At 33.2% G+C, this 72,089-nt stretch overlaps 1 protein-coding gene and 1 non-coding gene across 5 annotated transcripts; one reads left to right on the forward strand and one right to left on the reverse strand.

The window, feature by feature from the left end:
• Nucleotides 1-8,661: 8,661 nt before the first annotated feature.
• On the reverse strand, nucleotides 8,662-29,582 carry LOC8266802 (Fanconi anemia group D2 protein homolog). Of its 4 annotated transcripts, XM_015721443.3 has the most exons (31): nucleotides 28,942-29,576; nucleotides 28,442-28,865; nucleotides 28,091-28,348; nucleotides 27,791-28,003; nucleotides 27,536-27,667; nucleotides 27,328-27,457; nucleotides 27,143-27,189; nucleotides 26,947-27,048; nucleotides 26,760-26,861; nucleotides 20,670-20,812; nucleotides 20,476-20,570; nucleotides 20,309-20,387; nucleotides 20,170-20,221; nucleotides 20,004-20,084; nucleotides 19,427-19,522; nucleotides 19,222-19,325; nucleotides 18,167-18,629; nucleotides 16,414-16,455; nucleotides 16,117-16,318; nucleotides 15,369-15,505; nucleotides 15,092-15,272; nucleotides 14,778-15,007; nucleotides 14,584-14,679; nucleotides 14,231-14,320; nucleotides 10,222-10,254; nucleotides 10,012-10,143; nucleotides 9,823-9,883; nucleotides 9,689-9,744; nucleotides 9,529-9,585; nucleotides 9,331-9,451; nucleotides 8,662-8,955 (listed from the first exon to the last, which is right to left on the reverse strand). In XM_015721443.3, exons 1-31 carry the CDS (start codon nucleotides 29,304-29,306, stop codon nucleotides 8,762-8,764), a joined length of 4,518 nt encoding a protein of 1,505 aa, XP_015576929.2. In that variant the 5' UTR covers nucleotides 29,307-29,576; the 3' UTR covers nucleotides 8,662-8,761. The 4 variants fall into 4 exon arrangements, 3 of the variants coding, with proteins under 3 accessions (XP_015576929.2, XP_015576930.2, XP_048236289.1); XM_015721444.3 differs by lacking the exon at nucleotides 9,823-9,883 and having other exon boundaries at nucleotides 9,689-9,796; nucleotides 28,942-29,577; XR_007217714.1 differs by lacking the exons at nucleotides 8,662-8,955; nucleotides 9,823-9,883 and having other exon boundaries at nucleotides 9,368-9,451; nucleotides 28,942-29,580.
• Nucleotides 29,583-48,179: 18,597 nt separating this feature from the next.
• On the forward strand, nucleotides 48,180-48,286 carry LOC112535400. The gene has a single exon (XR_003079551.2). It is a non-coding gene; the product is annotated as a small nucleolar RNA R71 (small nucleolar RNA).
• The last annotated feature ends 23,803 nt before the right edge of the window (nucleotides 48,287-72,089 follow it).

Raw genomic sequence — 72,089 nt, forward strand, 5'->3', positions numbered from 1 at the left:
TTTGTTGTGATTGACAAGACAGGTGTGCAGAAGTTGAGACCATCACTTGAAGAACCACCAGTGCTCGATTTGAAAAAGCTTCCACAGCATCTCAACTAGATCTGTTCATGGGCCGGGCCTGACTTGATTTTGGACAAGCCCGAGCCCGCCTAGGCCTGAAGATTTTTTAATATCTTTGAGCCCAAGCCCGAGCCTGAAGTTTTTTGAAAAGCCCGGCCCGACCAATTGTTAAACCTGTATAAAGAGGTCGGGCCTAACCCGGTTCTGCAATGTACAACAAGGTTGTTTAGGGTTTGATATTATTAATAACATGAAAATTATAAACAGGAATAATATGTAGTTAAGTGGTTTATAACACTCAATTATAAACTAAAGGTCACAGGTTCGAGTTTTAGGTATGACATTTCTTTTTCTTAACTAAATTAGACCTCAGGCCGGGCTTGGGTTTTTTTATAAATCCCAAGCCCGACCCGAGGACTACGGGCTTTTTTTGGGTTCGGGCCGGGTCGGGCTTGTACACAAAAATTGTTGTCCAAGCCTGACCTGAGGAATGCATGAACAGGTCTAATCTCGACTATGCACATATGGATGAGGATAACAGGTTACCTGCCACTCTAGTAGCAGACTTAACAGCCGAGGTGAGGGAAATGACATTTCCCTCTCTAAGGAAGTACCAAAAAATGGTTGCTTGAAAGATTGATGATATTCCAAGGATCCATAAACTAGCAATTCGACCGCAGCATACGTCAAGCCCGCACATGCAAGGAGTGATCACCGAATCTAGCTAAATGACTCGAGACAAAAAGAAGCGCTTTTGGGAGATACTCCAACTTTTATTGTGTTTTTTATACTTGAATCTTTGGTTTTAGAACATTTTCCTAGTTTTAGTTTCCATATTTTTTTAATTTTTATTTTTAATTTCTGTTAGTTCTGTATCTTTCAATTTCAGCTCTTGCTGAGGACGCATAAAATTTTCAATCCACCAGCCTCGGTGGAAGATCAAGGCAGTCTCCCCTAGGTCTTCTTTTATTATCTGCGTTTATTTACTGTATTTCTTATACATGTATGTACTTGGATTTTATTGCTTCTGCTTCTCTTATTTGCACATCCCATGCGGGGTACCCACTTCGTTTTACACTGAGGACAGTGTGTTCTTCAAGTGTGGGGAAGGTGTGGGTAAACCATGTGTTCCTTTCTCTTTCCTATGATTTTTAGATGTGTCTGAAATTGCTATTGCTGATGATGTATATTGTTAGGATGTTAGGATACTATGTCTTTATGAACTTAAGTATCCTATTTTTGAGCTAATTGACAATTTGATTTATAGAATTTCAGTTACTTTTCTTTGTTGTTTATTGTCCTTGAAAAAATAATGGTGTTTAATACATCAACTCTGTCAAGTTAAATCGGTGTTACCTTATTGTTTCTCGAGTTGTAGAATTTTAAATTAGAATGTTGATTATGTCATATGCATGTGTTTCTTAAGTAATGACTCAATTTATGATGTTGAAACCAATAACAACTAATGACACACTTCAAATGTGAGATTTTGAGCCACTCGAGCATTCAATATACATATGCTCTTTATATTTCTTGTTTGAGTGTGCATTGTACTTGGCTTTGCTTCTAGAACTTGCTTTATAATGCTTGTTGAGGTTACATGAACCTGTGAATACCATGAGATGATTCGGGCAACTTAGGACTCACCACACTTGGCCAAAAGCTTTCCCTTTATGTTTCCATTAGTTAGCCATAGTTGAGCCCTTACCCTTTTCTTCATTTTACACTATTTCACACTTTACATCTTGGCCTTTTCATTTTATCTTTCTTTTACATTTATGCTGAAATTTTTTTGTGATTTGCTCACTTTTATTTAGGATTAAAATGCTATTTACTATGTTGGTAAATTCACTAAGTCCTTTTGATAGTTTAGATGCTCCCCTCAATCCAAACTATATTTTATTCTTTACTTTATTCAATTGTATGCAGCAATTTCCTTATAAGCTACTAATTCAAAAATTAAAAAAAAATAAAAAAACAAAACAACAAAATTCTTTATTTCTTTATCTCTTTATTGGATTTAGAGTGTTTTCAAACATTATTCTACAAATTGAGGATTTTAGTGAACCAAAATCTATTTGATTTCAGTAAAGGATCTTATCTTCTTTAATGGATAAAGGCGTTGACGCATGACTGCATTTCAATGCTTCAACAGTTTCAGTACGTGGAAGAACCTTCTTTCTCAGTCGATGGATTAGTTTTCCGGACCGATCCCAACAGTAGCTGATCCTAGCCTAGGGAAAAGAGCCTTAGTCTCATTCCCTATCAAAAGCCGTGAGCCAAGCGACCTTCAGACTAAAAGCAAGGAACTCAAAAAGTGTTCAGACTAAAAGTAAGGAAGGACTCGACGGTTGTTCCTTTATTCCTCCTTTTTAAAAAATGAATAAAGGAACAACACATCTTGGGAATTCCCTGGGTACTTATGGTTTTGATTTTTTGGGCATTTTAATCCTTTGAGCATACATTGTTGTTTATTGCAAGAATTTTCAGCATTTTCACACCTCTTTCCCAAATCCCCATACCTTTACCTTAACCCCATTACAACCCTGGTAAAGATCCTTGATTAGTATTCATTTATTCACAATAGCATAGATAGGATTTGTGAGTAAGCTTATGGTAAGCGGTTTGTGCATTTGTGTTAAGAGATTTGTTTTTCACCTTATACACACTTTGAGTGCTTGAGTGATCCCTGTGAGGAATTGGTTCTTGATGTATGTTATTGAGTTGTTGTTTAAATTATTCATGCATTAATATTATCTTCATCCTCTGCTAATAATTTGCAACTTGACTTATTATTAAGTCTCTTTTAAGATATGTTGAGTGCTATTTGTTATGGTCTAGGGGCATGAACTTTGAGGACTTGCTGACTGCAGTTTTGTGAGGTTGAGTTATTAATTGCTTGAGGACAAGCAAAAGCTTAAGTGTGGGGTGATTTGATATGCATAGTTTTAAACATATTTGATGGCATATTATTGCGCATTTTCTTAGCATTTATTGTATTTTTATTTCAAGATCACCCGTGTTTTGTGTCCTTTTGTGTTTCAGGAGATTTTATAGGTCCATCATCAGTGCTTAGCAATTTTAGATCAATTTTGGGCGAAAACGGACAGAATCAGAAGCTTTTGGCCTTAGGTTGACTTTTGGGAAGTGTAGCTTAAGCACTTTGAAGCAGCACGTTTTCCAAGGTACCACGCCCTAGAGCACGGCCCCTGTTGGTTAACACAGGAAGAACACGGAGCGTTTTGGCTAACATGGCCATGCTCAATTCAGTTCATTCTTTCAATTGGAGTCTAACACAGCACGGACACGGCCCGTGTTGAGGGACACAGGCTGGAACGCACCCGTATTTGCGCAATATATAAAAGGAACGAGCCAAAAAAGAGAAAGGGAGTTCCGGATCGGCGATTTTGACTTTTTATCTTCCGTTGTAATTTTCCTAGATGTATTGTCAGGCATTTCAGGGGGTTTCCAGGAAATTGATTCCACCTTGGGATGTCAGATTCGTGATCTGGTTTTTAGATTGAAGATTGAGGAGGAGTTTTGGAGCAAATCAAGGAGCAATTTTGGAGATCAACTGCAGCATAGATCCAGGCTTCAAGCTGTTCATCCAATTATAGGAAAAGGGTGTATATGTTTCAATTTCTTTGTTCTTTCATTGTAATTGAATTCCTATTTGCTTTAGACATAAACATGTGTAGCTAGATTGGTTGAACCCATTGGGGTTTCTTGCTATGTTGGCATTGTGTTGAATTGTTGAGATTGATTGAGTTTCCTTTCTTGTATTCTTTTTGCAATTAATAATTAAATCCAGTTTTCTTTACATTGAATGTGTTGATTACTATTCATATAATTCTTTTAGCAATTGAGAAATTCTCATTGAGTTTGGAAATTTAATTGCAAGATCAGGTTAATTTTCGCTTAGAGATAAAGTTAATTAATTTTTCAGATTAAGAATTAACTAAGCTTAATAGAGGCAGATTAAAGCTTAAGGCAAACGTAATAATCAATCATTAGAAAGAGATTCCAATTTTAGGTTCTTCAGCTTAGGAATTCGGTTGTCTCGAGAGGGAAACCGAATTCAGTTAGGATTTCGTCCACGGGTAGCATGAACGGACTCAACAATCTGTTATCTTTTGTTTGATTGTCAACTAGTCTAGATCTCTTTTGGGTTTGCTTTCTTGTCTTAATTGTTCTATTTACTCATTCATTTTTGCATTCCATTTAGAACTTATGCTTTTAGTCATTAGTAAATCTATAAACTATCCGTCATTAATTTTAGGCTAGATAACAAAGAACGAAGTAGTAACTCTACGATTTCACTTTTCCGAGGGATACGATATTTTAATACTTGTCGTTGTGCTAGGCTACATCGATAGGTTCACTGCCTTAGTTGTAGTTGCATACGTAGCGCATCAAGGCAGGACATCTGGAAGCAAGGAAGAATAGGGTTAAATGAAGGGTTGCAATGACTGAGATTTTGTATGCAATGAAGGGTGTCAATGAAGGTGCTCATACAAACTTTATTGAAAGGGATACTTCTAAATTTTGTAAGGCTTATATAAGTGTGCTTCCCAAAAGTAACATGATTGATAATAATGGAAGTGAAATATATGTGCCTCCAATTTGAGTCGTGACAATGCCAAACTAGATTGATGTCAATGTACTTGATTTCATAGCCCTATTCTTGCTTAAGTAGTATAAGTTTCTCCTTTATTTTAGGTTTCACATATTGCTTTTATTGCTTCTCTTGAAGTTGAGAGATAGCAACAAAAGTTCTCATAACTGAGGAGGCTAAGGAACTAGACGATTAAGAAATACTCTTTTATTTAATCAAAAGCTCATTGGCAATCATATTCCATTATTTGGGTGTCCTATTCCTTAACATCTTAAAGACAAGACTGCAAGTATTAACCATTAGTTGTTGAAAGAACTAATATATTAGAGTGTAAAAAGAAAGTCATATATTTCCTTCTTGATTTTAGGAGGTGTCATTTCTAGAATGACTTTTGACTTTGCTAGGCTAATTTCTATCCCATTTGCATGATCATGTATCCAAAAAATTTTCCACAAGGTGCCCCAAACAAACCCTTTGTTAGGTTGAGCTTGAGATTATATATTAATGAAGTCTAAAGAGGAAATGTTATAACAAAATAAGATGTCCTTATGGTGCGTTTGGTTTTTAAGCTATCTTAGGTTGGACTATCATATTATCCATATAGAATTCAGTTTCTTTGTGCATCATATGACAAATAATATGGTAGCCATTCTATGTTATTAGATTGCACGGAAACAGAAGCGAGAAACGCTACATGACATGATACGGCACAGAAATACGATATTTTTTAAACAACTAAGAAACGAAAAGTTATATGTATATATATGACTATTCTAGATTTTCTACTGCATTATTGTCTTTATCATCATAAAAGATACAAATTTATATAATTAACATAATTGGTCATGTTGGCAATTATACAATTACTATAGACTAAGAAAAAAATAATATATATAAAAATATACATGTATGTAGAGACTTTTAAATATAAAACAACTAAAAATTAAGAATATTCATATAATGAGAAAATTATATAACAGGAAAGAGTTAAAAATCATTTATAAAAAAAAAGCAAAATAAATAGAAAAAATATTAAAAATCTTTCTCAAAGTAGAAAATCCAATTAAATAAAATAAATTCTTAAAATTTAAATAATAAATAAAAATATAGAAAATAGAAGGAAATATTTTTTAAAGGTTTTGAAACATGTTTAAAAAGTTTTTAAAGAGCTTCGATGTCTGAAACGTGTTCGATACGGAAACGAAATCCATTTTAGAATTTTCGTGTAACCAATATAATAGTAATTCTTTGACATTCTTGAGCTCAAATAGCATTACATGGTAACATTAAATGCCTCATTTGAGAAAAATATCGCTTTAGCTTTATTAATATATCTATTAATATTATGGGATGTCATATTTATTTAGTGTGCGAATTTGAATGATGGAATGATGCATCTAAAGTTAATATAAAGCGTATTGAGCAGGACCGGAATGCAATCATACTAACACTAATACATTGGATCATTTTTAAATAATGATTAATTAAATTTTAAGCGAGGTAATTAATTGTCATTTACTGTCATGATATGAGAATCATATGGATCATATACGTCAATAGATACAAACATAAGAATGCAAAAGATATATGATAAAATGTATTTGATTGTAAAAAGTAAATGTTATTTTGAGAGTTTAATTATATGGATAATTAAACCTAATATATACACTTAAGAAAATCCTAATAGAATAGGTTTACTTGATTAAACCTATACATACATGCTTATGAAGCTAAAGATAGACATATCTAAATACACAATGGCTAAGATAAAAAGAGAAACCTAGTAAACTTCTTATTGTCTCATCTCTTTCCTGGCATTAAATATTTTACTCTTTTTGGTCTTTTTAGTGTGCAAACTGTTAGAGACCGGATGCATGGTGGTTTGCAACGAATCTGACCTTGAATAAGAAAAAAGAAATTTAGATGCCCCAATGTAATTTATATTATTTTTTTCATGTAAATTCTACTTCTTTTTATATAATAATCTAAAGTAATTCAGAACATCTAGAATAGGATACTTGCAGACAGTAAAACACTATTTCAAGAATTTTAATGCAGCTGCAAATTCAAAATTCGAATTCAAAATCTTAATTATACCAGAAGAAATCATTACCATCATCACGTTTATATTATCTTAATAACTCTAATTTAACATGCAAAGGTAGATCCTTGATCGGATTTTTCTAGATTCTTCCATTACGTTTATGTTATGAACACTATCTCAAGAAAATCTAACACGATAAGAGAGGTGCTGATAGCAAAGGAAAATGAGCTAGTTCTGCAAGAAAACTTGTGGAAAAGGTTTCCTAGTACTGTCGGAAGAGATGCCCTTATGGCCGTAGATTTGCTTATGTAAGGGAAGAAACTCGGTGGTCTTTCAAGTTGGTTGTTGAGGATAGAAGAATGTTTTTTTTTTCTAATAAAGGATAGAAAAATGTTGGTGAATATAATAGAGTCTGCAATTTTGTACAAATACAGCTATTCTTTCATTGTTTCTTGACAAAACTTAAGATGATGAGTCTTTTTTCTTTTTCTTCCAGTTGTAAGTTTGCTTCTATTAGTGTGAAATCATGGCTAGAGATGGCAAACAGCTGCGTTGATTTGGGTTGGAAGGATAAAATCGTTTTCAATTTTGGATTATTTTAAATTTGGTCATTTTAGGTTCAATTAATTTCAGTTTTGGGTTGGGTTGGGTTCAGGCTAGGCCAGATTTAAGTCTTTTTTAGTTCTGTATTATTTTTTTTTCGATCTCGATCATTACGAGTTTGAATAAAATCTAATTTAGATTGTCTCGAATTTCGAGTCGAATTTCATATTAATTTATGGGGTTTTAAGTATATTTTTGAATTAATTTATCTGATTGTATTTTTTAATCTCATGAATTTTATCTAATAAAATTCTATATATTTAATTTTTTTAAAATTTTTTTCAAACCAAAATTCAAATTTCTATATTATGGTGAATCATTTTCTGCCTGATATCAGCATGGTCGCCTTTTTATTAGACTATCATTTTTGTTTATTTTAGATTTTTTTTCAAAAAATACAAGTTTTATTAATTTTAAAAATTATTAACTTAATTATTTAGTTTACTTAATTAAAAATCTAAATTCAAATGGTTAAAATCTTAAATCAAAATAGTGTTAGCATCAAAAATTTATTTAATTAGTATTTTCATTATCAATTAAATTACTTAATTTTTATAAGAAAACTGTTTAAAATTATTAATTTAATTTTTTTATTCAAATTATAATTTTACGTTCTGTCTCAAATATTCTTTTTATATTTATTTTTACCTTTCTTATTTTCTTTCATGAAATATTTGGATAGAAATTAAACCAAAGGACAAGATTCTTAACCTCAATTATTTTATGTGATCACGTTTTAATATTTTTATTTTTTTGATATATATATATTTAAGCTAATTATGTTATCTAATGATTAATAATTTTAACAAAATTCAGATATGATTTTACAAAAAATCTCTTAAAATTCTTACTAAAAATAAAATATATTAAATGTCACCAAAATGTTATTTTTGTTATATTTTGATTATATTTTAAATTTTAAATCGGAATGTATATTAATTATAAATTCAAATATTATCGAATCTTGAATCATGTCGTTTTCAATTTTCAAATTATTTTTTAATTTTTAACTGTTTCAAACTTAAATTGTTTCGTTCTCAAGTCACTTAGATTTCATATCAATGTTCGAATTGCTTCAAGTTTCAATCATTTTAAGTTCAAGTAATTTTAATTTCAAGTCATTTTAAGATTGAATTTTTAATTTTATATTAAATTTTGTATTAAAATCGAGTTTCTAGTGAGTATTTTCGAATTCAAATAAGACTGTCATCTCTAGTTATAGCAATTCTTATAAACATTTATTTTCTTAATATTGTAAATAAAATTCAACATTTTTAGAATATTTAAATTTAAATAGTTTGAATTTTACTGAAAATCGCATCCATTTGTACATTTGATCTTCAAGAATGTCATTAAATTTTATTTCATTGTATCCAAATTAATTTTGGAATAATTACAAAGTGTCCCAAACATCGCCATGATGGGCTAGTGAAGCTTTTTCATAATTCAGCATAATGCAAGGAAGCATTTAATTTATTCAGAAGGTGATGGTCTTTGTCCTCACTAGCAACACTAATAGGTTGATTATTATCCTCAGCCTCTGCCAGATCTCCATCAACGTCAGCATCTTGATCATCCCCATACACTTGGGACCCTACCACCTGACCCATTAAATCTTTGTGTTTCAAGTTTCCTGAAAAAACAATAGCAGAAAGCAATTAGTTGGGCAGCAATCTAGGTTTGCCATCTTGATGACAGAGCATAGTCGTGGCTCTGAGTTTCTCTAAAGCTATCTCAAGCAAAAATGTACATGAACCATTTCACAAATTTTTAACCATTTTGATACTCTTTTAAGTAAATTACCAAACTGAATCCCTGAATTCCAAATAAAATAGCCATGCTCCAGTTTTTGAAATATCCCTTGCTCCCTATCTATCATAACATAGTACCAGAAAACGCATGAAAGATTGAAATCATCTTTCGAACTAGTGTCAATAAAGTACCACAACCAAGATAAACTTGGTTAAAAATTGAAGAAACACTGAAAGTAATAAAAATATTTCCATACCCATCCAAAAAGTACGCGCATTAGACGTCGCATGAAGAAGAGCCTTGACATGAAATAGAAAGCGTTCTATAGCTCGCTTCGTAGAAGGAATTTTGCTAGTGACCGCAATTTTTTTCAGTACCTGTCGTAAAGAACATGATTAGATTGAAAGCTAAAGTTCTGAAAATACAAGTCGCAAAGTTTACAAATGAGACTGACCTTTGCTTCAGAGCATAAGGTCTGTATGGTTCTTGTGGCCTTCTGAAGCTCCTTCACCTATATCGAAATGAAAAGGAAGATAAAAAAATCGCAAATTAGGAGTCAAAACCTTCAGGATGTAGAAGAAAATAAAATACAAATTCAATGCATCTGAACTAACCAATTCGATTACAAGTTCATTGTGTGTTTGAAAGTGGGCCCGTAAGAAGTCGAACACTGCACAAGGTTTACATATTTCAGTACCCAAGCAACCACATCTAAGATTCCACTGCACATAGAAAGTCACACAAATACCATTGAGGAACGAATTGACAAATTTCCCACCATATTTGACAGCCATGGCATGCACAGTTACCTGTTCATTAATTTCACATGTCAACAATTCCACAGTTAAATATATTTTGAACTCCGAATGCAAAGAAATTACAATTGAATGAACGAAAGAATATCAGAAATGACTGCTTCAAATTTCTGTTTGGTTACCTTATCATAAGTCCTGCACATGTTAACTAATGATACTACAACATTGACAATCCTTCGAATTTCGACTAAATATTTTTCAACAGTTTCAAACTCAACACCAGCTCTGGGTTTCTTGATAATGGTATCTTTAACCTAAGCATAGACAGGAAAGAAGAATCAATCTCATGAATATCAATATTTGAGAATAATATCATTTAGTGTCCAACTCACCTTACTGTTAAGAATAGCAAGGTTCACTTCATGCTGCAGAAAAGAAAGAGAAAAAAGAAGGAAAGAGAAGAACCTCATATCAATATGAAGAAATTGAGACTGCTGCGAATATCAAAAGAATAAAAGAGATAAATATATAATTTGTTGATAAGTTAGAATAACTAATTAGTTTTTGTTTGTTAGAGATATGGATAAACATTCTAAGGTTTAGGGATAAGATAAATTAGTTCCTATCTAAGATTTTTTCTATCCTTTAGCTAGTCTATATAAGTTGTGTTTCTCCTATGTTTGATATATGAAAAACATAAGAGAACACTTCTCTTTTTTCCTTTCTCTATAAAATTCTACATGGTATCAGAGCTTAGGGCTTGATCATGAATTTTAAGGCTGCCATGGTTGGCTCTAGTTCGGCCACTTCAAAACCTAGCAGTGGCGTGACACCATCAGGGGGAGTTTCTCAGTTCCTTCCACCTGTTCCTCCTGAAAATTCTCTTCAAATCACCATTCACAAACTGAATGGCAAGAATTATCTTGAATGGTCTCAGTCCATAAGGTTGGTGATTGATGGAAAAGGGAAACTTGGATACTTGAATGGTGAGATAAAACCACCAGCAACCGATGATTCGAAATATAGGCAGTGGCGCTCAGAAAATTCAATGGTTACTGTCTGGTTGATTAACCCAATGGATCCAGTTATTGGAAAACCATTCATGTTTTTGCAGATTGTTCAGGATGTTTGGGAAGCAGTTCGAGAAACCTATTCAGATTTGGACAACCATTCGCAGTTATTCGAATTAAACACCCATATGTGGAAAATGCAACAAAGTAATCGAGAGGTAACAACTTACTATAATGATATGATGGCTGTTTGGCAGGAATTGAACATGTTTGAAGATAAACAATGGGAGAATCCTAATGACAGTGCTCGATACAAAAAGAAAATTGAAAAAGGACGAGTATTTGTTTTCTTGGCTGGTTTAAACAAAGATCTTGATGAGGTTCGTAGACGTATATTAGGAAAAAATCCTTTACCAACTATTAGAGAAGTTTTTTCAGAAGTGCGTAGAGAAGAAGCACGACGAAAAGTGATGCTAAAAAATGATGAACCAAAAATAGATGCTGACGGATCTGCTCTTGTAACTCGAGGTACAGACTCAGGGGGAAAGCAGAAACCCTGGTGTGATCATTGTCGAAAACCATGGCATACTCGAGATACTTGCTGGAAATTACATGAAAAACCAAAGAAGAAAACAGGTAGCGATAACACCAAGTTAGGAGGAGATGTACGAGCTTTTCAAGCTAGCAATACTAATCCGGGGCAGCAGTCTTCTTCTGAATCTCTTCCTTTTACCAAGGAACAGATAGAGCACCTGTATAAAATGTTTAAGTCCCAAACTTTAGAAAAATCTAACCTGTCTTGTTCTTTTGCACAATCAGGTAATTCTTTCATTGCAGCCATAGCTTGTTCCAAATCCCATAGCACTTGGATATTAGATTCAGGTGCTACTAATTACATGTCTGGCAATTCGTAAATCTTTTCCTCTTATATACCTTGTGCAAGAAATCAAAAAGTTAAAATTGCAGATGGTTCCTTAGCCACTGTTGCTGGGAAAGGAACAATTCCTATTTCGTCTTCTCTAGTTCTTAAGAATGTCTTACATGTTCCACATTTGTCATATAATCTTTTGTCTGTCAGTAAGTTAACCTCTGATCATAATTGTCAAGTGATATTTAAGTCTTCCTATTGTAAATTTCAGGATTTAACCTCGGGGAAGATGATTGGGGGTGCTAAATTGGATGGTGGACTCTACTTCTTCAATGATGAGTCAACCTTTGGAAGGCAAGACCTGCAAACTTGTTTCAATTCTATTTCTGTTTCAAGTGACACTAAGATTATGTTATGGCATTATCGGCTAGGACATCCAAATTTTCAATATTTAAAGTATTTGTTCCCAAAGTTATTCATGAGTAAAAATCTTTTGTTTTTCCGATGTGAATTTTGTGAATTAGCTAAACATCACCGAACTGTTTACCAATCGCAACCTTATAAACAGTCCAAGCCATTTACCATGATTCACAATGATGTTGGGGTCCTTCTAGAGCGCCAATATTTTCTGGAAAACGCTGGTTTATCCTTTTTATTGATGATCATACTAGAGTTACTTGTGTCTTTCTTTTAAAAGAGAAATCTGATGTTGAAAGTGTGTTCAAAAATTTTTATAATATGGTTCAAACACAATTTCAGACTCAAATTAAAATTTTTCGAAGTGATAGTGGAAAGGAGTTCTTTAACAATGTGTTGGGACAATTTTTTGCTCAAAAAGGGATTATTCACCAAAGTTCTTGTGGTAACACGCCTCAGCAAAACGGGGTGGCTGAGAGAAAAAATAAACATATCCTAGAGGTTGTTAGAGCTCTTAGTTTTACAACTAAAATTCCAAAGTATCTTTGGGGAGAAGCAGTTTTAACAGCCATATATTTAATTAATAAAATGCCTACAAGAATTTTGAACTTTAAAACACCAATTAAAGTTTTTAGTGAATGTTTTCCCATAACTCGGCTAACTAGCTACATTCCTTTAAAAAATTTTGGAAGTGTGGCTTTTGTCCATAATCATGATCCCAAACATTCAAAACTTGATCCAAAAGCACATAAATGTATTTTTATAAGCTATCCTGCAAATCAAAAAGGTTATAAATGTTTTGATCCAGTTTTGAAAAAAAAGTTTATTTCTATGAATGTCACTTTTTTTGAAGAACAATCATACTTTGACAAGTTTCATCTTCAGGGGGAGAACACTAGTGAAGATGTCTCAACTGATTCTGGTTCTGATTTAAATTCTGATTATGATTTAACTTTTGAGTTTTTTTTCAAATAATGGTATTTCTTGGGGGTCTGATCATGTTTCAAAAGAAAATGGGTCAAAAAATAAAGAAAGTGTGGAAACAAATGATTTAATTATTGAAAATACTGAACAGCCTTTGATAAGGTCATCTCAAAATCAAAATATTGAAACAACTGATATCTATGCGAAAAAGTTTAAAGGTCTTGTATATTAAAAAGAACATCAAGCACAAAAAAGAGCCACCATCCCATAGCACCATCAAGAATCTAATCAGAGGTTGGATCATGAAATTTATGCTAAGTCTCCAAAACTTCCTACAAATAATCCATCTAGTCAACTTGATCTTCCCATTGCTCTTAGGAAAGGTGTCAGGTCATGTACTAAACATCCTTTGTCAAATTTTGTATCTTACAAAAATATTTCATCACCATATTATGCTTTTATCTCACAAATGTCTAGTATGGTTATTCCAAATAGTGTTCAGGAGGCTCTAAATATTCCTGAGTGGAAAGAAGCTATTTTGGAGGAGATGAGAGCCTTGGAGAAGAATGCTACTTGGGAAGAAGTGGATCTACCAGATGGGAAGACAGTTGTCGGATGTAAATGGGTGTTTACTATGAAGTACAATTCAGATGGATCCTTGGAAAGATATAAAGCTCGTCTAGTAGCCAAAGGATTTACTCAAATATATGGAGTGGACTACTATGAAACTTTTTCTCCTGTGGCGAAACTCAATACTATTCGAGTGCTCTTGTATGTTGCAGCTAATCTAGATTGGTCCTTGAATCATCTAGATGTGAAGAATGCCTTTTTGAATGGTGACTTAGAGGAGGAAGTATACATGGAACCTCCACCTGGTTTTGCTCAGAAATTTGGAACCAAAGTATGTAAGCTAAAGCGATCTTTATATGGCCTTAAACAATCTCCTAGAGCATGGTTCGAGAGGTTCACAAAGTTTGTTAAAGGTCAAGGTTATAATCAAAGTCAATCTGATCATACTCTTTTCATAAAGAGTTCTATTGAAGACAAAATTTCTGTTTTAATTGTCTATGTAGATGATATAATTGAAATAAGCAGATTGAAACAAAACCTAGCCAATGAGTTTGAAATGAAAGATTTAGGCCAGCTAAGAAAAAAAGAAAGAAGTGTCGTCAAAAGACATACCAGTACACGATACCACACAACAAATGTCTCATTACACAGCATCCCAAAACCAAGATTATTGTCCTCTGTTATTGTTCCAGATGAATCGACCTGATAAGGAAGGGAAACCTCATTCAATATTTAGCTTATAGGCAATAAAATCATGTTGTTTTCATCGTAGGGCTATTATCCAACCATGGTTCAAGCAAATCAGTATCTTCAAAATTGAAAAACCAGGTTTCTGAAAAGGTTAATCTCAAACTTACCTCCCATTTCTATTTACCATCTAGCAGCAATCATAATAGGATGACCCATTCCTTCACATTGAGAGATGCAAAAGAGCGAACAAATATTAGAAGAGAAAATTTACTCACCTGAGGAAAAATAGAGGCAGCCAGCTCATCAAGCAAATCAGATTGAGACTCATTATTCTCCAAGTAAATATGCAACATTTTTTGCACAATTTCTCCCTGACCAGAAATTTAACAACAGTTATGTACGCTTTCTACTTCACTAGGTGACAAAAATTTCAGGTAATGATAGCTAGGTCCAACAGAAATTATCTCACTTTGTTTTTCCAACCATTCTCAAGATTTCCGTTACCCCAGTTATGCCTTAAGAGCTTCTGGGCAGAAGTACCAAGACTTCTGCGCAAAGTTGGAAGAATCCTGTGAATGGATATTGAGCCTGTGCTTTTACCAGTCTTTTCCGACTTATCAAAGAATATATGGAGTGAGGCAACAAGTGATTCTAGGGTGAGAAGAGATTCTGAAGCTAATGTAAACGAGACTGAAGATGCTGCAAGGAGCCAAGACAATTACAATTACGAAAAAGAATCTGTGATCATCATAAAACAACTTTACAAAGAACAAGATGCCATACCCGTGTTCAACACATCTTCTAAAAATGATGAAGCACCTAGATATAAAAATTCAATTGTCCCAGGTAAAGGACTAGGTTGAATAGAAGATAGAACAACCTCAGATATTTTGCTGGACTGGAAGGCTTCAAGCAGATCCGAGAGAACTGCTTTTTCCATTTGAACATCAGGAAGGTTTAGGAACTGCAATCAGCAACAGGTGTATAGAATTTCATGTGGATAATCAACTAAGTGGACTGGTGGCAATGTAGATGCAAAGAAATTTAAAAGATCTTTTACCTTACGAAAACAACAAAGTATTTCTTTAGATACCGAGATGGAAACCGAAGATTTTGAAAAGACAAGGTTGCCTATATCTGGATTGCCAGCAGATGCAGAATGCACTTTCCAATGTTCTTCACAAGTATCTTTAACCACTACAATGCATTTTTGAAGATATGTCAAACCTTAAGCGTTCAATTTTTCTCCAATCAATATTTGTGCATGTCTGTGTGTGTATGAGTAATCAGATTTTATGATTAGAGCACAAGAGAAATTACAGAGTGGTCAGATTTTATAAATAGAAAAAGGAAAATTATGGAGAAAAATAAAAATATAGAGAGAAGGACAAAGCATCATCCTCTTGAAAAGCAAATAACAAATCAAACCAACAACAAAATTTATATTTTGAAAAAATTTACTAATCTTCATACTGTAAATTAATTATAGAGAACTATTATAGAAAACTGTTTTAACAAAACACATAAAAAACAAAATAAGAAGACAGACAAAAATCTTTTTTTTTTTTTGTCTCAAAATATCAGACAAGCAAATTAAAGTTCGAAGCAGCTTTAGCACTTAACAGAGCATTCTTTTAATCTTATGACATCTCCTTCCAAATCTCTAGGAATGCCACTACTTTCATCAAAATGAAAAGGTGATGATGACGTAGCCAGCTATCATTATATAGCATATAATGATGCACCAGGATCTTCTCATCAGCAACAAGTCATCAAAATTTGAGCCATGTTGGATGTCATGATTTTACCTTCTTTAAGAACAGAAAGTGCACATTCAAAGTGCCTTCTGAGATTTGGGAAAAGTGGCCCGACTTTGCTCAAGAATTCTTCTGATATCAATCTGCTGAAACCAGGAGCAGGGCCCATGCATCTAGATGGCATTTCCTTTCCAGGAGTAAAGTAATCCAGCTTGTTGTGTAGGTCGCCCAAAAGGTACAAGTAAAGGGGTAACTACCACAGAAATATACCAGAAGCCAAATTTAATTATATTCTTCCTCTTTTTCTAATTAATTTGAGTTTGTGTTTGATATAATAAAGCTCTGTACCTCAGCTGCAGGATCTGAACAACAGGAGTCTTTCTTCTGCAACTGAAAATGCATATTAAATAACCTACATCATTCTTCTGTTTATAATTATATGGACTATATACATCATAGATAATTACAAAGCTGCTAATGTTTTCCCTAAGCAACCAGGTCAGAGACCAACATGCAACTTATGTAACAAAATACCATGTGGATTATACAATCATTATCAACAAGGTTAACTCTCCCCCAATTCTCAGTTATCAACTTATCATTAGAATTTATATTAACTATACATAACCTTTAATATTTATATTGTTAGAACTTGTATTTATCCCACATCGCTTAGTTAATAGGCTGTTTTGGTATATAGATATGGATTGGGCACCCTTTCCATTTGAGCTAGCTTTTGGGAATGAATTCTACCCAAGCCTGTTTGTCATGGTATCAGATTCGGCATTTTGTCTGTGATGATTGGTAGAAGTTGTATTCATCCCACATCGCCAGTTACTAGGCTGTTATGGTGTTTATATAAGAACTAGGCACCCTCTTCTTTTGAGTTCTGCCCAAGCCCATTTGTCATATATCAACAATCACCAGTCTTATGGAACGCTAACTAGTACATGGAAAATGTATATCTACATATTGTTCAGCCAATAGAGGTGCAGGAAGAGCTGTAGGTTAAATTGATAGTAGAGGTGTAATTGGACTAAAAAGCAGTGCCACTAGTGTAAGAATAAAGATCTCTAGAGTTTTCATAATGGATGTAACTGTTAAAATTGGTAGACATAAATGATAGAACTTTTCGCACCTGAAATGATGGCAGAAAAAATGGATTCCTCTAGTAATGGCCTTTATTTTTAATGCAACGTTTTCAAACATCAAGCTCGTTATCGAAGTAATAAAGATACAAGACAAAGGGTGAGAGCTACAGCTGATGTTTAAATGAAGACAAACTGTATAGAATATTTTGTATAATTAATAGAACAACCAATGGTAGCTCATAATTTGGAAAAAGCTCAAGGAATATATAATTGATAAAAGTTATGATAATAGAGCTAACAGATTATAAGACTATCAAAAACAAAGTTTAACAAGTTAGTATCCAAATTTTGGAAAATTAAACTTTCAAAATTCAAAAGTTAAACTTAAATTTTAGATGCACTTGAATTATTTCTCAGATGTCAAATATGACTAGCCTGAGATTTTCAATGTAACTGTAATATTAACAGGCTAAATTTTCAAATGAAACAGGATACTCTTTCACTAATTCTGAATTTTCAAAACCTATACGCAAATGAAAGCCATGTTTTCTATAAATATGACAGGAACTATCAAAGTGAATAACTATTGAATAACTGTTGCACTTTTACCACTTGTTTTCATAAGCTTTCTCAGTAAGCAAGAACTCAACAAGGTAACTAACAAACTGGAGGAGCAATTGGAAAACATAAAAAGCATGCACCCAGATTCAGCAATAAACAAACTAAACAACAAAATGAATGATTTGGTTTAACAGAGAACTCTGAATTCTAGCTTGCTATTAAAGATGAAAGAACGTGTATTTTTTTAAGGTACAATTGCGTCTTGGTGTGAAAACGCTAACTAAATTGCATGAGACCAAAATGGTTGGAAAACAAGCAGTAAGATCCTTACAAAAATCCTAGAGTTAATACTTTGCAGATGAAATAGGAACCATATTCAATGCCATGCAAATCCTAGAAGGGAAAGAAAAATCACAGTTTGCTGCAGATATTAAGATGCTTAGACGAACCTTAGAAAATTCCAAAAGGGAGAAGCATTGGATCAGAAGAGGCCGGAATTTAGATCTGTGTCCATCAAGAGTCTTGGTATCTGCAGGGACTTCTAGAATTAATGGTTCAGTACAGGAACCTTGATTTGCTGAAACCGGAGTCTTCAAAGACTGGTGAGAAGAATCCTCATGTAAGGACTGTTGGCTGGTTATGGCTCCCCCTTTCTTCAACACATCAAATACTGTTGTTTGCCGGAGCTTTCCATTTATACCTGAACTTGATGACTTCAAGATCTTTCTATGTTTTCTCTTGTCTGGAGATGCAGTATCATGTGTTTTCTTGTGCTCATTCTTATTTTCAACATGTAGCATACTGTTGGCATGATCTAGGGATAAAGTTCCAGAATGCTGCACATGAAGGAACAACTCTGGTAGACACATAGGATAACCTTGGATGAAATTATTTAACAAGCTCTCCAGAAATCTGTAATTAGAAGTTCCTTTCAATTAGTATCATGAGATTGCTTTGAAGGATAAGCTTCAATATGATTTGTAATGAATACATGAAAAAGAGAAGAAAAAAAATACAAGTGATCACTTCATTACAACCATCATTCGCTGCCACTTCTAAAGCCACTGGCAACAAAAGATTAGGAAAGTAATTGTCATATTTCTGACAAATGATACACAAAATAAGTATCATTTTGTTCAAAATTAATCTAGTCAACCTCAAATTTCATGAAAAGCTTTCATTCAAATTACAGGAACAAAACACAACCAAATTGATATCCCCCAATCATATTCCAATATGCCATGGACACCTACAAAACCCAAATCACAGGACTTCTAGGAAAAGCAAGCCTCTTTGGTTAAAGCCTTTTAGAATGTTGGTTGTATCGTTTCAAGTGGCTCGATTAGTACTCCATAGTACAACCTAAAGGCCCAGCCCACCTAAACACTAAAGTTGAAATCAATTCTTATACGAGGGTAATTTCCTTGCTCTTAATACATAAAAAGAAAATATGATATAGAAGCAATGCACAAATTTTGAAGGAATTAAGGGAGATAAAATTTACACTAGGTTCCTCAAACGCTTCAATAGTTTGGCTACTATATCCTCCTTCATGGCTTGGCTTATGCATTCAAATCCTTGAGCAACTTGCGTGCAAAAAGCATTAAGCTGAAGATAGAACAAAATCAACCAAAGACCACAACGTTTATGAACTAATTAAAATGAAAACCCAGACAACCCCGAAAGTAGTGATGTTGAATCACATATACCAATTCTCTTATCCAATTAATTGCATAATAAAGAGAAATGCCCACAATCTCTTTCTGCTTTGTTGTCAATGACTGTCGTCCAGCTTCAGAGAGATACTAGCATCACAAAAGACGAAGATTTCAGTAACCTGATTACGACTAAAAGAACAGATTTATAATTGGTGACAAATTGCTAGTCCAATTACGCTCCATAGTTTGCAAACATGTGCAATAATAAGTCATTATCAGTTCTTGATACTATTCATTGGTCTTTTAAGCCTTCAAGCTTTTTCTTTGTTTTAGCAAAATAATTATTCGTAAGGCAAGATGATGAAATGTAGTTCAAGAGAACTCTTTGATGATCTATTTCTATACCCGATAAGTACCAATACGCAATAGGGGGTTGACTCAATTTTATATGAGCGAATGCATAGAGATTTGTTCATCATTCACAGTACCTATTCGTAAGAATTGAACTCTATTGGTTTTGTCTTCCCTTTTTTTTTTTTAAGGCTAATTGGATGAGAGCCAATAACAAATCAAATAAAAATGACAAAAAAAGAAGGAAAAAAAAAAAAAGGATTTTCCTTGGCCTTGCCTTAGAAGAGGGAAGGTGTAAAGGGCAGCCTAGTAATGCATCAATTCCACCAAGAGATCCCCCATTTGTCAACCTCTCCACCTGAAAAATAACATAGAAAGAGAAGTAAAATCTAAAAGCTTGCTTTATTGTCTATGTCATCCTCATGCCTTCAAGGCCAACTTACAGATGACAGTAAAAGAAAGTGAGCAGGGAGAATCTGTAAACTAGATGTAGACCTGCAAAAAGCAAATTTCAACTTCAGCATCCAATGAGCAACATAAAAAAGATTTAGGCAGATAAGGGAGAGAATGGCCAAAAATTACTGCAAAGAAGATGACGCCATTGGAAGGATACTCAAACATATGGGAGTTATGTCTCCATCCAGATTCATCCATAGCTCCCCTAAAAGGAAACATAAAAGCTGTAATCATTACCAAATTTGATGTCACAAACTTAAGGAAAAAGAAGCAAAGACTGTCACTAAACTCACCTTCTAATCCTCCATATGAATCTGCACCATGTAATTGCCCATGATCAAGATCAGATAAATACATAGATTCAAATTCTCCAGCATGTTTGGCAATCCTAAGAAATACAGACAAGTTGAGATATATGATAACTGGACACTCTTTTACGTGGCGGAGAGGCTCAACCACCAATAACAAAGCTGATGTGCTTACTGACCATTCCATAATTGCTGGCTGAAGCTTTTTATGTTGCAGCATTTCAGTCAGTTCATCATAAAAGAGTACCAATGGTAAGTGCAAATGTTTGCAAGAATCCAAAGATGTCCTTAAAAGTTCCAAAGCCTCCTCACAGTTGTTTTTCTGTGCCAATGACATTCATGATTTGGTGAATGGGCATACCAAAACGTGAGGTTCTAAATTGAAAAATAAATAAGTTGTAAAACCATTTGCATAATCAAAAATTTCCATCACCCTAAGCAACAATTCAAAATGAAGACAAACACAAACTTAAAAATCTTAATTACTTGCAAAATAAATTTAAAAAAAACACCTAGTCAAATTGCATGAGTACAAATCAGGACAGGCAATTCCAAAATTAATCTAAAGTTTCTCCTTGTTATAAATTCTAGGTTGAAATCAATGACACTAGCACATCTGCAGAAATAAAGCTTTTCCAAAATGAATCAGAAGAAAGCTGATGGAAGACAAATTATTCAAACAGCACATAAGCAGCCAGAACTAATATTCAAACAGCCTAGATTATTCAAACAGCCTAGATTATAATGCATTTGTGTTCCTTGTTCTTGTTCTTACTAGTTTCTTTACTCACGTGCGTTGCACGTGAATATTATGTATTTGACTCATTATAATTTAAAAGAAAAAATAATATTTATAATTTTAAATTTATCATCATAAATATTTCCAGCGTCAAGATAATGAAAATCATTTTTCTATAGTCAACTCATCTTTAAAGGAGTTTATTTATGACTTATGAAATTTATACCGATTATTTGTATAGCTATAAATAAATAAATTTAATATATTGTCAAAGAAAAATTAAGATTCACATATGTTGTAAAAGCATATTAATATAATTAAATAATTATACAATAATAGCAATACTTTTATTTTAATAAAGTAGAATATAGCAAACCCTTTCCAGTATGAACTATTCTTTTCTTTCTTGCTTTAAAAAATTATAAAACTAAATCTTTTAATTCTAATATTATATTTAGGTTTAGATATCTAAAACATATTTAAGTCATTATCACTGTTTAGGATGAGTATAATTAAATGAAAGCTTGATAATTTACTTTTCAAGAATTTTTAAAATGTAAAAAATTATCCAAGTTATTATAAAAATTTTATAAAGCTTTTATGTTTAAATCCTATCAATTAATTTAAAATTAATGTTAAAGCTTAATGATGAGTTAATAATTCATTATTTTAGATAATATGCATTGCTCGTGGCACTATTAAATAAACAAATTTTAATTGTAGTTTTTTTTGTTCTTCAAATATTTTATTTTACTATTTATTATTATGAAATCAAATAAATTAAATGAGTAATTTTCCACGCACGTTTCAATTCACATGAATATTAATAATTGAACTTGTTAATGCACTCTTCTAATAGCCTAATCCTAATATAGGTGTTATATTTTTATTTTTGGTTTAAGATCCAATTAAAAATAATATATTTTATAATTTTTCTATATAACTGGAATTCTACTTTAAAAAACTTATATTCCTATTTCTTAAAGAAATAAGATTCTAACTAAGAGATTACTAATTATATAAATACTTCTAAATAATAAGTAATTAGCAAATATTGAATAATAAATTATTTTTAAAACTAGTTAAACTTTTGATACAGATAAAAAAGTTTAGTTAAAAAGGTTCACACTAAATAATTATTAATATTAATTTGGCAATAGTCTTGATTAGTAAAGATTTTAGAATGTCTTTAAAATTTAGTCACCATTGTTAACCATTATTTTCTTAAATATGTTCATTACAATTTATTATTTAAAGTCACCTCTGTCTACTAAAAGAAAAAAAAATACTTGTACTTATCTAAGACTTTTAACAGAACGACTCAAAGGAATTCACAATACAATTAAATGATTTGTTATCTAACCTTAGAATTATATATATGCATTTATAAGTTTTTCTAGCTAACTATAATTTTAGTTTGTTATCTAGGAGGATTGACAATAAAATCATAATATGTTAATAATTTCGTATTAACTCTTTCGTGGTTAGTAATGTATTAATTTATTTAAAATTTTTGATATGTTAAACTTTCTTATCTAATAATAATTTTTTTTAATCTTAGGATTAGGGGTTCTATCCTAATTAAAATTAGATATAAAATAATTTATATTTTGTGTTTGTATTTTATAATTATTTTTAATAATTATATTTCATATTTATACAGACAATCATGGTTAAAACTAATCACTTAATTTTATTTAAGTAACTCTGTTATACAAAGGGTTAAACACTATTTACCCTCTGAGGTTTGATCTAATATATGGCTCAGTCCTTGAATTCTTTTTTTATACATCAAAACTTTCTTGAGTTTTAATAAAACTAACTACTATCTCATTCCATGTTAGTCGAAGAACTAAACTGGTAATGTAAAATTACAATTTGATCCTTTAACTTATTTCAAGTGTCAAACTCATCTAAAATTAATTTTATTATCAAATTAGAGCAAAACCTTATTTTTAGCACTAGTTAGCTTTAGTATCTAATTAAAAAAATAAGTTTAATATTTTTTACTTGTTCATATCTTTTTTTTTTTTTAGCATAATTTAATTCTAAAAAATTTAAACATGTTAAAAATATTTTCTTTTAATGTTATTAAATTACTATATAGTTTAATTTTAAATTTCATAATAAAATAAATAGTTAAAAGTTATTATTTTTAGAAATAAGGTTCAAACTGGCCCTTGAACTTATCACTAAAGTCCAAATCACCCCTTTTAACCTTTTAGGGCCATTTTAGCCCAAAACTTAGTAAATATGGCTCATTTCAATCCTTTTCTAGAAAGTGAACTACACATGCTTTATTTATTAATAAAAATATTTAAAAAGTAAATTAAAACAAAGTAATAAATAAAAGAAAAATCAAACCCACCCAAATTTCATTTGTAATCTAAAAAAAATCATTAGATTTCTCATATTTTCTTTCTATCAAGTTCCTAGGAAACAAACAAATTCTACCCACCCAAACAGAAAAATTCAAACCCTACCCAAACCAAATGCTACCTACATAAATAAAGGAAAATTTAATCCTACCTAAGAAGAAAGAAAATCAAACCCTATACAAACGGAATCTCACCCAGGAAAAAAAAAGATACAAATTTGTACATCAATATCAAACCCAATCGACGATATCCAAATAATGGCGGCGACTGTAAAGGCTGAGGTTGTACTATTGACGCCAACGGTGAAGGCCAAGATCGTTCTGAGCGACAGCAACAGTGAAGGCCAAGGTTGTATTGAGCGACAACAACAATGAAAGCTGAGGTCATACTTAGTGACAACGATGATGAAAGTCGAGGTCGACAGTGACGGCGATGACAACAACAAGGACGACAATGATTTTCTTTTGGTCTTTTTCTTTTCAATTTGTTTCGAAAAAAGAATAGAGATGGTGATACAGTTATAGCTTCTATGGCAATGATAGTGGTTGTTACAGTTGTGTGGCAGTATTTTTGGTTATTTTCTTCTTTTCAATTTTTATTATAATGTGATTTTTTTTATTAATGCATTGTGTTGATGAAATTGTAATTGTTGGGGTAGTGTTGCTAGGCGGTATTAAGGACGGTGACAGTGTTGACTGGCAATGGAGTTAAATGTGGAAATGGTTTGTTAAAAGTTTATATGTAATATTTGTTATTTATTATGAAAATAATTAAGGATTTATTAAGATTTTGATTAAGAATTTATAATTAATATCTTTTACCTTTTTTTTGCATTCATGCACTTTTGGTGTGTGGTGTAATATACTTCCTCATTTTTGTTTCAAAATGAGTCATCTCCGCTGAGTTTTGGGCTAAAATAGCCTTAAAATATCAAAGAGAGTGTTTTGGACTTCAAAACAAGTTCAGGGGCTAAATCGAACCTTATCCCTTATTTTTATTAGACACTAAAACTAACTATATTAAAACTAGAAATTTTACTCCTATTAATCTCATTTGAATACTTGAAAAGATTCATTTTTAACATACATTCTTCATTGATAGTGGACTCGAAAGACTAAACTAGTAATTTAAGATTACAATTTGATCTTTGAATTTATTATCAAATATCAAACTCATCCAAAATTAATCTTATTATCAAATTAGAGTAAAATTTTATTTTCAGCACAAATTAATTTTAGTGTCTAATTAAAATAATAAATTTAATATTCTTTTACCTAATTATATCTTTTATTTTTTTAGCATAATTCTAAAAAATTTAAACATGTTAAAAACACTTATTTTTTTGCATAATATTATTAAATTAATATGCAGTTTTAATTTTAGATTTTAAATAAAATAAATAGTTAAAAGTTATTATTTTTATTAGACACTAAAATTAAACTATATTAAAACTAGAAATTTTACTCGTATTAATCTCATTTGAATAGTTAATAAAAAGTTTCACTTTTAACATACAAGATTATCATGATCTTCTTCATTGATAATGGACTTGTTAATTTGGTAACTAAATTATTTCGCTAGAGTAAGACATGATTGTTTAATTTAATTTTTACTTTTAATATAGCTTAACTATAATATATAATAAAAATGATAATAGAATAATGTTTTTTAACTAAAAATATTTATTTTATATTAATAACTAAAATTAAATTATATAATAGTTTGATAATATTACTGTAAATATAAATAGTTTTAAAATATTTAAATTTGCTTGAATTAAATTGTATTCAAAATAAAAAACATAGAGCAAGAAAAAGAATATTAAATTTATTATTTTAATTAGACACTAAAACTAACTCGTACTAAAAATAAAATTTTACTCTAATTTCATAATAAAATTAGTTTTGGACGAGTTTGATACTTCATAATAAGTTTAAAGATCAAATTATAATCTTATATTACCAGTTTAGTCCTTCGACTAACAAGGAAATGAATAGTAGTTACCTTTATTAAAACTCAAGGAGATTTTGATGTAATAAGAAAAATACAAAGATCGACTCTTGTATTAGACCAAACCTCGGAGAACAAATAATATTTAACCCCTATACAAAATAGACTTTCGCTTCTACTTCTATCCTAACGCCACTTTTTTTCCTGAGAAATTTTCCTTTTTTTTTTAGATTTGTTTTCTTTTTAAAATTCTACTGTATAACCAACATTGAAAAATTCTAATAGAGTTGACTTCTAAAATTGGATATGTAATCAATAAATTATAAATTATTTACCGATTTTTATTAACTCAATTAACTAAATAATCAATAAGGCTATTTTAGTAAATTTGTCTATCTTTTATGATTATGATATGATATGTATTGTGTATGCCTTCAATTTGGTATTCTATTAGGAATGCATTTAATGTTGTAATAGTTATTAAGTTTCAATCCTCTCTTTCCTAAATAATCCCTTTCAGCTCTTCAACTTGCTCCTTTGTTTACTCCGTTGCATTTTAAACTCATAAACAAAGGAACAAACAAGAAAAGAAAAAACCAAAACAATGTTTATTGAATTCGCTATGATTTCTAAATCCTACAAATTCATGAAGACCATAACATACCAATTAAATGGCTGCCTCCACGTATAGACCAGAAAATACATTCAATTTATACAAGTTTTCTTTTTCTTTTGTTTTTTTTTTTTGATTAAATTCAATTTCTATAAGTTACCCCACCATTACTTCATCAAGACCATAAAATTAATAATCTTGACACCTGTGACACTAAACTGATGATGCCTAGTGCCTTAGTATTTCCCTAATTACAAACATCACTTTACTTTTCAATAATTAGAAGAATGTTGCATTATCCTTCACTGTCACAAAGAAGGCCACTTTAGAGTTGATATAAAAAATGTACAACTTTATAATTGATATAAAAAAAAATGTAAGTAATTCAAGTAGTTTTCCGAACTTCAATAGCTCTTGTTTGTATTAAAAAATGATGGTTTCATTTTCATTTTTTATTTTTCTTAGGATCCAATTAATAATTGACAAGAACGCATCTTGAAGACTATTAAGCAAGGGCAAGTCCATAAACAAATAAATAACATCACCGTCAAGTGATACAACTGCACAGCTCAGACAATATTAGACCCACCTGAAATGTACTGCCAACTTCATTTGCATCTGTAAGACGAGAGACTATTTTTAGAGTTCCAATTAGACCCATTCTTTTGTACTTCACATCTGGATGGCTGACCTGCCAAGACAACCAATACACCATGAATAAAAGAAGGAATGCTAGAGAAAGAGAAGGGAGTAATATTTAAACTTCTCCACGATACCTGTTTCTTTAATATAATTAAAAGTTCATTGGCAAAGGAAGATCCAAAACATTCTTCTCTAGACCGAGCCATCAGTGCAAGGTGGCTGAAGACTTCATAAACCTGCACCATGGAAATGCTATTTGAAATTGGAATGAATAACAAACTATTAACATATACTGCCAAGAGCAATGATCATGTCTGGAACTTTAGCCACCTTATGTAGATTTTCAATGCTAAATGCCTCCAAGTAATCCAATATACCTACAACATGAAATGCAAGAAAGGAAATGTTGGCAAACAACTGCAGCACCTTTTCCTATAAATAAAAATCATAACAGAAATGGGACATCCAACTGATCACAATTAATATGCATGTCAAACATGAATCAGTTAGATTACCATTTATATGAGTAGAAAAAGGAATTAATTCTTGAGGATATTTGGAAGCCAGTAAAGCCATGGCCTCCAAAGCAGAATTCACTTCAAAGCTAACACCAGATCCCACATGAGTTACGAGTGCACCAAGAACCTGGAAATAAAATGCAAGAGTGAGACTACAAATGTGTATGAGATTGAAAAATGAGAAAAATCTCTTTGTAATGCTTACCTCCTGTCTGTAGTAAGTATTGTCGAACTCTTCAAACAAACAAATATCAATGTGAATCCCGAACTCCCTAGCCTTTTGTTCTCTGCATGCCAACAAGTATGTGGACAAAGAAAGAAATGATGGAAAATAATCCTATCAAAAAAGAAAATAGAAAAAAATGTAAGACACCTATAGGGAATTCTCAAAGTAGCTTAATTGAGATTGAAATTCATTAGTTAAAAATATCATCATTCCATATGATTTTGGCACATATACCTGTACCAATTCCTTGTTCCCACAAATACACTGGTCAATCATAACCTTCTGAATACAATCATCAACTACCTTCTTCCTAAAAATCTTCTCAATGCTCTTTTGAGTGGAATCGCCATTCATGTGTATTAACACAAGAAGCCACAAGTCTATTACCTTGTGATCTTGAGGTTTCTCAAGGCTAATCAGTTCTCTCATAATCTCTTGACGTAGCATCTAATAACAACAGCAAGCATAAAGCATGAAATAAATCAAATCATCCACTTCCACTAAACTAACGTTACAGCAGTAGCACAGACTTACATTCTTAAATAAGAGACTAGTTCTCAAGGCATCAAGAATAGACGCCTCCGTATTGTCCATGAGTGATTTTCCTTGAAGTTTTCTACTCTGCGTTGCATGAGAATTCGATGACAATCCTATAAATTTTAACTGTTGACGAATCTGTGATATTATTCTTTGAACATTTTGAGGTGTTGCTGAAAGCAGTAAAAACCTAAGCAAATGAGGCATGTGTTCCCCGTCAATTGTCCTAATGTAGGAGATTGCTATGGTAACAACCTACGGAAATGAATTTAAGGTCTAATAAAACAGCTTACCGCCACACTAATTCTTATATGTAAATGATGAAAAGAACAATAGAAAATGAGAAACCTGTTCTTGTAACTCGTCATCCAGATAAAGATTCGAAAAGCAGTCTAGAGCGGAGATTACAATAGAAGAATCTTCGCGGAGCATTTGTCCAAGGGAATCAACCACAGCTTTAGAGTTATGATCTTTCATAATCTCCGGTAATGAGCCAATTATCTCTTTTTTTAAGTGTAAAGGACAAATAGAGAGAACTTGCATCAATTTATCACAAAAGGCATTAGAATCGACTATGAAATCAAGCCAACGAAATTGATTAATGATAAGACGCGCCACGTCATCCTCGAGTGAACATTCTGGACCTAGACTAAAAAATTCTGGAAGCTTTTCCAGAAGTAACATTTGAAGGTCTAATTGGATTGGTGGAACCAGTAATAGCTGTCGTAGTAAGCTTTCATTGCTGCCGTATTGATTTGAAGAAACCAAAACCCTGAAACAACAGCCAAAAACAATAGCCAACTGAAAGAAGAAAAAAAATTAATGTAAAGATGTCGTAAGAAACGGACCTTTGAAGATTTTTGGGAGAGTTGATGTAAGCAGAGAAACCAGTTAGGAAGATGGAGCGCAAAGCAGAGACATTATCGGAAGAGGAAAATAGACGGTGGAGATGGGAGCGGAGTTTGAGAGGATCAGAAGGAAGGCAAGGTGGACCCGAGGGATTTACTAGCGTACAGCCTGCATCTGCTAGAATAGAGACCATTTTATCAATTGCTTGAACACCGTCGTTCTCTGAACATGATGATGACGGGGGTGGTTCGGCGGCAGTGGAGTTGGGGATTTTGGGCGGGCGGAGAGGGGACAAAAACGACGACGAAGAAGAGGAAGAGGAAGGTCTTTTACGGGAAGGGGCTTGATGGTGTAGGAATACCATGATATTTATCGAGAAGATGAAATTGCAATTTCACGGCATCGTTTTGGAGGTTGCTATCTTCTTTGCTATACGGCTACCGTATTCTTCCCTTAATTGGTACAGTGCTGTTTGGGAATTAGCTGCCGCCTATTTTAAACAATTTTACTTCTCCCGCCTAAGCCAAAATATCCTTCGTTATTAGTTAAGGCCTAATGGGGTGACCATGTCCGGTTCTAAACCAGAATATGCTAGACCGGTAAATACCGATCCAAGATGATAGTTTCTGAATTGGAATGGAACCACTGGTGCCGGTTTACTGCCGCCACTTACGCTTATAAACAAAGGAAATTTAAACAACTACATAAAATTGAAACACATTTTAGATTTATACACTTCTTATATAATATTTATAAGAATATTGTACACACTATTTGTAATTTACTTTTTACAGCTTGCTTGTAAAGTTAAAAAAACGCAACACAAATTTCTTTGTAAATCTATGAAATTGTTATTCAAAAGTTTCTCGACAACAATCTATAAGTAAAATCAATTATTCAATGTCAAATACCGGATGGACAACTTTTTTTTATTATTTAATCGAAGGTATATTCAAATTTTTATAATTTGGAATTATAGATTTTAACATATTTATGAATAAATTTAACCCTAACTGAAAATAAAAATTATTAAATTAACATTATTGAATGATTTTAAAAGCAGATTGTAAAGATTCCAAATTGATTTAAAACATTTGGAAGAACTCAAGTTGACAATAAAGCATCAGATCTCAAAATTACATGTATAATTCACCCATAGTAAGAACATAGTTTTTATGTTAATAATATAACAAATGAATTATTAATAAAATGGTATATTTTATTATTAATATTGGCATATATTATCAAATATTGAGTTGATGTATGAAAATAAAAAAAAAATTGAAATATGCAAAGACTGTATATTTCGATTTTTAAAATGACTATAAACAATATATGTTGAGTATATTAGTATGTAATTTAAAATGATAATATATATCTGAATTTTGAGATCATATTTCTATACAATACGAGTTCTCATTCATCACAAAAGACATTGGAATGAAGACATAAATTCTATCAATTTTAAAGTAATTAGTATACTAATTTCAAAGGATTGCAATTTTAAAAAAATCTATTAGAAATAGTATCAAAAAGATAAAAATCAAGATAGAAGAATAAACCTTCTATATAAAATATCAGATGAAAAATAGTTATCCACCATTAAAAATAGAAGATGATACTAATCTTTTATTTTATTTGAAGTTAAAAAAGAAAGAATTATATTATACAAAGTACCTTTTGTGCATTACTATTATGAATAAGAAAATGTAAACACATATTTTTTACATCAAACTCAAAGGTAACAAGTTTTGAAATAGTAAGACCAGAAACAACTTTAGCAATATCAAGAACAGTATTCGAACAACTTTCGATAAATGTGGATCAAATAAATACCATCTTAGATATCATTTAGTACGCAAATATGCAAAGACCATTGTTCAAGAAATCACTAAAAGAATAGAATGTGGAATCGACAATCATCAATAATACAAGACATACAAAAATTGAAATTGGGCAAATATACAAAGACAAAAAAAAACTTGAAAACAATACTAAAGTTTTTATACAATAAGTAATAATTTTTAGTATGAGGTAAAAAAAATCATGCAAAAAGTCATATTTTGTTACTTGTTTGGAATGAGAACTGCAGTGAAACTTGAGGTCATCAGAATATGACAATACAAACTTATTTATTATTCGAAAGTACAACAATACCCATACTTGTCATTTAGAAATCATATTAAGTTATCAAGCACAAAAAATATAGTTAGAGAATGTATAAAGTCAAAGTATTTGAATATAAAACAATATATACATCGACATACATAGTGAGAGACATAAAAGAAGATTATGGTATATTAGAGGTAAATTAGATGATTCTTATACAATGATAGGAATTATGTTCATGACTACAACTCCCGAATTAGTTATAAACTTTCAAACTAAAGATGACAACTCATTCCTCTATGTATTTATGGCACTTGATGTAATAATTAAAGAATGGAAATACTATAAAGCAATTATGATGGTGGATGAAACTTTCTTGAAATTGCATAAGTAATTTAAAGTTGTAAGTTAATTATTTGTTTAAGCTACGGATGACAAAAACATACAAGAAAAATGTCTTCTCTGATATTTACATAACAGCATTCACAAATCATATTCTGGAGATCAGAGGATACCTAATGGATGGTTAAACCATGTAAATATGAGTATGGTTGATGTGAAAGCTCGGGTTAGAGATCTAGGTTATGCACTGGTTATTAAGATGGATATTATGAACCTAGATATGGTAAAACATTGGAGTATTATACAAAGGTTACTAATGAAGAAAAACTTAATAAGATGTGGGAAGAGGCTGTTGACTTTAGTTATGCCAAACTGTTCTTTGAAGCTAATGAAATAAGTTTGATGGATGAGTAAGTTGAAGTGCCCATTGTTGATGCACCTTGGGAAGTCAATAATGATAGCCAAACTGATGATGATTTTGATCTAAACAATAAAGAGGAGGAAGTGGATAGTGAGAGTGGGACAGTGATGAAAATGGGTTTAACATAGATAATGAAGAGTATATTCTAGCTAAAAAAATAAGAGAATATTTAGAACAACCATTATAGATCATGGTAATAGCTTAGGATTGGATGACATGATTAACACTGAAGTTAACATTGGTATTGTTTGTAGTGAAGGTATCCAACATGCTAGAAATGACCAACCATGCCAAGATGATGGAGAAATTATTAATGATTTTGAGGATTCAGGTGAAGAAGAGTATGATACTTCCTATAGCAATGAGGAGGGTGATTTGGAGATCAATCCTAATAGGAAAAGGAAGAAGCATGTAGTCTACAATCAAAAGTATGATCATAATAAACTAGAGTTTGTTCCTGAACTGGTTTTCTATAATGCTACCCAGCCAAAAGAAGCTATGCATAGATGGGGAATATGTGGTGGGTATAATTTGAGATGGCCAAGATCAAGTAAAAAAAAATGGAAGCTACATGTCCTGGTGGCTGCAAATGGAGGTTGTATGTTGTGAAGAAGTAGTTGGAGAATACATTTACTATTAGGAAAATAGTATATGAGAATACTTGTTATAGAAAATATACTAATAAGCAAGCCAATTCTTTTTGGTTGGTAAATGAATTTCTAAGAGGAAGCCTACATATGGGATAGATGACATGCAAGCTGAAATGAAAGAGAAATATGGCATAAGATGTACTAATTAGGTGTGTTACAGGGGTAGGCATAAACATTTAGTATTTGAGGGGAGTTTTAGAGGCATATTATGTAAGGTTGCATAATTACAAAGCGGAATTATAGAGGATAGATAGGGAAGGAACATTTAAGTTTGATATTAGTGAGCTTGGGCTTGATGGAATGCCTATTTTTAAGATACTTTATATTGGATTCTCAAGCTTGAGAAAGGGGTGATTTAGAAGGATGCAAGCCTGTCTTATGCTTGGATGGGTGCTTTTTAAAGACTTTACTTAGAGGGGCAGTATTAAGTGTAGTAGCAAGAGATGAAAATAACCAGATATATCCCATCTCTTGGGCTGTTGTAAAAGGTGAAAACGAGCATACTTGGAGGAGGTTCTTAGACAAGCTGTTTAAATACATCAACGTAAGAATAGGGCTTGGTTTAACCTTGGTCAATGCCAAGAAAAAGATAATTATCCTAAAGTAATATAGTTTGTTCTTTATTTTGTCTATATTTATTGTACTTATTGTGATTATGTGTTATATAGGGACTAGCCGAATCCATATATGAACTTACACTACATTTAGAGCATATAAATTATGCAAAACATGTGCATGCATATTGGACAAAAAAAATAATGGCCAAGAGTACAAAGCATTATTTTGGAAGGCAGCAAATTCAACTCTGAGTTTAATAAGCATTTGAAGGATTTAAAAGAAGTCAATGAAGCTACTCATGATGACTTTATGAAACAAGGTCCAACTCATTTCTGCAAGACTTTCATAAGCACCTTCCTAAATGTGATGTCATCACACCAAACCTGGCAGAAAATTTCAATGGTTACATCTATAAGGCAAGGACTATGCCTGTAATCAAAATGCTTAAAGAAATCAGAACTTATTTGATGGAGAGGATCTACCAGAAAAATGAGCTCATGTAAAAATGTGAGGATGTCATATGTCCAAGTATAAGACATAAACTAGAGAAAAAGAAATTGGGAACTAGATTTTGTATGTCAAACCTACTAGGGCCAGCAAGTTTCAAGTGATAGTGAGAGATGATTAATTTGTGGTGAGTCTAAGCGGCAATAGTTGCACTTGTAGAGCATGGGAATTGAGTGGAATCCTATGCTGCTATTCATGTGCAACAATCAATTTCAAAAGCTAAGGGTGGAAGATTATGTTGATGAGTGTTATAATAAGAGTAGATACTTTGAGGTCTACAAACGTACTTTAGAGCGTCTAAATGGACCTAAAATGTAGCCTAAGGTATCTGCACCACCACTTTTGCCCCCACCATACAGAATATGCGAGGCAGGCCAAAAAAGAATAGAAAAAAAACAGTTGATGAGGAACCTAGACAATCTAGTGTAGCTAGAAGATTTGGAATTCATATGACTTGTCAACACTGTAATAAAATTGGCCACAATAAAAGAGGATGCCTAAGGATTGATCATCTAGCAGCAAAAAGACCTACAAAGGTACAAGTAATTCATCTATTAGTTGTGAGAATTCAATACACTTCATTTTAAGAATATTTATAATTCATTTACTTTTTCTAAAATACAGATGAGAAAAGAGAGGCATAGGAAGAATTTTGTTAATGGAACTGCTACAAGTAGCAATAGAGTAAGAAGGTCCACAAGGAATTCATTAGCAGGTGCTGAACCAACATTAAATCAGCCACCAAGTACTAGATCAACAGGTACTGGCCTACTAACCTATGAGCGACCGAGATCCACTACTGGTCCGGGGTCTGCTCTCCATACTAGGCTCGTTTCAAAATGGGTTGTTCGGTTTAGGGCCTTCAGGGATTACAAATGGTCTTAAGACCAATTGGAGAAGGAGTCATCACCATATGAGATCGGGATAGTTTCGGGAGTAAGGATGACAGCTTTGTACCCCTCGTGGAGAGCCTAAGTTTCCCCATCCGTAAAATTGATGGGCTATTGATGCAACCTACACCTAAGGTAGTGAACCTATCGATGCGGCCTAGCACTAGTGAGTATCAAGGTCGTATCCCTGGAGATCGGGTGAACCTGAAGTTACTACTATTCGCTATGTTATCTAGTCTGAAATAAGGTGTGAGAAGTCTAAGTTAATTAACTAATGACTATGAATGCAAATAAATGAATGAACAACTACTAACAATTGAAAGATAACGCCAACAAGAGAAACAAACCCAAAGGGGACCTAATTGATGGAATTCTAAGGTTGATTTTATAAATTACCAATCTTGCTTACCCGTGCCTAAATCTTGAATCGAACTCGGTTCCTCTCTCGAGCTCACCGAGTTCCTAAACCTACACTAACCTAATGGAATCTCTTCCTATTAGATTATTACAGATTAGCATTAAGCGTGATTTAGAACTATTAAAAGTTGTTAATTCTTAATCCGGCGAGTAAATTAACCTTATCTCTAAGTGTTAACTACCAGTTCTTACTATTCAAATTCCAGTTGTAACAAGCATTTCTCAATGTCAAGAAACAACCTAAAAGACAATTAATTCAACGTCTCAAATTAACTGAATCAAACTTTATTACTAAACAGCAAGAAGATAATAAAAATGGCAATTAAAAATCTAATAACTAAGCACAATCCATCAACAAAGGTGAACCCCAATGGGTTCAGCAGCCCTAGCTACTCATAATGAAAGAAACAAATATAAAAGGAAATAAACAATAGAAAAGGAATTGGAACAAGTAACCCCTCTTCTCTTGAATTGGAGTGGAAATGTCACAAGCACCAACTCTAAAACCAGCCTCAAGTATGGATCTCGGATGTCTTGATCAATCGTCTAGAACCTTCAATCTTTGCTTGAATCTCCCCAAATCAATCCTTTGAAATGACGTTGGTCTCCTAAAATGCCAAGAACAGAGGTGTAGAAATGAGGGGTCGCGTGCGTAGAGAAGTCTAGAAATCAGAAGTGGAATCCTGTCTCATTTTGCGTGCGCCTACTTATAGGCAGAAGTGCCCTAGCCCATGCCACGGCTCGTGCAACGAGCAAGGGAGGCCGTGCAACTACCTCTGCAAAAGCCTCGAATTGCGCGCCAACAAGGAATCGAATCCGATAAACATTTAATATGCGTAAATCATCCATATAACTTGGTTTCTGCCCGGAAATCAATCAATTTCCCATCAAGGAGTCCAAAAACCTGAAAAACTAAAAAACATACCAAAGTGCGATCAAACAAGAATAAATATGACTCAAATACACAAATAAACGGTCGATAAACAGTCAATAAATATGCATAGAATCATCTACATCAAAAATCAAAGGTTTAAGTTCAAAAAATTAGATATGGATATAGAAGATTTATGAAAGCACTCCTATCCATCTAGGTGGTGAAGCCTAGCCTCCAGTAAAGCAGATGAGCCATTGCCTATCCTAATAACATTGTCTTAGCATATTTCACCCTGTATTCATTTTACACATCAATATTCTTTTTTATCTTCTTTAGCATGTGAGGTGAGAAATCATAAGACTATCCTAAGAGGGAAAGTACTTTGGTACCTTGATGAGTCCAAAGCGGGAGGCACTTTGGTGCCTTAGGTTTTATCTTAGCATACCATAGGTGTTCACATTACTTTGTCCTTTTCTTATTTATCCTAAATCTAAGTGTCAAATTTATTTTACCTTTAGCATTTGAGGTGAGTACATATGAGGCACGAGAGCTTACTTTGGTAAGTATCCAATTATATTATTTTTACATGTGAGGTGATCAAAATAAGTGCTAAGTCCAATTTTATCCATTTTTAGTATGTGGAGGTGATGTCCTAAGCCATAATTAAACATCCATAGAAGGAGAGAGGATAATAGAACTAGAATGATTTTAGAAAGCAAGGATCAATCAAGGGGAAGCTACGCATGAAAATGTCCCTAACGGCCTTGACACAAATTAATAAGTGATAATGAAATAAGACCAAATAAAATCAAATTAATCCTCCTCGTAGGGTGGATCTCCGAGAACTACCTATTATGCACCTCGGTTTAGCCACTTAGAATCATCATAAATGCGAACATAATGAATCAAATAATAATAATATAAATGCAATGAATTAAACATAGAAAGGTTAAGATAGGACATAAACATAATTAAAGATTAAGCGAGATAATGTAAAAGAAATAAACAAAGCGAAATAACTTTCTTTTTATCATCACAAAGGCTAACCTCACTAGAGTATAGAGCGAATTGGTGCAAGGTTAGTCCTCTCAGGATATAGAAGGGTCATGGCATTATTTGGACGCTAACCCCTAGTTGTTAAAGGAGAAAAAATGAGCTCGCACGGGCACAAAGGTAAGCTCACACGAACTTAGCTCCAACATAGGCTACAAACGCTATGTGATGCCGTTTTGCTTGAAACATCACTATTTGGTTTTATATGGGTTTAGCCACTTAGAATCATCATAAATGCGAACATAATGAATCAAATAATAATAATATAAATGCAATGAATTAAACATAGAAAGGTTAAGATAGGACATAAACATAATTAAGGATTAAGCGAGATAATGTAAAAGAAATAAACAAAGCGAAATAACTTTCTTTTTATCATCACAAAGGCTAACCTCACTAGAGTATAGAGCGAATTGGCGCAAGGTTAGTCCTCTCAGGATATAGAGGGGTCATGGCATTATTTGGACGCTAACCCCTAGTTGTTAAAGGAGAAAAAATGAGGTCGCACGGGCACAAAGGTAAGCTCGCACGAACTTAGCTCCAACATAGGCTACAAACGCTATGTGATGCCGTGTTGCTTGAAACATCACTATTTGATTTTATATGGCACCTAGACTTGCATGCAGAGAGGGTGACCTCGCGCTGGCTTAGGGTCTCAACGCCTAGAATTCTCCAAACTCAACACTTTGAGTAAAATAATGTTGGGAGGAGACCTCGGGCTCCCTAGCCTCATGCGGCTTAGTGGCTCAAGTCCTAATGATCTTAACCGACACCATTTTAATGTACAATGCAAAACATAATTCTTAAAATGATAGAAATTAGCAGGAAAGAGGCTGACCTTGCGCGAGTATAGGGTCAACTCGCGCGAGTCCAACCAACCCAATGGATATTCAGAACATTCATAATAGCTAGAAAAATTTTAAAAAAGACTAATACCACAGTAAATAAAATAAAAACAAGAAAATAAATGGGAATGAACAGAAAATGAATAATGGGGTAATGCGATAGAAAATAAAAAAATGCAAGAAGACAAAATCAAGAGTAGATTTGGACCCTTAAGTGGCTACCTTGGTGATTTGAAATTAAGGATGGATCAAAGATTTTTATGAATAGGGAAACAAGAAGAAGCGTGATTTTCTTCAAAAGGACTAGATTAATTGCCCCCCTAAAAGTTTTTTTTTTCTTTTCTCAAAAAGTTCCTCATTTTCTTAACTTGCAATATTTAATTTCTCCACCCAGCAAATAAGTTGCCAACCTTTGACTTAGTTAGGAGAGTTTTGGACATGTGCCTCTGCCCCATTAGCGGGAAAACCCTACCCAACATCTCAACCAATAAACGATCGTCACATCACCTTTGGCCTGTTATCTGTCTAGACTGAGCTCACATGAGGTCAGAGGGGTCTTCACACCAATTCAGCTTAGACATGCATGAGCTTAGAGTGAACGAACGCGAGCATAGGTGCAGGGGCCGCTCCTTTAGGTTAATGCCTCTCTTAGCATGAGTGCTCAATGAAGTTGCCCGGGCTCAATCTAAAGGTGCGCAATCTCAACTAGGACATGCGCGAGGCTGTCAACCATGCCACACAGTGTCCAGGTCCATTTATAATAGTTCAGATTAAACACACATGGGGTCAACTCGAACCCACGCAAAGTCTAGCTCGAGAGTGATATCTTTTAGTATTTTCCTTTTCCTTTTTCGCTCTAGGGCAATCTCCCTAGGTATTTTGGAACTATGGTTCTTTTCGAATTTCTTGATAACTAAAGCTTCTCATCATCGGGCTTTATGTTACTCTAGTTTCCAAATTTCTATATAACACAATTGTTGGAATATTAAGTTTTACACAAGCAAAGGCTGTAACCAGTAACATATCCAAGAAAAAATTGCATAAGAGAAGAGCATGGTAATGACAATACATGCGGGATGATTTTATTAATTGTAATTTTTGTAACTTTGTGTAGTTACTGAAATTATTGTGGTTTCTCCCATTTCTTAGGCAAATCAGGGTTATAGAATTAGGATATTTGTAGACACTAGGAATATATATGCAAGGGTTGGTATAATGTGTTATACTTTATTATTTGTGTGTTTCTTGGTTTAATGCAAGTTGTATATAAGTGTAATTATTGTAGTTTTCTATTATTTAGATGTCAAGTGACAAGAAGGCTACATATGTTAGTGGAACTAAGGCAACAATTGTAGCAACAAGGTCCACTGCCTCAACTACCTAGATGCAACATAGCAGAACTCTTATGCAACTCAACCACCAAATACCTAGAGTTCACAGACATCAGTTGTTTATAGTCAATTGTCACACAATCAACAATACTAAAGCAAGTGAAGAACCCTGTCAAGTCAAAAGGAAAAAGCAAGAAGACCTAAATGGCTCTTTTAGTTACTAAAGACATTGTTAATTAGTTTAGTTCTTAGGATCTTTTGTGTGGCTGAACATTATCTTAAGTAAGCTGATTCTTAATATATTTTATAGCATAAATTTGCCTTAAGTCCAGTTGTATTTTTACTTAGTGTTTTATGATATACATTTGCCTAAGTAAATACTTCTTGGCTACCAATTGCTTAAGAAGATACTTGAAAAATATAATGGTTGTATGAAGTTTAGCTTATATTTATAAGCAACCTTTTCTACCTTCAGTAATTTTTCTCTATATAAAGTGTACACATATGGTAATGCAATTCCAGACTAAGGCAAGAAAAGCAAACAATGTGTAGAATTTTCAATTCATTCACACAACACAGATAATTTGCAATTTCAAGAATTCAGGTGTATAGACGAATTTTAGCTAATTTTCACTTCTTATACCAAAATAATGAAAAGAAACTCTAAAACTAATACTACAACTATTATCATAAAGTTCATGACCTTTGAATCTCTTTTTCCAATTTCTAGATGCAGCTTTTTATTTTCTTTAATTATCAATGACCTTTTCTCCTTTAATGTTCTAATTCTTTTCTAGCAATCTTATCTTCAAATTTCATTATTTTCGCTTTCATTACTTTTTGCTCGGCTTTTTTTTCTTATTAACATCTCTACTTTTGTATCAAGCTCAATATATAGCATCCCAAACACTTTTTTATCCTTAATCGAGCTCTCTGGATCAAACCATTGAAATATGTTGCAATTTTGCTTCTTCTAGAAAGGACAATGAAGAAACCTTATATTTGGGTTTTTCTTGTTGTTGATGTGTAGAAACGTAAGTGAAATTATGCTTTGGGCAACATATGGCTCTTCTTATTATTGAATTCACAGATGTTTTAACTGAGGAATCCATATGGAGATTTTTACTACTCTGTCGACCAAAGAAAGAAAGATATATAGAAAAGAGAGATTTATAGTAGGCAAAGATAGAATTAGGGTTCTAGTTAAAGTAAAAAAGAAGTGGATTAGGTGTGGTTAGTTAACTTGGGTAAGTTAGTCGATGTAGCTGAAGTGGAATTGAACCCTACACTTTAATCTACTAACATATTATGTCTTACACATCATTTTCCATGTCATCTAATTTTGACCGAAATCTTAATTTAGCCAAAAGTGCACTCATTAGGCCAATTTGTGGATAAACTGAAAATTTTAAAAGATTTGGCCAAAATAACAAATTCACAGAAAGGATTGTATTTTTATGGCTAATGTTATTGATTTTGTTACTAATTTTGTTTTAATGATGGTGAATATTTATTGATTTTGTGATTGAATAAGGTTATATATATTTTTTATTTAATACTGGTTGATGTTCACCTTCATTTAATAATTTATTAGAATTTGAAAAGATGGTAATAAAACAGCAGCCAAGAAAAAAAGAAAGAAAGCAGACTTAAACAAAGAAAGTACTTATTGCTTTCTTTACCTTAACTTATTAATAATCATGTGAAAGTAAAGTAAATATGAAAAGATAAACAACTAGCTTGGCAACTCACATTAATGAACAATGTGATTTAATAATAGAGAAATTAAGGGACTTTTTACAATGTACATTATTTTCTGAAACTAATTTATAATAAAATTTATTAACTTAAAAATTTAAGAATTAGGTTCAAATATATAACTTATGTGTTATGTTACTCATATTACCAATTAGCAATTATAAAATTATTTCTCAAAAGAGAAAATCAAATGCAAAGAAAATCCTTTTAGGCCAAAACTTGAAAGAAGGATTAAGGACAAGCAGAGAAGGAGTTGCTGGAAGCTGCTGCTTAAGGTTTTCTACAAATTCCTTATTGTACCTTATACTTTTAAAGTAGACACAAGAGAATGTAGCACTTGCATCATGATTATTTTTGGCCTTAGGTGATTTTTATCATCACATTTATTATGTCCCTGATGGATGCTAAAAAACCATTTTAGATATATGGTCAATGGTCACAATTAACTTTAATAATTTAGACTTGTTCTGTGATTTCATTAATAAAAAATATTTTTACCAGCATGCTTGATGTCCATGATCAATAATAATTACTAACATGGTTGTACTAGAATCAATGGTCACAATTAACTTTAATTATTTAGACTTGTTTTGTGATTTCATTAATAAAAAAATATTTTTGCCAACATACTTGATGTCGATATGATCTACAATAATTACTAACATGGTTGTACCAGAATCTGTTTAATAAGGATATCAACTTATATGTTTGTCCTTGGAGAAGATAGAGAAGTAGGGATAGTGATAAAGAGGTGAGATTAAAGAAAACAATGTCCAATGGGGTTTAAACTTCTCAAATTGATGTACTATGTAATGTTATTAATTTTTCTTTTAGCAGGAACATTGGGATCTTACAAAGCTAAGAGCTCGCTTTGGATTAGTCTGTCTTTCAATATAGACTACTCAGACGCTTATATTCTAATGTCTTTTAGGTGGGACTTGGGATTTATTTTTGTGGTTGCTTGGAGTTGGATTTAAATACTACTGACTTATAACTTTGAGAATTATTAACCCAGTTGAGTAAGTGAATATGAAATTGATGAGCTATTTATACATCTACAATCTAAGGCAGTGAACCTATCGATGTAGACTAGCACTAATGGCGAGTATCAAGGTCGTATTTTCGGAAAAGGATGAGCCTAGAACTACTCCAGAGTCTTATATTATCTAACCTTAAATAATAGTGACGAAGTTACCAATCTATGACTAGGTGCAAGCTAAATGATTAGCTAAATGCCAAGCAATCTGCAAAAGTCTTAGTGAAATAATCAAGGAAAGAAAGCAAACCTAAGAGGGACCTAAGCTAGTTGGATTTTAGCAAAGGTAGAAATTAGATTGATTACTAATTGTGATTACCCGTGAGCATATTCTAAATTGAATTCGAGTTCTCTCTCGAGAACACCAAATTCCTAAGCCTAAGAACCTAAATGATGGAATCTCTTCCTAACGATTGATTTTAGGTTAACCTTAAGATTAATCCACTACTATTAAGAGTTGTTAATTCTTAATCCAGCTAGTCAATTACATTTATCTCTAAGTGATCATTAACCAGTTCTTGCTATTCAAATTCCAACTACTAAATGAGTTTCTCAATTACAGAAAGCAATTTAAACAACACAATTCACAACGTCTCATTAATAATGAGATATCTTATTAATACTGAAAGCAAGAAGAATACAAGCATTGATAATCAAAATCTCATAAACATAAAGTGCAATCCAACAAATAAATGAACCCCAATGGGTTTAGCAGCTCTAGCTACTCATGCTAATGAATAAAAAAAATAAAGAACAATTGCAGAAGAGAAAATTAGAAACATATACACCCTTCTTCTTCAAATCAGACGAACAATCCTAAATCTCCAAATCTGAATAATGAACCTCGAATTGCCTCTTGAATGCCTCAAAATCCACTCTTGATCTTCAATATGATGCTTGAACCACTGAAATCCATCCTTCAATATGCGAAATGGTCTTCCAAAGTCGAACGTCGAAGTCTGGAAAGAGGTGGCTCGCGTGCGTATATGAGATCTAAGGTCAGAAAACTGAACCCCACAAAAGAAATCGAAATTGCCTATGTAAATGTCTCTGCTCGGCCGTGGTCAAGCCTGTGCTGGTCAGCACGGGCGGAGTCCAGGTCATGTTGGACCTCCGAGTTCCAAAATTAATCCTTTGCTCCATGATCGTGCCCTCGCCGGTGCTGAGCCACCACGGGCCGTGCTGGAGGACGTGATGGCCTCGAAAACTGTGCCGAAAGGCCATATTTGAGGAACAAAGGTCAATGGTTCAGCACGGCCAGAGTACAAGCCATGCTCAACCTTGAAATGCTAGCCTTTGTTCAATTTTTATGGATTCCGGTCCACATTCGCACATATCGCCCTCAAATACTGATAATGTCCATCAATGATCACTTGAAATATGAAAAGAACCGAAACACAGGTGGTTTTGGCATAAAACAAGATAAATATGCACAAACATACAAGTAATTTGGCATATAAACATGTGTAACACAATGCATATCAAATCACCCCATACTCAAGCTTTTGCTTGTCCTCAAGCAACCAATAACTCAATACATATACAAGCAACAATCACTGCTCAAAATCCATGCTAAGGTTCACAACTTAACCTTATTCAATATATAAAGAATGAAACTCAAGTAGCTAAATAAATCATACATCTTCAAAGAAGAACTATAATAATACTATCTCGAAGTACAACTTATATAACAACTCAGCATTAAAGACTAGGAACCATTGCCTCACAGGAATCTCTAAAATCACTCACAATATTTACAGGTAAACAAAAATATTCTCTCAATGCAGCTGCACAAAACCTGTTGATATGGAATCAGTCCAACAAGAGGTCCATCACACAGCTCAAGTGCAAGATAATGATGCTACGGTCCATGCCTTGCTAGTGCATGAAAATGCTAAGCAAAGATCAGAACATTTCATGGGATTCTCATCAAAACAAACCTTTATCACTTGCCTTAATTGGATGGTTGAATAAAAGCTTGAAAAGGGGAATATTTGCTGCTCATTATGTTCAGTTTTTGTTGTTCATAAAGGTGGACGTTTTTGAAGTTATTCCTTACTCTATTTGCTTTAAGTGTGTAATAAAACCTTTGTAATCACTAAGTAAAGCACTCTCAAACTTCTACTCTCAAACACTAAGTAGTAAGAGCAAAAGGGCGTGTAAACACAAAGTAAAACACTTAGAATAATTTCACAAAGAAATCAGATTTGTTTTCAACTCTCAATGCCTATAACACTTGGCCATGAGTTCTATTTATACTCAACCACTAGAAGAGTTACATGACATAGATAAACTCTTCAACTTCCTCCTAAAAACTGACCAGCTACAAGGATTCACATTCCCTTGTAACATCCCTAATTAAACAGCAAATAAAAGTGCTAAATAAAGAAAATCTTTGTAACAGCTATTAAAGGCTGATTACAAAGGTTTTATTACACACTTAAAACTGAAATTCTGACAGCAAATTAAACAAAGAATAACTCCAAAAACGTCCACCTTTATGAACGGCAAAAACTGAACATAATGAGCAGCAAATAGAGTAAGGAATAACTCCAAAAACGTCCACCTTTATGAACAACAAAAACTGAACATAATGAGCAGCAAATATTCCCCTTTTCAAGCTTTTATTCAACCATCCAATTAAGGCAAGTGATAAAGGTTTGTTTTGATGAGAATCCCATGAAATGTTCTGATCTTTGCTTAGCATTTTCATGCACTAGCAAGGCATGGACCGTAGCATCATTATCTTGCACTTGAGCTGTGTGATGGACCTCTTGTTGGACTGATTCCATATCACCTGTTTACCATAAGCTTGCTCATAAACCTCATCTTCGCTACTGCGAATAAATGAATACCAAAATCAAAAGGTCTTTACAAGGGTTGAAATGTGGCTAAGGTAAAGGTAAGAATATTTGGATAGAAGTGTAAAGTATACTGAAAGTTCATGTAATTATTTAGAATGAATGATCCAGGAACTTAATGTCAAATCAACAAAAGTACTTACTAAGCCTTATTTGAAATAGAGGATGCTCAAAGAATTGAATCCAAAGGATAAAAAAGCTAAGAAATAGGCACAATAAACACTTACTTAAATTTTCTTTTTTTCTCTTTTTTTTATATGCCACAACAGCTTACACAAGGGCTGTATGGTTAATGACACAAGCAAAGAGAATAGTTATACAATTTGGATTGAAGGGAGTATCAAGGAATGACTAAAAGAACTAAGTGAATTTATAATAAAATTAAGCACTATAATTCCATAAAAGAAGAAGCATATCACATAATTATTCAGCATACAGGGTAAAAGAAAGGAAAAATGTAGAGAATAGTATAAATGTAGTGTATAGGTGTAAATTATGAAGAAAAGGTTAAGGCTCAAAACTGACTGATTAATGGAAACAGAGGATAGGCTTTTGGCCAAATGTGGTGAATCCTAAGTTGCCCAAATCATTTAATGGTATTCAAAAATTCATGTAACCTCAACAAGCATTACAAAGCAAGTTCTAGAAATAAAATTAAGTACAACGCATGCTCAAACAAGAAAAATCATGAGCATAATTGCAATGGATGCTCAAATTTTAGTTTAAAAACTCATGTTTGAAGTGGCTAAAATTTACATTTGGTGCCCAAACTTATCAATTGAATCATCACATAAATGGTATAAGAGATTGACATAATTAAAGTTCAAAGATAAAGGCTAGAAATTTGCAAAGAACTCAAGCAGCACCGGTTTAACCCGACCAAAGTGACATATTGAACAAAGTGAAATTGCTTTACAAGAATAAAAATCGAGAGGGATAATCAATTACAAGTATGTGAGTTAAATTATTAATTACAAAAGAACAAACTAAGCTTAAGCGACATGAAGAACATAGGTCCTAAGATCCTAACAATATACAATACCGGTGATAGCAATTTCAGACACATCCAAAAGTCATAGGAAAGAGAAGAGAACATATGGATACGGTTTACCCACAGCCACCCCACACTTGAAGAACATATTGTTCTCAGTTTAAAATGAAGTGGGTACCCCACATTAGGATACACAAATAAAGAAAGCAAAATCAATAATATCTAGGTACATGACATGTATGAAAAATAAAGTAAATCAATGCAGAAAATAAAAAGAAGATCTAAGGGGATTGCCCTAATCATCCGCTGATGGCTGGTGGAGTGGAAATTCAGTGGGTCATTGATAGGAGCTGAAAATAAAAAATAAAGAAATAATAAAAATTGATAATAAAAATTAAATAAAATATGAAAAATAAAACTAAAAAAAAATTCCAAAACTAAATAAAAGTTGGGGTACCTCCCAAAAGAGCTTCTTTTTGTTTCTCGAGTCATTTAGCTGGACTCGGTGATAACTCCTTGCCTGTGCGGGTTTGACATATGCTATGATTGAACTGCCAAGTTATGGATCCTTAGAATGTCAGCAATCCTCCAAGCAACTGCTTTTAGGTACTTCCTTCGAGAGGGCAATGTCATTTCTCTCACCTCGGGCGTCAAGTCTGCTGCTGGAATGACAGGCAACCTGTTATCCTCATCCATATGCGCATAGTCAAGACGTTGTGAAAGCTCTTTCAAATTGAGAACCAGCAGTTCCTCAAGTGATGGCCTTAACTTCTGCACACCTATCTTGTCAATCACAGCAAACTCATCAGTATTGTTGCTTGGCTTGTTTGCTAATAGAAACTCAAGCTGCTCCAACACTTCCTCATTTGACAACTCATGCTCATCTCCCCTTGACAAAGTGACTTGTAGAGGGTCTTCAATTAATACTTCCTGCAACTATGTCTCAATAGCATCGTCAAATACATTGATAGCATAGACAATATTATTATGATCTAAAGACTGCTTATGGAATTATGCAAGTCAAAGGTGACAGTCTCATCCCCTACCCTAAGTTTTAACTTTCCATCATAAACATCTATCATTGCCCTAGATGTTGCAAGAAAAGGTCTACCTAGAATTAAGGGTACACTACTCTCATCATCCATATCCAAGATCATAAAATCAACAAGAAATATAAATTTATTTACTTTTACTAGCACATTCTCTACAATACCCCTAGGAACTTAATAGATCTATCAGCTAATTGTATACTCATCCTAGTGGGTTTGGTCTCTCCCAGCCCCAATTTTGCAAATAGGCTATACGACATTATATTAATGTTAGCTCCTAAATCAGCTAAAGCATCATTAATAGATAAGTTACCTATAATATAAGGAATAGTAAAACTCTCTGGATCATGTCGCTTTTTCGGTAACTTGTTCTGGAAAATTGTCGAACATTCCACATTTAGCATCACGCATGCCAAGTCCTCAAACTTCCTTTTGTTGCTAAGAGTCTCCTTTAAGAACTTTGCATACATAGGCATCTGCAAAATAACTCCAACAAAAGGTAAGTTTATATACAGTTGTTTAAAAATATCTAGAAATTTACCAAACTCCTGCTCTACTTGCGCCTGCTTTAATCTAGCAGGGTACGAAATTTTGGGCTGGCATTCCCTCAGTGGAATCTCCTTTGCCTCTTCCTTCTCTGGTTCCTTCGCCTTGGTAGCTTCAACTTCCCTACTTGAATCTACCTGCGCATCAGCATCAGCATCATTGTTAGAAACAGAAGAAGGACTAGGAACATACTTACCTGACCATAACATGATTGTGTCCACATGCTCCCTCGGGTTGGACTCTATAGTGCTAGGCAGAGTCCCTAGCTGCCTCTCAGCCAACATCTTAGAAATCTAGTCTATATGGTTCTCCAAATTCTGAATGGAAGCCTGTTGATTCCTAAGTGCACTATCCATCTATTGGAACCTATTGTCAGTACAGGACACAAACTTCATCACTAACTCCTCGAGATTAGGCTTCTTCTCTTGAGGTGGAGGTAGTTGGGATGGACCAGCTTGCTGCTGGGGCTGTTGCTGATGCAATCTCTAAAAACCTGATGGTCCCTAGGAGTTTTTATTCCACTAACTGAAGTTGGGATGATTGCGCCAACCTAGGTTGTATGTATTGCTGTATGGATTGTTATGCTGTCTAGGTGCATTACCCATATAGTCTACCTGTTCAAGGTCAATGGAAACAATAGAAGGTGGAGAAGGAGAAGAAGTGGAAGGTGAAGCAAACATACTTCCAACATTATAGTTTGCACAGTAGTGCGGGCCACTACAGGACTCGCAGCTTATTTGTGCTGCATGAACCGACATCTGGAGTTGGTCTATTTTCTTGGCCAAAAGCTCCACCTGAGCTGCCAAGGCTGCTGTAGAATATAACTGGTTAACCACTCCTTGCTTGACTGGCCAACTCCTAGAGGATTACCGCTGGTAGTTGTTCATGGCCATCTCCGGCGTCTTACTGTTCAGGGCCCCACCTGCTGCAGCATCTACCATCTACCTGGTACTGAGGTTCAAACCGCTATATAAAGTCTGAACCTGCATCTATACTGGTAATCCGTGATGAGGGCAACATCGAAGCAAGTCCTTGTACCTCTCCCAGGCATCATACATACTCTCATCATCAAACTGCACAAAAAAAGATATGTCATTTCTTAATTTAGCAGTTTTAGCAGGAGGAAAGTACTTATATAAATTTTTTTTCAGCAAAAGAACTCCAGAGTGACTGCAACCATCTCTTTGCTCGGTTCCTCAAAGAAAAAGGAAACAACCTCAATCAAATGGCATCATCAGTCGTTCCATTTATCTTGAAGGTATCATATATCTCCAAGAAATTGGCTATATGAGCTTTTGGTTCCTCGCTCGATAGTCCCCCAGATTGCACACTATTCTAGACCATTTGTATCACGTTCGGCTTTAACTCAAAGTTATTGGCTGTCGCAGGTGGTCACACTATACTCATCTATGTCCTTGCAAGAGAAGGTCTAGCAAACTCGTATATTGTCCTATTTTCATCCGTAGTCTAGTTATTGTTGTTGTCTCCCATCTCTACTGGTCTATTTGCAGGGGCTTCAATCTCTATTCGCGCTTCCTCTTCTTCTTGCATACGCTTCCTCATAAGACAAAAGGATCGCTCTAGTTCAGCAAGAGGATCTACAGTGGTAGGATTAGAGATCCTAGTCATAAACTACCTGAAGTTAAAAGGCAGCAACCTAAAAACACATAAATGAGTAGAAGAATAAAGAATCAAAAGACAGAAAACAAAAATGGCTAGAGTAACACAAACACAAATTCACTCTAGTTCACACAAAGCAATTCCCAACAACAGTGCCAAAACTTGATGAGCTATTTATGCAGCTACAATCTAAGGCAGTGAACCTATCGATGCACACTAGCACTAATGGCGAGTATCAAGGTCGTATTCTCGGGAAAGGGTGAGCCTAGAACTACTCCAGTATCTTATGTTATCTAACCTTAAATAATAGTGACGAAGTTACTAATCTATGACTAGGTGCAAGCTAAATGATTAGCTAAATGCCAAGCAATCTGCAAAGGTTTTGTGAAACAATCAAGAAAAGAAAGCAAACCCAAGAGGGACCTAAGCTAGTTGGATTTTAGCAAAGGTAGAAATTAGATTGATTACTAATTGTGATTACCCGTGAGTAGATTCTAAATTGAATTCGAGTTCCCTCTCGAGAACACCGAATTCCTAAGCCTAAGAACCTAAACAACAAAATCTCTTCCTAACGATTGATTTTAGGTTAGCTTTAAGATTAATCCACTGCTATCAAGAGTTGTTAATTCTTAATCCGGCTAGTTAATTATCCTTATCTCTAAGTGATCATTAACCAGTTCTTGCTATTCAAATTTCTAACTACTAAATGAATTTCTCAATTGCAGAAAGTAATTTGAACAACACAATTCACAACGTCTCATGAATAATGCGATATCTTATTAATACTGAAAGCAAGAAGAATACAAGCATTGATAATCAAAATCTCATAAACATGAAGTGCAATCCAACAAACAAAGGAACTCTAATGGGTTCAGCAGCTCTAGCTACTCAGGTAATGAATAAAAAAATAAAGAATAAATGCAGAAGAGAAAATTGGAAACATATACACCCTTCTTTTTCAAATCAGATGAACAATCCTAAATCTCCAAATTTGAATAATAAACCTCAAATTGCCTCTTGAATGCCTCAAAATCCACTCTTGATCTTAAATGTGATGCTTGAACCACTGAAATTCATCCTTCAGTATGCGAAATGGTCCCACAAAGTCGAACGTTGAAGTCTGGAAAGAGGTGGCTCGCGCACGTTTGTGAGATCTGAAGTTAGAAAACTGAACCCCATAAAAGAAATTGAATTTGCCTATATAAATGTCTTAGCATGGCCATGGTCAAGCCCGTGCTGGTCAGCACGGGCGAAGTCCAGTGCTAGACCTCCGAGTTTCAAAAATAATCCTTTGCTCCCTGACTGTGCCCTCGACGGTGCTGAGCCACCACGGGCCGTACTAGAGACCGTTGTGGCCTCAGAAACTGTGCCAAAAGGCCATATTTGAGGATCAAAGGTCAATGGTTCAGCACCGCTAGAGTCCAGGCCCTGCTCAACCTTGAAATGCTAGTCTTTGTTCAATTTTGATGGATTCTGGTCCGTTTTCACATGTATCGCCCTCAAATACTAATAATGTCCATTAATGATCACTTGAAACATGAAAAGAACCAAGACACAAGTGATTCTGGCATAAAACAGGATAACTATGCACAAACCATCAATGATCACTTGAAACATGAAAGGAACCAAGACACTAGTGATTCTGGCATAAAACAAGATAACTATGCACAAAAATAGATGTAACTGGGCATATAAACATGTGTAATACAATGCATATCACGTAGCCATGTTTAAATCCAATAGGATTTTATTTGCCATTACCACACATTATGATTAAGCCCCCATAGAAGTTGCTAGCGAACTGAATCGATATGGTATCAGTCTCAAAGCACAAAAACATGTTTGAGTACACATATACATGCACTAAAATCAAACATTGGGTGTGGACATTAGAATTTTCAAGTTTTTTAGTGAATCAGTGTGCGTGAAGCTATTTCAGCTTGGGCAGGGCTGATTTGGGTTGTGTAGAGCCGATCAGCTGTTCATGCTAGGGCAATCCATTTTTTTTATTTTTCGTAAACTTTTGACAAATTAGACATTTTTCGACTGTATACATGACAGGTAGGTGAAAATAACAAGGAAAAGTACCTCATCAATGGCCGAAAAAACCCGATGCCTGCTCAATTTGGCCAAGAAGGGATTTCCTCCCCATTCACTAACTCTATATCATTTTGGCATGAAATTGGCAATGAGAAGTCCTAAATTGGTCCGACTGGAGTGCGGCTCGTTGATCTTGAAGAGGGACTCGCCATTTCAAGTCAAATTTGAGCGAATTTGGTTGAATATTGAGAGAAATAATAAAAAAAAGAGTAGAGAGAGTTAGGAGAAAATGGGTAAAATGAGAAATTGAAAGGAAAAAGATAGATATATGTCTTAAAAGAGGCAAATTGCCGTTTTGGTCCTTGACCGATAAATTACACTTTGGTCCCTAGTTGGAAAACTACTAGTTTAGTCCTTAGAAGTCAAAAATAGTCGAATTACATCATAAAGTTGGAAATCCATTATTGTATATCTCAAAAGTGAGAGTTTAACTAGTTTGGTCCCTAAAATAGGAAAATCACTAATTTTATCCCGAAGCAGAAAATCTCAACTTTTTTATTTCATATGGTGGAAAGTAACTCAAAATGGATGGCTTGATAGTGACGGGAGATCGTCGAAGTTTCTAGTTCATGTTGTGACAACATTGAAGTTGTTACTCATAACCAACAACAAGTGCCGACGGTTCATCTACTTTAAAAGAAAGCTTGGTGGAAAAAAAACCACTCAATTGTTCATGCTTTCCCATTTCCCTACTAGTATTGGACTAGCAAACCAAGAGACACTTTCTACCCTGTCCTTATCTACTATAGTAAAGAGTAGTCTTACATTCTTCTTTTTGCTAAGTGCAAAGATATCGAATCGGATTACCCAATGGTGAAAGCTGATGCTTCTCTCGGGTCTCGTGGAGTTAAGGAATGGGGAAGTCCCAATTAGAGTTATAAGTAATTGAGCCAAATACGTCACGACCCGATCTATGGGCCCGTGACCGACACAAGGGAATGAGTAGGCGTAAGGCCACCGAATCCCGTAGTAAGCCTGACCGCTTACTAACTCAAACAACTTGAAATTTGGACTCAGTCCAAAGCACTGATTCACAATTTATCTTAACCATCAAATTCTACATATTAAATTTGGTCTGCCAGTATAATTAGGAAAGACCCGAAACTACATAAAATTACAACTGATAAGTCTATTATTTCTACTGCAGAGAATCTAAGATTTACAAGTTAAACATACCAAATCAATTGCATCACCCGATGATGAAGAAGTCAGGTTGCTAGATAAGAGCCGTGGGAAGACTAACAATCACAGATCTGAAAAATAGTAAAATCGAGACTATCAGTCTCGAGAACGAGTTAAAATCATATATAAAAAAAATAATTACAAATACTTCAATAACACATTTATTTAATTTGAAATAAATATTAAGTCATGCAAAAATAAACGTGTCATGCCATGCTTAAATAAAAATAACTTCCACATACTATAGGATGGAGTACCTCAGCAAAACCCTAATCTCAACATTAACATCTCGACTCTCTCATTCTAACAAAACTCGCGCCTAGAGAGCGAAGCTCGACCAGGGTCCTTAAATCCAGTTTAGCCACATACTTATCACTAACACTCTTAGCCTTTCGGCTCTCTTACTCCAATAAGACTGGCGCCTAGAGAGCGAAGCTCTACCAGGGACCTTAAATCCAGTCCGGTCGCTTAAGTTTCCAAATAAGCCGGCGCCTAGAGAGCAATGCTCGACCATGGACCTTTACTCCGGAAAACACACTCTACAAAGCCCAGAGAGCGACGCTCGACCAGGGCAAGTCCTAAATTTACCTTTTTAAGTTTACCCTTTTTGCCCTTTTATTATCAGTCTCATATTCTACAACCATCCCATCCCGAATCAACACGAAACAATAAAATCATAATGCAGAAAATAAAACTTATGTAAATAGCTATTAAAATAACTTATTAAAATATTAAATCATGAATTATTTCGAAAAATCTCAGCATAACACATATAAACGGACATATAATTTTAATTCACTGCTTTGACAACCTCCTAGCTCTACTCCGATGCCTCGGGTGGAGCGAGTCGAACTGACGGATTATCTAGTCACGGAAAATAATTAATCAATAACGTTGAAACATTTGACAATTAACCCTGGTCTAGATTCCTAGGACTGACTGTCTAAAAATCTCGACTCGGGTAAATTCTATAAAAAATTCAGCAGAACCTCCCTAAAATACGAATATTTCCCCCCGTAAAACGGGTCCAAGACCTGCCAGAAAATACTTTAAATATTCAACAATTTATTTTAACGGGAGTCGAGTCCCCAAGACTTTACTAATTTTTCCGACTCCGCCACACATCACAAATCACGACCTAAGGCAGACAATCCGACAAACAATTATTTTTACTCACAAAATTTTCTAATGCTCAATACAATTCAATAAATATATAAATTTTACCAATGAATTCTAAAATCAACGGGCTAGAGAATTATCGATACGCTTGATTGCTCGGTCGACTTGCCTCCAACTGTCGGAGTCCGATCGACGATCCGAACACACCAACAGACTCGAAACAACGCGCTGATGATGATCCCGCTTCCAATCTTCTGATCCGATCCCGAATCATCCGTAAAGATTTACGGACGATCTCGACAGTTGATTTTCAAACGGAGTCCGATCGCCACGAAACCGGTGCCATTGGGAAGCTTGAGCTAAGGAGAGTCCGGATATGCCCTCTGATCGTCCATCACTCGCCGGAACTCATCGAAAACGTCAAAAATGCGGCTGCTAACACTTCACCGGAACTCCCTCCTCCTGCCACCAAAGTCGATGCCGCCACCACCAAAAAGAAGCCCAAACTGAAGGGAGTCGATCACCACGTGACTCGGCCGCTAAAGTCGCTGAAAATGCCCGGAATGGCGTCTGGAAGCCACTACAGCTTTCTTCGCTCACCATCGCCATCGCTGCTTTCAGCCGCCGCCACTGCCAGTCGACCTGCCGGTCCTCCTCCTTCTCTCTTCCCCTTGACGTCTTCCTTCTCCTCCTTCTTCTCTTCTTTTCATTTTCCCTCTATATTGACTTTTGGTCCCTGCACTTTTCTTCCTTACCATTTGGTCCTTCAACTTTTTAATTACGACAATTTCGTCTTGTAAAATTTCTGATTAACCCTTAGACTTTTCTTTAGCTTTTCAATTAAGCCCCTAACTATTTAATTTGGGCCAAATTAGAATTATTGGAAATATACAATTACATATTTACCCTTGGTTTTAAATGTAAAATTACCAAAAACCCTTTGCCGACATATTTAATTACAAAAATACCAACCATACAAATTTTCATTCAGAACCCATATTAATAAAATTATACTTTTAATCCTTATTCCAAAATAACCTTCCAGTTTAGTCCTAACACAATTAATTTAATTAATCAATTTGCTAAATATTTTCAAATTAAAATTTAACACCATTAGCTAATTAAAATGCTCTTTTTCCCCAATAATTCTTTTTCAAAACATCATTTACAAATTCTTCCATAACTCTCAAATTCAAAATTTAATTTATATATTTCATTTGGGAAAAAAAATTTAAATAACCAAAAATATAATTTATTTCTCAAAGAATTTACTTAATTAATTTTTTAAAAATCAAACTAATAAGATATAGAAAATAACTCCTTTATTTGTCTAGCATTAAAATTTCCATTTAAATCACTCCAATTTAAACCAAATAAAAATAAAAAAATTAATTTAAATAAAAATTTATTTATTAATTATTATTAATATTATCATTATTAAAGGAAAATTTCGGATATTACAAAATATCTTTCTTTTTTTCAAATCAAATCAGACTAAATTGACAGAAAAGTTTAAGTTTTCAGGATGAAATTGAACTAATTGAAAAATCCAGGGACTAAATTATAAAAACCTATAAAAACTGCCAACCTAGAGCCAATCGGCTCTGCATACAGCTGATCGACTGTATATAAAGCCGACCAGCTATACACAGTTCCAATTTGCTCGAAACTCAGGTTTTAATGTTATTTTGAGTATTTTCTCACTTTAAACGTCAATAATAGGTAAAATATGTCTTCTATAATGTTTTTATTGATAACCATTCAAATTTTAAATATTTTTTATGATTAAATTAACTTTTATCAATAATTATCATTTAATAATTATTTGTGATAATCAATAATTAAAGGAGATATATATCTTGGAATTTAGGGTTTCCATTTTTATTTTCTATAAATATAAAAGGAAACCGTAGGCCAAGGGTTAGCAACTCTAAGCATGGAATGACTAGTAAACTGAAGTCATGCGATTTCTAAAAACCAAACACCAATCCTGAAATAATATAGGTATCTACCCGATCTTTGAATCGACCTCCTCCTCTACTCCTAAGACTCGAGGATTTGCAAAATACAGTGACAACTTATGAGTTTCTAAACTCATTCCATCATTTTATTATTTTTCTCTTTTTAATGCTTTTCTTTGTGAATATAGTAACATGCCTAAGATTTATGTGGTAAATGCCATTTGTTGATTGTAAATGCATGACTAAACCTAGGCATGCCATGTTTATTTTTGATAACTTACTTATGTTAGTTTCATTAGAACAATATGTTAGGATTTTAAATCCATTAACTAATATCATTCTCATTAGAACATATTAGGGTTTTAAATTTGATAACTTTATGAGTTTGCATAATAGATATAGGTTTTGATGTGTTTTTCTATTAGAATTGCATGATTTAGGTGTCAAATTGTTGCTCTTTCATCTATTTTGGATATAGTTGCCATGTTTGGTTAAGTTCATTCATTGTAAGTTTATTTTAAGACCAATTATGTCATTTTGTCTTAAAAACTAGGTCAATTATGCATTTTGATGTGCTTTCTACGTATGTTAATAATATTTTTATGCTTTTGTGCAGGTATCCTAGAGTTTGGAGCATTTGGTGTCAAATCTGGCCTAGGAACCTCCCTAAAGCCGATCGGTTGCGCGTAAAGCTGACTAGCTCTATGACACATCCAATAGGCTATTTGTCCCTTAGACACCTATTTTGTTGACTTTTTAGGATTTTATGATGATTTTCGACTATTATTGCATGTTTTCAATAATTTTGAGTTATTTAGTTGAAGGAGAGTCATAATAGCTTCATAATTTTCCTATTTTATTTATTTTGTTGTGTTTTATTCTAATCTATGATGAGAAATACATGTTTGATTTAAGGCTTTTAATATAGATTTTGGCATGAAATTTACAGTCCATTACATTAATAAGATTGTAACTGGGCTTAATAATAAAATCAATTAGACTTAGGTGGGTTTTGTTATGCTAAATAAGTAAAAACTAAACCATTTAGACTCAGGTCATTAAACAGGCTTGGCATGTACAATATAGCCCATTTAAAATTAATGGTTGGTAAATTAGGAAATAACATGTAATTGGGCTAGACTAAATTGGCTTCTTAAATAATCGAGTAGTTAAGTAGATTAATCAATATAAGAAGAAATTACATAAATACTATTTTTTAAAATAATATCATTTATACTGTACTTTTTATTTTCATACATTTGTATGGTATTTCTTTTTTATTTTTACTTTCTTTATCTTTCTTATTTCTTTTATATTGTCACTCGAAGAGAATCATATCAACAACAAACAAAAAAGTGCAAGGGAAAGAAGTGAAGGGAAAAGAAAAGGAAACAATATAGTCTTCATAGAGAAGCAAAACAACAAAAGGATTTAGAAAGTATTTTGTGAAATTATACATAAGATAACTATTTGACCTTATGAACCAAGAAGGGGGACTGAATTGGTATATCAGGAAAGGATGGTAAAATTTTTGTGTTAAGAAAGAATAAGTAAAGAGCAAGATGAAAGACACATAAAGAATTATAATGATTCGGGTGTGAACAAACCTTACATCTACTCTCCTATTCACAATTGGGTATTCACTATACTAGAATCTTTATACTTGGAGTTTTTCAAGCTCATTCTCAACTTAGTGTTTAGGGCTCACACTAAACCTTACAATCTTGTGTTTCTTAGGCTCACACACAACCTTTACAGGAGTTATCCTGGGCTAACCCTTAAACCTTGACCCAAGTTGTCACAACTGAATTTTTTCAATTAATAATTAATATTCATTAGCATGTCATTAAACATGTCATTTGCATCATTATTATGTGTAGCACATCTAATTATATTATGTGGTAAAAAAATAATGATAAATTATTATTTAGTCAAATATTGATATTAGAAATGGTTTTGGATTAAATTGTCAAGTTAGAAAGAATAAGGAGTAAATTATAAATTTTTCTTAAAAATATTAATAAAATATTAGATGATATTTATAAGAACTAGGTTTCACTTCTTCATCCTCCTGTAGCCAATTTCTCTCCTTCACAACTTCTCTTCTCCTAATTTAATCCATTTTCTTACAAAAAAATTTCACAAACTTGAATTAGCAATTAAGTAGTAGGTTACTTCTTCTCATGAGATTGAAGGTTTGAACTCTTCATAACTAAAGAAAACTAAGGTGAGTCAATTAAATCCTTTTATATCTCTGCAAGATTGAATTGATTGTTGAAGAATATTAGTAATTTAGTATTTAGGAATTATTATAGTCAAAGATGAACATGTGATTGTTGGTTATCTTGAAGCTGAATTTCTAGGCAGAATTTGCAGCTCCATTTTCATAATTTTAAAGGCTTAATTTCGAAAATCTTAAAACATGAAACTTGTAGATGTATGTCTTAAAATTCTATCTGTAAAATGGTTTTTACAAAACGTTGAGTGAGTATGAACTTATAAAGTCACAAATTGCTACTGCTTTGTTTGTGGTTCAGCAGGTTACCTGGTTTTTGTGCTGAGGTTTTGGGGCATTTAGAGGCTAAAACAGACAAAGAATGAATATGAAAATTGTTCATCTATCTGTCTAGTATATTTCTGTGAAATTTCAAAATTTTTGGTTGAGTATATCGTGAGATATATTGAGCTGAATATAGCCTGCTCGAAACTATTTTAAGCAAAAATCAGACTTAGGATTCAGAAATTTGTTACTATTTCTGTATTTCACAACTTGAGCTAGAGAAGTCCAATTCGAGTAAAATTAGTTCTATAAAAACTTTAGGATGTTAACTTTACATCTGTAGAGTTTCATCAAAAAATTTATTCATTTGACTGGTCATTTAATAGGAAACTTTTTACTGTTCTTTTTAAATGAAAATTGGAGCAACTGAATTGAAATTACCATAACTATTTTTATATAAATGATTTTGAAGTTGATTCTTTCTACTACGCTTTCTATAAAAATGGAAGTTTAATTCTGAAAAAGATGGGATTTTTATTAATTGTACATAATATTTGGTGTAATTTCTAAATCAGTACCTACAAGCTGTCTACATCAACAAATATATTGATTTATTATCATTCATCTCATGCATCATATTAAAATCAAGAATAGATTTTATTTTGTTGAAATGTGATATTTAATGGATATTAAAGATATGTATATTTATGCCTTGTGATTGAATTGTATTTATATTGAATATGTGAATAGGTTCGTCCAAAGGCAAGGAAGTGGTAAGAGAAAAAGAAGAGGATTACTTTGTTATCCTATAAATTTTGGTAAGTATTTAATAGACTAAACTTTGAGAATATTGAGTAGAAATTGCTATGTTTGATTACTTGATAATCTCTTAGTTGACCGAGTTGGTATTGGTTATGTTCTTGGCTTGTTGTGAGTTGATGAACAAGTTGATATTAGTGAGATTGAATTTGATGATATTTGTGAATTGTGAATTGATTGTGGTGTGTTGTGAAGTGAATTGATTGTGATTGAGGATTGATGCTCTTGAATTGATATTGTGTGATCAGGAAAGCTAAGCCGGATGGATAGCTACCCGAGTTTGTGAGCTAGCAAGACTGAGCCGGGCAGATAGTCTTGTCAAGTGGTCACTGAAATATGAAAAACGTGAGGAAATGTGAGGATGAGTCATCTAATCCTAATTTGATGGAATAATGTGGAATTGAATTATTTGACTTGATTGAGTTTGAGATTATTTGTGACTATATGTGATTATGTGTGATAAATTTATTTGTTTATGGGAATAGTTCAAATGGTTGATTTTGTGATTGTCATAAAGTGTTTGTATAATTTTCTGTGTTTGATAAAGACTTGATAACTTCTGCCTAGTATACTATAGTTTAGTAAATTAAATGCTTATTGAGTCGCCAGCTCATTTCTTAGCAATTTTTTTAGATTAGCGCAGTTGTAGATAGCCTTAGTTGTGCATTGTTCTCTTTGCATCAGTCAACATTGTCAAGTGGGCCAGAGGAGTTATCTCAAGCATTGCGGCATTTTGGGTAGTTGAGTGAATTAAACTAATGTATAAGTATTCCTTATGTGTATTAAGTGTGTTATGCCACTTAAATTGTATTAATGTATATTGTAAAAAAAATAAATTATTTTTATAAAGTTAATTTTATATATTGCTATACAATTGGATGTTTTGAGTTTGGGTGTTACACAAGTATTTTTGGCTTACACTCAAACCTCACTAGAGCATACAAGCTTTTTCAATAACCAATAAAGAGAAATATTAATTGGCTTACAATAATTGAAACTTTTGGAGGTTGTTGATTAACTATAAATGACCATTTAGTGTGATTTTTATAGTTTAAAAATTCCAAAGAGTTGTTACTCACTTAATTCAAAAGATCCACTAATTTCTATTTTAAGACATTGCATTAAATGCACTTATCAAAATGTAAATCGTGGTTGTGATTCTTGAAATACCTCCAACGTCTATCTGACGTTGTGGCATGGCATTGGTGGTTTTCTGATATGATTATTGGCGGTTTCTAACGGTTACTTTGGTCTTCAACTTTCGTGTTTGCGTTCTTCCAAGGTGTGGTCACGATTTTAAGAGTTTGAGGACCAGAGACTTCTGCCTTCAAACCTTCAATTTTCGCAGTCATGCCCTACATAGTGCGGTCGTGATTTTGAGCAATTGTAGGCTAGAAGTTGCTACCACCAAAATGTTGATTTTTACGGGCGCGCCCTTGTGGTGCGGTCGCAATTTGAATTTAACTTTTGTTACACTAATGAAAGTCAAGAAAATATTAGTTCAAGCATCAATTTGTTTGTTAAGATTAAAATATATGAGAATAAGCAATGTGACAAGGCACTTAAGCTAATAACCACCAAAATAATGACGACGAAGTCCTTTTAGAGCTATTATTTTGAATTTTAGCTGTCATTGCTGGAGAAGAGAAGTCGGTGCCGACTTTGTTATTAGCATTGACCGGAGACCTTGCACCGTTTGAGCAAAGGAATCAAATGATAGCTGTCTATAAGCATTTCAAGTTTGGCATTGAAAAACATGGTGTTTTCATAAGCATCTAAAGGGAATACAAATCCTCTTGTGTACTTTCTATTTCACTATAATGCTATGTTTTGTGGTGGAAAGCCAAGGGATTGAAAACCCAATATTAGGTAATACACAGAAAATCAGATTTTAAAGTCAATTATAATATGACTTTTCATGTATGGCTGCTTAGATCGCTGAAATCTCTTTCAAAAAGTTACTTTAGATGGCTTTCACAAGTTTTTCCAGTTCATTCAAGGTGCTAATATGAATTAGACAAGAATTTCAATGACAGCTCCTGTTGTGTCCAACATTGTCCGAAGAGATGGACCCTTTCAATCATTGCATTATTATGAGGACATTCTTAAGATTTGCATAGGATGATAACATTGTCAAAGAAGTGAAAAAAAAAAACTTGTTGTCAGCTTGAGAAGGTCTCCATGAGCCAGCACAACTTTCATAGAAAATAAATCAGTCTACTCCATTCCTCAGTATAACCATTCCATTTTATTGGGCATGTCAATATAGCATGGGCATGTCAATGCAATTAGTGTAAATGGTTGTGAGTACAATAATATAGCAACTTACAGAAGTATTGCTAAATCACTAGTTTGACAGTTTGAATGTTATATTAATGTACCAATGGAGCCACTTAAAGAAAAAAATTCTCCATTTCACTACAGAAAAGCTACAATGCAAACCAAGTTTGATGAGGATTGCCTAAAAGCAAGTGGTGGCTATAACTTTTACTATGTTCTTGAGGATACATTCAAGGACAAACTAACAAGTAAAGTGGCGTGGTTTATGCTAAGACATAGGTTGTTGATGGGTAGTTCCAATAAGACTTTGTACAATATAATGGGTAGTTTATGTGTCTATGGAGCTATTTGCAAATATTTACATCTCTATTTTTTGTTTAAAATATATATATTTTTTTAAATACACTATAATAATATTTATTAATTAAACTATACTAAATAATATGAAACAAATACAATAAATTAAGTTCATGAAAATAGATTAACACACAAATAAATATATTAAAACAATTAATAAATTCGGATACAAATAAATGTATTACTAATTTCAAATATTAGTTATATAACTTATGTCTACTAATACTAAATAAATATCAAGGTATGTGAAATTGATGTTAAAAATCTAAAATAAATTTTAAAAGTTAAATTCAGATATCAGTTTCATATTGTAGTTATATATTTATTGTATACTTAATACATACTAAACATAAACTCAAATATTTGAAATGGATGCCAAAAAATAATTTCAAATACTAGTTATATACTAAATATATACCCATTATATATAAAATATATACTAAATTACATGAAATGGATATTAAAAAATAGTTTAGATACTAATTTTGTATACCAAATTAATATTATCGAATGAATACTAAACATATACCAAACATATACTAAATATATACCAAAAAACTGAATAACTTAAAAATTATGAAAACATATACCAAATTGTTAATGACATATACTATTTTGTAAAAAAATATACCTAACATATACCACCGTATTTTTGAAATAAATTGCAATTTACAGTAATTTTGAAAGAAAAAAATTTTAACAGTAAAAGTAATATTTTTAGACTTTTTAGGGTATTTCTAAAAAAAATCCCCCCATAAAATGGGGATTGAGCCAGACTTAATAAAATGGGCTAGAATTAGGTGGACCTAACATGTTGTTTTGCTTTATGTATAGAAAACTAATAAAGTATTACTAATAAAATTAAAGGTAAGGATACACAAATAAGGAAGTTTCTGAATCTATCTCTGAATGTGGCGAAGCTTCCTTATGGAATCTAGTTATGACACATAAAAAGTAAAAGTGTCCTAGTGAACTTGTCTAGGTGGCGACTCCTTTTCTCTGCACTAGTTTCTGTGACTAGATAATATGTTTCCAATTAGGTTGAAAAGTCTTGCAGTATCGTAGTCACTAAGACACTTGGGCGCACCCCCAAAACCACTGCCCACACCTTGTAGTGTCGTTATCGCTAAAGACACTTGGATGTTTGCTCGAAACCGTTATCCATAATATGGTTGAAGGTGTTTGTCTATTTTATCATGCTCTGTCATATTATATTCAAATTCTTCAACTATGTATGCCTTTGTTGTTGTGAGCACTATAAAAAATAGTCGTCTAGAGACTACCAGATATGGTCTTTAGATGGTCGCTAGACCGATAGCGACTACTTAAAGACCATATTTTGTGGTCGCTAATAAAAATAGATACCACAAATACACATGGTCTATAAAAATAGTGACCATGCCATATGGTCTCTATTTAGCTGCCCCAAGCATGGTCTTTATCTGATCTCATGTTGGTTGCTAATTTACTGACATAGGACACCACCTAGAGACCACTGAGCTACTACTTAGCAACCACAATGGTGTGGTAGCTAATTGAGAGACCACATGCTGTAGTTGCTAAAGGGTAGCTAGTTTAAAAACCACTTAGAAGTGGTCGCTGACTAGATGGTCTCTAATTTTATCTTTCAATTAGTTGTGGTTGCCAGGTGGTCTCTGTTAGCTACCACGTCAGAGACTACTTAGCATGTGGTAGCTAAATTTATATTTTTTTATATTAATTTTTATATTTTTAATATAATTTAGGCTTACTAATACTATGTCATTTAAATTATATATTTTAAAATCATATACAATGAAAAATAAAATCTTAAATTATAAAATAACAGATCATAAGAGAAATATAATTTAAATTAAGAATTTTGAAATATTAAGTGCAAACATCCTAAATATGATAAAATAAAAAAAATCCTAGGTCATAAATTTAATGTACAGTCAAAGAGTATTAAAAATAGAAAGGAAAAGTGCTAATAAAATCACAACTTACTAGAAGGTGGATCTTGCTGCGAGTCCTCAGTGGAGGGGTCTAGTAAAGGGGCAGAGACATAATGTTGAGTGCTCTAGGTCAACCCCTAAGCCAACTAGCACACGGTGATCTCCAACAGCTAAATCTACTCGTCTCTATTATGTAACTGATGCGCTAGCTACAAGGTAGTGTCTTCAAGCTATCAAGAGTGATGCTCATCAATTCCACCGGTGGCAGTTATGGAGGTCGAGGCATCATAGTGATATGAAGATATGTTATTCTTGCCCCTTCATATACATATCTATTATATAATGAAGCGTGAACTGTCTCTAAGAAAATTCTCTCCTCTTCCTCTTGGGACAATGTCATCGGATTACCAACTTCATCATGAGATGCCTCTGCTGTGCGCTCCTCAAGGCTTTTTTGCATAGTCATTAAATATGTTATAATATATAACTTAAATAAAACATATAAATAAATTATGTTTCTAAATTAATTAAATCGATTTATTTATTGCATACTTACTCCAACTTGCATAGCGCGGTCATCCACATATCGCCTCTGTCCATCAACACCTTTAATCATGTAGGTCCCATAGAACGGTCGGATCTTGCCTAGGGGTGCACCTTCAGCCCTTTCTAAAAAATAAAAAAATAAATTAGCATTTTCCATAATTTGTTAAATTTTTTTAAAAATTTAATACATAACAGCCTTACAATCCTTCTACCATGCTCCTGAATACAGATGAAGTTGTAAGTGTGCCATGTCGGCCCCGATCCAAGGCCTCCTATCTCACTCTAGCAGTTCCTCGATTCTCGCATCAATTGCCCAAAAGGAACTCTAAGACCACTTAGCCTGCCATCTATCCCAAACCTCCTCTAGAACATATAAGGTCATCCTTTGCCCCTCCACTTGTGCATCATATTAATATATCTCCTCGCAGCCAACTGCTCCCATGTCAGCCTCACTATCTCATGAGTAGGCCTCTCACTCATAAGATTTCTACAAACATATGTACATAGACAAAATTAAATAAAATAATTTTCTTTAAAAAATCGACAGTGTCTCTTTTATAATATACACTATCTAAATCTCAAATAGTTTAAGCAAATTACTTGTAACAAACAAAACACTTCATAACTCAACAAAACACATCCCAAGTCAACAAAACACTTTACAAAATATTATATTAACATTGACGAAGTCAATAAATACATAAATGTCAATCATAGAACTGACCTAAAACTTGGTCCAGTATCCCTTTCGAGCTACTAGCGGCACTGCCTTTCACTATATCCCTTATGACAGATGGTCTTCTTAAATATATTAGACATACGAGCAAACATGTGGTATGATTGTTACATTAAACACACATAACAATAGTTAAACTTAAAATAACTTAATGAACATACTATAAAGCATAAAACATTACTTACTTTCTATCCTCCGAATGTATCCTCTTACGACCACTGCTACAGCTACCCAAGCCTGATATAGCACCTGGCATCACAAGTGTAGTCAGTTGTGATGGCGATGGGTATAAAGCTAGAGATGGAATTACCAGTTCTTAAGTAGGTGCCAATGTACATGGCGATGGTGCTTGAGTGAATGGAGGTGAACTCGAGGATTGAGCTGTAAATGTGGATGGTGCTATTGATGAGGGTGGAGCTAAAGATGGGGGATGAGCTATCGATGGAGGTGGAGCTAAAGATAACGATTGAGCTATCGATGGGGATGGAGCTATGGATGTGGATATGGATGGAGTGGTGGAATCAGTAGGCATTGTAGACGAACTAACAGTAGATGGTGGTCTCCTGCTTGAGCCTATACCCTATCCACTACTCCAGATGCCATCTGCTCGATGTTGTCTAAGCGGCATCTTGTACAATAAAATGTTCATTATGATTATAAGCAAATTAGTATAAAATAGAATGAAGAAATAATTATATAAAAGCGCATAATTACAAGGATAACCAAAATACATCCATTTAATCATATAACCATCATATATGTACCTATATTCACTATTATTGTTATTTATATCATTAATATCTAATTTGTCCTCTAATTCAGAGGGAGTTTCTAATAGTAGTTTTGATTCTTCTTTTGAAGAAACATCATCATCTAGAATATCAATTAAATCACTTGTCGGATCATCCAATATTATAACTCGATCATCTTCTACTATCTCAATAGCATGGATTTCGATAAGCTCATCCTAAAATGGGGGTTGTGCAAGTGCAACTTTATTTTGAGAAGAGCTTTCTAGGATATCAATAATTCTTCTAGGTTTAATCTTTGAGATAGCCCACCAATCAATTTTGTCTCATTGTGTGGACAGGTACGAGCAATAATACACTTGAGTTAATTGTGATGCAAGAAAAGACGGTTTGTATTTTCCAAATCATCTTCTATGATTGATTTTAACAATTTTATATTTCTCATGTACCTTTGTACCCACATTAACCATTGGATCAAACCAATCACAATTGAATAACATTGTTCTCTTAATTGGCTAATTAAGATATTCAATCTAGACAACCTCAATTAGCTAACCATAGAAATCATTCTCCAAGACACTATAATTTTAGCCTTTGATGCATACCCCATTTTTTATTGAACCTCTCATTGAATCGTGCCCCACTACGGGAAATTCATAACCATTTACAAAATACTCGAGGTATGTTATAACAGTAGTCAAAGGCCCTTTTGTGAGATTCTTAAGGAAATTGTTATGGATATTACTTGATGGATCGTGTGCCTGAAACAGTCAACTACATTTAGTGAATGTATAAAAAATTCATATTATTGATAAACACTACTATAGGAAGAAGACTCATGTATGCTTTGAACCATTTAGGGAAGTCCACTTCAAGTTTTTCATCCATTTGTTCATCTATAATGCTGGATTTTGTTCATCTATAATGCTTGGATTTTGTTATCGTAATATATCTGTGTTATTAGATGATGTTATTAAAAAATTTGCATGTCTATTATTAAATCTTACATAAAAGTAGAAAACTAATCGCACGAATGGATCTACTTCTTCATAATTAAGCAAAATGTATGACTGAGCAACCTTATACTCTTCTGGTGTCATATGTCTTATTCTTGGACGACCAAATGATTTGCTACTATATTTGAAAATTGAAAGGTCTCCTTCATAAATTGGTGGATCATCTTTGCTCCAACTTTCATAATTGTGAGGCCCAGGTCTTGCTTTAGTTGGCACATGATCCTCAAAGTAGTACAAACAAAAAGTAGATGCCTCCTCTACTGAATAACCATTACATATTGAGCTTTCCACTTGTGCTTTATTTCTCACATTATTCTTGGAAGATCCCTACAAAGTTATTGTGCCAATATCAAGTGAAAGGACACGTTAGTATATTAAAAGGAATATAGTGATAGATTTTTCTAAATTTTTGAATGGATACATCCACTGAAACTGAACAGGTCCAACAATACGAGTCTCGTATGGTAGATGAACATAAGATGTTCCATAGAGTCAAAGAAACTTGGAGGAAAAACTCTCTCGAGCTTGCATAGGATAATTGGGATCTTAGCTTCTATTGCAATTAGAGTTCTAAAAAACAAGCTTAACTTAGTTAGAGCCTTCTACACATTCACCAGTAGTAGTTCATGGAAGTCAATCATCATTAACCTCTGCATGAAGACATGGCAGTTGTGGCTTTTTATGCCAAAGAACCTCAACTGTTTCATATCTATACATCTTCCTTTATTTGACACATTCCCATTAGGGAATCTCAACCTTTTTAGCCATTCGAGCAAAACTAATTTAGGTTCCTTATCAAGTGTGAAGAAGAATAGAGAGAAATTAGAAAGCCATGAAAGATAAGAGAAAGATAAGTGACAGATCCAACAGTTTCTGGGGATCATCAATTACATGCGAGAGCCTTGCCCTCTTTGGCCACAGATGTAGCACCGATCTGTTTTCCGCTTGTTTGTGCTGATGTGACTTCTGGTGAAGATGGATTTTCCATAACCTATGATAATACTCATTTAACTCTTGCCTAGACTTCAAAGTGTCATTTGTTTTTCAGGTATGTTCAACGTTGTGGTAAAGACATTGTCAAAGAAGTTTTCTCAATATGCATAACATTAATGTTGTGTCAAATTAGATTGGAGCTTCAATAGGGCAAATCCTAAAAGATGCTTCATTCTTTCCTACCCTATGATTTAGTTAGCGGAGCATTAATTGCATCAGCATCTACTTTGTTACCTTTTCCATTATGATATTATCAAGCATACCCAAAATTTCTTCTCCCAATCTAATTGGGAGTGCAACTTTTCTCACATTTTGATGTTTTTGAAATCCATATTCCTTCTAAAAGGATGATCGATATCTAATAACTTCCTGTGATTGTCAAACCATGATAATTTACCACTCTTACTTAGGGTAAAGGCATCATAGTCCTCCATGTAATAAGGACAAGCCAAATGACCAGCGGTGGACCAATTGGACAACATTGCATACACGGGGAAGTCGTTGATTGTCCATATTAAGATTATTCGTAATTAAAAGTTTTGATTTCGAGAAATGTCAAATGCTTGAACCCCATACTCCCACAACTACTTCAATTCATTAATCAATGTCTATAGATACATATCTATCATTTATTTTGGATTCCAAGGTCCTGAAACAAGAACTGTTAAAAACATCGATGTCTCTTTCATACACATCTAGGGGGTAAACTATACACTACCAGGCTAGCATGAGTATTGTTGCTCAAACTTTCCAAAAGGTTGCAATCCATCAATGCAATGGTCGAGATGAGCATTTCTGATTTTGAAATAGAAATCAAGATGAACATCCCTAAAATGCTTCCGAACAATACAATCTGACGGATGTTGCATTATACTGTCCTTGATCTCATGCTCTACATGCCACCTCATTTCATTAGCAGTTACTTTTAAAGCATATAATCTAAGAAGTCAAGCCTTAAAGGGAAGTAATATTTTTTTAAATGATACATCTATTTTCCTTCTTTGACTGCTTTCAATGGCACGCCGTCTTTTGTAATGTGGATGGCCATAAATCTTACACATAATCAAGTGCACCCATTAAACACAATAATGTATCTTCTCTACTAGTAATGCCAACCTACAAACTAAGTGCTTCATAATATAAAAGTTTTCAATGACAAGGTTGTCTTTGGGCACAATCGCTTTGATTAGTTGAGCAACTGCATCGAAAGCACGCTCTAACAAATGATAATCGGCCTTAATATTTAGCATTCTAAAGACTAAAGATAACTATGAATGGGTATGACACCCAAGCCACATCAGATTATCTATTGCCTTTAGCATGCCATAGAACTTTTGCTTATCGGGATTAGGAATCTCTTGCTCATCAAAATTCAAATTGAATGAAGGTCTAACAGCATCCATCACCAATTCTAGTACTAGTTTTCATCCGGCATTGTGGGTGTCAGCACCCATTTTTCGGATACAGATATTGAGGGAATCACGAAAAACCCTATGATGAAAGTTACTGCCATTCTCGAGTTTCGGTAGACTGAGGATTAGGATTAGAAAACTTGTATTTTACATATTTGACCCGGATCTGTTCTAAAAATGTTAAGGCATTTTGAAATTATTTGTTGACACGAACAAAGTCAAGAAAAACCTCTAAACTTATTCCAATATTAGACCTTAGACATATAATAGTTCCGAATCGAATCTCTTTAAAAGAAGATCTAGGCGAATCTAACTTAGGACTGAGAATAAATTAATATCACTTTTCTAGAATTAATTTAGATTAATTTTCAGAATATATTAACTTTGAGGGGTAAAATGGTTGTTTTAGCAAGTTTAGGGACTAAACTGCCATAATTCCCAAACTTTTTAGCCCTCAAAGCCAATTAGTACTGCGTACAGCCAAATCGGCTCTATGTAGAGTCAACCAACTCGGTCTAGTGTCAATTGGCTTATTTTTGCAATTCAACACCATTTTACGCAATTCAACACCGACTCGGTCTAGAAAATTCTTGTGATAATTATTGAGATCCTTAAAAAAAATTCTATTGGATATTATTGACCGATAAAGAGAAAATCTTTGAAACAACTAAAGTTTGTCTTTCTGACTTTTAGGGTTTCCAAACCCTAACTCTATAAATAGAATAATATGTCATATGTCTAGGAATAGCAACTTTTAATAGTAGATAATTTTCATTAGCAATTTTTATCGTTAGAATCTAGAGATAGAGACTTTTAAGAGAAAATCCTACATCTTAAACATAAAGAGCTTTTTCTTAGAAGTCATTAAGAAAGAACCCTAGATTAGGAAATCTCTTTTTAGAACGACAGTAACTTTTTTTTTTGAAATCTCAAGCCTCATTGGATTCTTAATATCTTTGATTCAATTGCTTCGTTCGTCTCTTGAGACTTGTAGAACAGTAACCTGCAGTAAAAACCTGAGGGTTCCTCTATATACATATCATCAACACCTTTTGCCTTACAGGTTCTTTTATGTTTATTTATGAATCTAGAAACATATTTAAGATGTTTTATTATAATTTCATATGATCTATGTGGTTAGAATAGGTTATTTTTCTTGTAAATTAACATGTTATGACTTATTGGGTTTTGAATATGATAATAAGAACATGTAGGGTTTTCATATGATAGTATGATTTTATTGGGGTTTAAATCTGATTAATCTAATGATTAGGGAAACATAATTAAGGTTTTTATGTTTATTTGAATTAGATTTCTAGGATTGTATGATTAAACTTGGGAATCTGCTTTAAAGTGTTATTTTTACTTGCTATCAGTTTTGATTTCTAGGATTTACATGTTTCTTTATGCTTTCATTGTTTGATTCCACTTTTTTATGTTTTCAATTCAATTTTATATGATCAAATCGAGTTTCCTATCCTTTATGAATGTAAAAATTGGCTTCTAGGCGTGAAAAGTTAAAGAAATTCGCAGAAAGGCCATCCAAAGTCCCCAGAGCCGACCGACTTAGTGTAAAACCGATTCGACTTTATGTTGAGCCGGTCAGCTCTATGCCCTGGACCAATCGGCTGTGCACATTTTTGCCTAATTTTTGAATTTTTAATGTATGTTTGGTGATTTTATGTAATGTACTTAGTTTTTAGGTGTTTTGCTTTCATTTTTTAGTTGTAGGAAAGGTTGTTATAGTTATATTTAATTTTCTACACTTATACTTCTTGCTTTATGCTTGATATATGAGAAATAAATGTAATATCCAATTAAAATTTGAACACATATACCCTAGGTAAAAAAATTGGACCCAACATGAAAATTGTAGTCCATTAGGTTAATCAAATGGTAATTTAGGCTAAATCTAAAATCAATATAGACCTAATGGACTTTGTCATACTTAATTAGCTAATTAGGTCATATTAGATTTAAGATTATCTAATTGAGCATTTGCATAAAAAAAGTAGTTTATCTAGGCTTAAAGGCTTGTAATTAAGCTAGACTAGGAAAAGCTATGTACATAATTAATTAGTAAAATAGGTTAATGAACAAAATATGGGTTAGGTTTAATAAAATGGGCTAGACCTAAGAGGACCTCACATGTTGTAATGGAATGCTTGTAAAATAATAAAATTAAAGACTATACACAAATAAAGAAGTTGGCTTCCGGATCCATCCTTAGATATGGAAAAGCTTCCTTATGAAATCTCGTTACGCCACTCAAATTAGTAAGTGTCCTGAAGAATTACCTAGGTGGCGACTCCATTTCTGTGCTAGTCTATATGACTAGTTAGCGTGTTCCCAATTAGGTTGAAAAGCCTTGGAATGTTGTAGTTGCTAAAGACACTTAGATGCACGCCTGAAACTGCCGCCCACAATGGGTTTTTCAAATTAAAAAAAATGATTGACTTTCAGTGGTCCTGATGAGGACCTACAAACTAATCATCAATTGGCCAAGGATGACATGAACCAGAAAGTCGAGGATCCATTAACCATGTACGAAGGTCCAATCACACATGCTAGAACTAAAAAGATGAAAGAGGCCTTAATCTCCTTCATAGATCAGAAGCCAATTTCATGGAAGCAAGAAGACTTAAAGCTGTTTAACATACTTCAAGCAAGCCAAAGTCCATGTTGATGAATAAAAGCCTAATGGAATAAGTTTGGAGGTTAAAAGTTCAATGGGCCAAGAATATTTCTGTTTTGTTAAAATTAGGTTTTAATCTTATTAAGTATGCATAACAAAGGATAAAGGATAAGGAAACATAAGCTATTAAGGTTAAAAAAAAACGTGCTCCTTTATTAAGGCAAAATAGTGGGCTGTTTTTTAGGAGTTATGGAGTTGTCATTTAATGTAGGAGTTACACATGTGTTAGCTAATGACCTTCTTTGTTCTCAGCCTTTGCCTATATAAAGAAGGCTTGAATCCTTTATAAAGACACCATTGATATATACAAAAGTTATTTTGAGCACTTGTGTGTTTTGTTTTTAGTTCTTGTATGAACTATAGAACTTATCAAGCTATTCTGCTTGTGGCGTTCAAAATCCAAAATCTTTGTTTTTTTTCATTGTTTACTCATCAAACTTTCTTGTTTGTGGCGTGTTGAGAAAATCAAAGTGCTGTTCTAACTATTTTATCACCATTCAATTGATAAAGTGATTGGAATAGTTAATTTTGACTTCAATCTTGAAAGATCTAGGATTGTTTCAAACTATTGGAGGGTGTTAATTTGCATTCCATATGTATTATAGCTCTTTAGCTATTGGGGTGTATAGTTGCTAAATTGGTGATTCCTATTATTTGGTATCAGAGCTTGCTTCAAGTTTGAGGTTTGCGTATCTTTAATTTGCTGTTGATTTATCTTTCCATTACTTTAGAAGAAAAAAAAAGTTAATATTTCTTTTCCCTTCAATTTCGACTCTTGCCCTTCATTCATTATATTTGGCACTGTTTCAAGTACAAAAAAAAAAGAGTATAAAAAAACAAAATTAGCATATCCTGTTTTTTTTTTTAAACCAGCCCATTTTCACTCCATT

Source organism: Ricinus communis, chromosome 10, assembly GCF_019578655.1.
Source record: "Ricinus communis isolate WT05 ecotype wild-type chromosome 10, ASM1957865v1, whole genome shotgun sequence".
NCBI classification, from domain to species: Eukaryota; Viridiplantae; Streptophyta; class Magnoliopsida; order Malpighiales; family Euphorbiaceae; genus Ricinus; species Ricinus communis.

Excerpts from the sequence above, each read along its gene's own strand:
- LOC8266802 (XM_015721443.3), bottom strand. The coding sequence starts at position 29,306 with ATGGTATTCCTACACCATCAAGCCCCTTCCCGTAAAAGACCTTCCTCT. Across the intron at positions 20,813-26,759 it reads AAGTTGGCAGTACATTTCAG|AAAAACAACTGTGAGGAGGC; the intron begins GTGGGTCTAATA and ends TCATTGGCACAG. Across the intron at positions 14,321-14,583 it reads CTGCCTCTATTTTTCCTCAG|GTCGATTCATCTGGAACAAT; the intron begins GTGAGTAAATTT and ends CTTCCTTATCAG.